Raw genomic sequence first — 71,677 nt, 5'->3', positions numbered from 1 at the left:
ATTTCATAAGTGACTATTGACTCCAGCATAGTCTTTTAATGATATCTCTCACTAGAAAACTTCAATTGAGATGTGCCATATAGTTCTAGAAAGCTAAGAAACAGAACTAAAATGTTGTTTTAGACACCTTCCACAAATTATGAATGTAAGAAGCTTAAATTATAGGTCAAAGCTACTGACCTAATTGAAAATCATGTGAGTATAGGACAATTTGAGTCCAATCCAATAATTTGACTATAAGTAATTCTACAAGACAAGAAAAATTGCAACTAAAATTTCTGATTGACCATAAGACATAGGGTAACAAATCCTATGAAGAATACTAGGCCTAAATCTTACTACAAGCTGTCCAAATAAATTGGTTAAATTCAATACCAAAACTACCTAGTAAGGAAACTAGAAATTCAGAATTGACCTAGTTATAATTATTTGATCATAACTTAAGTTATACAACTCCAAATGGAGTGATTCAAAAAGAGAATTAAAGAAGACACAATAAGGAACAACTTTGATGAGGAGAATTTTGCCAAATTCCCACTATAGCTTGGTCCAATAGAATAGTAAACATTGGCCATGAAATCTAAAAATTTGAAATAACATATAATGAGCCTTGAATTAAGATTGGCAATTGATGCCAATAGGTGTTAAACTCAAAATGTGGGATCTTAGTGCAATTAGAATTAACATATCTATTAAGTATGAAAAAGTCAACATTTATGTTTGACTAGTAAGGTGAATAGTAACTACCAAAACCTAAATTGCTAATGGTACCCCACCTAAATAATTTAATGTATACTTAAATTATGTGCATAGGTAGATGGAATTTGTATTCTTATCACAAATAGAACTCAGGAGACATTAGTTCTCGTTATTGGAGGAAGGAAAAATGCTTTGAGTATAATGGTACTTCAGAACAACTGATGTGAATTGTGATTATTATAATGATATAATGAATGTATAAATTATGAGGAATGCAATAATTATATATAATTGTGATTTAGAAATCTATGTTCCCACTAGGAACATAATCAATTGTTATAAATTGTAATAATCAATTGTTATAAATTGTAATTGAACTTATAATTAAATAATAATATTTTAATACATATTAATGTTTAATGGTACTTATGTGCCCATGTATTGCCTAGACACGTGTGTCAGATTGGATAGATTGGCACGCCAATAGAGTATTGTTTGAGCAGTACTGTGTAAGGCTTTATGCCTATATTTACGACTTTATGCCCACATTTATGGCTTGTATGCCCGATTATCTATTTATCTGTTATCATGGCTTTTTAGCCATACTGATTGCATACGTGGTTGACTTCTGAGCTTACACGTCCCATAGTATGACGGCTCGAGACACTGTGGTGTCCAGCACCTAGGACTCGCTTATCCAGTTTAGTCAGCCTGTCATAGGTTACTTAGGCAGTGAAATTTATTGAAATAAGTTAAGAATATTAGCAATTAAAAATATTAGAAATTAAATAAATGAGTAAGAAGATCCCAAATAAATTAGATTAGCTCTAAGAATTTGATTATTAAAAGGACCTAAAATGAGCTAGATTAGTTTTAAAAATTTTAAGTATTATGAAATGTTCTAAGACAACCTTGAAAGTATTGAGAAAGTGATAAAAAGATTAGCAGAATAATTATAACTTAAATAAACATTTCAAATGTGACTTACATAATAATATAAGCATAGACTTAATATTTAGATTATTTTTGATATTGTATATCATTACTGTAAACTTATGAACTAAGCACCTCCAAGAAGAACATAGCAGGATAAAGGATGGTTAGTATTAGAAATTTCAAACGAAATTAAATTAATTATAAATCTTAATTATCCGAATTATGTTTTATTTCTACCTTTATTTGTATATTACTTCTTTGTTATTTTATTGCACCACTAAGCAGCAATACTTAACGTGATGGATTTGTTTCCTCGCGCAGGTACTGAAGATAAAACCCAGTGAACATTTAACTGGGATTTTTGAAGTCCAGATCTGCAGAAGTGTCAGAAGTATTCAAGGTTGTCACCTCCTCAGCAATGCATGTAGATAGGGCTCACATTAATCATATTATGTATTTTGTGCATTATAATTATTTCTTATGTTGTAATGTAAATTAGGAAATTGAAATTAATTTGTATATCATGTACATGATGAACTTATGTAATTAGTTTGCAAATTATGTAAATTAATGAAATTTAAGAATTCTGATAGATGAGTTGAGCAACATGAAAATGTATGGAATTGAATGTGAGATGATATTTGAAATTATTTGATCATGATGAACATGAATGAAATTGAGCTGAGAATATTATGAATATATGAAATTGAGTTTTGAAACTTTGAGAATTGTGTTGAGACTGTTGAGATTGAGTTGTAAAAATATATGAGAATTGTTCTTTTACAGGTTAGAAAAACTGCATTTTTTCGATTTTTAGCCGACACTCTGCCGGATTTTCGGTAAAATTTTTGAAATTTCAAATTAAATCAGATTTTAATAAATAACAAAAATGGCCTAAACCTTACTTAAAGATTTTTGAATAAATAAATCAAGAACTAAAGTGAAATAGGATAAGATAAGGTGCTCCGGCACACTGTGTGGCATGCCTTGCTCGGCTACACTGTAGACGGGTGAGGGGTGTTACAAGATTGGATAGAAAGTATCATGGTCTGATGATGCACCTTCCCCACTGCACTTCTACTCAACCAATCATTATTGATCATCGATGAGGGTTCAAAACTACTAGCAGAATCATAGGTCCCATTAGGTAAACCAGGACATATATCCAGGTTTTCTCCAAGAGCATTAGAAGTTAAGGGTTATGCGTTGACAGCTGTTCTAACAACCCCTCGCAAATGAACCTTAGCACCATCCCTAACAAAATATTTTCCCTTCTTTTCCTTCTTTATCATTGTGGTTTTTGGCCTGCAGAAGAATTTTGATTTAGTTTTCTCGATCTCCAGACGCTTGGAGTTTCTTTGATACAGTGAAGGAAATGCTCTCAATTTGTAGAGGCCCATCCAATTTGCTGTTGCTCAATCAAATAGAAACAAAATTTCTATTTCTTCAGCTTTCTCGGAATGAATATGTCTTGTATTGGCCAAGAATTTGATAAAAACCTCACAAAATCCTTAATCCCAATGCTGCGGAAAGTTTTCTCTTTTAAATGACTCTCAATAGAAAATGTTTCAATTGATATAAAATTACAAAGTACAAAGACTAATATTGAGCTGGCTAGCAGCAAAAACTAACAAGCAATATGATTGTTATAACAAATTAGTTTTAAAACTCTTTTTCGACGTCTACTTATAAATTTTGAAAACTTTTTATTACCTTTTAGATAATCTGATCTCAATAATTTTATAATATAAAGATTTATAAATTTTAGATATTAATACAAATTTAATATTTAACAGAGTTGAATAAAAACAAATATTTATATAACTAATTCTAATTAATTTAAAATTAAGATTTGATTATTATTTATTTGTATTGATAGTTTTGAGGTTGCTGTTGAATTTGTCACATAGTATTAGACTCCAACTCATTTTCTTTGTCATGTAACTCTTCATCCAATCTCTAAGTCTTGGAGCTTTTTATAGGACTCGCATTTCTAACCCTGATCAAAGTTACTTGAGCTCTTTCAATGGACTGGGTCTAGCCTACCAAAAAACAAAACAAAAAAAAAAGGTTGTCATAAAAAATTCTCTTGAAAATCTGGGAAATGGGGCTGGAGTTATACCCTTACCAAATCCTTGCTGGGCTTTGGCTCATAACAGATGGGCTGGTTAAAAAATATTGGAAAAATTATTGTTTAATTTTTCTATTTTAACAAAACTGTCTTTTTTTTAAAAAGAAAAATATATTAGGAAGTGATTATATTTTCTGTTAGTCAAATTTTTGTCTCATCTACTCTTTAAACACTTTTTTCAGTTTAAATCAAATTTTTTATTAGTCCATATATTTAAAAGAAAGAGAAATTACTATATGAAAACTAAATAGTTTAAAACATTTTGGAGTTAATTGCATCAATCGTCCCATAATTTAAATGATTGTTTCATTTTATTCATTCAATTTCAAAATATTAAAATAAAATTCATCAACTTTAATTTTCTTTCAGAAAAAGTCTCATTATCTTGTAGCAGTAGATATTCAGGTAAAAATAAAATTACTATTTTACCTCTATCTCCTAAAGGATTCTCTCTCATATTTTGGGAGCTAGATAGTTTAAAATATTTTGGGGTTAATTGCATCAATCATCCCATAATTTAAGTGGTTGTTTCATTTTATTCATTTAATTTTAAAATATTAAAATAAAATCTATCAATTTTAATTTTATTTCAAAAAAAGTCTCAATGCATTGTACTAATAGAGTTTCAAGTAAAAATAAAACTACTATTTTACCCCTATTTCCTAAAAAGATTCTCTCTCATATTCTTAATTCCTCCCAGTCAAATTAATTGATACTTATTTATCAATAAAATTATTTTATTTTTCATAAAATTGTTATTTATTAAATTTATTAATAAAATTATCTAATGATTTATATTTCTATTTTTTATTTTTTTACTATTAATTTAAATTTTATTAAACTTTAATTGAGTTCATTAATAAATAAATTTATTTGCCCCTTAAATTTTAAAACACTATTTTTTAAGATTTTATTTCAATTAAATAATTTAATTCAAGCGTAAATTAATTTATTGCCTTTTTAATTTTAAAAATAAAATTTTAAAATATAATTAGAATTAAACAATTAAATTTAAATACCAATATGACTAGGTTTATAATTACAATTTTAATTTGTTTTAAACAAAATAAATTAATTTTTAAAAATTAATGGCATTTATGTAATTAAATCATAACAGAAAATCCATAAATAATGTTTAACTAAATATCTTCCATTAATGTTTAAAACCTAATTTATTTTATTTTTAAAACAAATTAAAATTGCAATTCATAGTCCTAATTAAATTGACACTTGAATTTAATTTTTTAATTAAAATTATCTTTTAAAAAATTATTTTTTAAAATTGAATGGTCTAAGTAAATTAATTGGCACATGAATCAAATTATTTGGTTGGAATAAAATTTTAGAAAATAATGTTTTTAAAATTAAAGGTGCAAATACAATTATTTAAAGTTTAATTTAATAAAATTTAAAGTAATAATAAAATTAATAACAAATAGAAAATATAAATTAATAAAAAATTTATTAATAAATGTTAAAATATTAAAATTATTAAAAATAAAAAATATTAATGAATATGTATCAATTAATTTGACCATAAAAAATAAGAATGTGAGAGAAAGGGAGGGAAAAAAAAGGAATTAAAGGAGTAAAATATTGACTTTTTTTTTTTGAAAAGAAGAGTAAAATATTGCAAGTAAGATGGACTTTATTTTTTAAACAAAATTAAAGTTGAATGATTTTATTTTAATAAATTAAAATTAAATAGCTAAAATGAAATATCCTATTTTTTGACAATCGGTGTAATTATCCCACTTTTTGAGATCTTGTACTGAATTGTATGCTAGCAACCAAAACTCTTCTAAGATTTTTCCATTATTTTTCAAAAACATATTCTTAGATTAATGATTTGCTAAAATTTTAGGATTGTAAGTTCCTATTTGTTTTTGAAAACTAATAAGAGCTATTTGAACCATACCTATCTTCACTATCAACAATTTTTTCTCAATAGTTTAAGAAAAAAATAATAAATTCACCTAAAATGCAAACTCATCTAAGTTTTATATTTTTCAAAAAATTAGTCACTCAAAGTATGATCCTACCAATTAAAATAATTAATATATGTCTATCATATAATAACTTCTATTTGTATCATATAGTATTTTTTTAAAATTAAATATCTTTTGAGAAAAATTTATAAAGAAAAAACCTCTAAAAAGAAAAAAAAATATATGAAGTAACATAAAATTAGATGAAGCACTTGTACTACCAAACTATAAGTATTTTGATAATTTTAAATTATATTGATTACATATATACTAACATATTTTTTGAAATATTAAAATATGGTTTTTAATCAAATTTAAATCTTAAAAATTTATTATTATAATCAATATAATAAAATTTTAATCTTATATTATAATACATTATCAGGTCTTTATTGTGATGTACTATTTATTTGAAATAAAAATTTAAATGAAAATTTGTTAATTAAAAAGTAATTAAAAAATTAAAAAAAAGGTGGAAAGATGTCGTTAAAAGAGTGGAGGGGAGCCCTGTTTTCCTATAAAAGGGTAGCCCTTCCATCGTAAAAAAATGTTAAAAAATGGTAAATTATTATTTAGTCTTATTTTTTAATGAAATTAATTATTTAATCTATGTATTTTAAAAATTATATTATTTAGTTTTTATATTTTACTTTCGTCAAATCTTTTAGTTCCTTCACCAATTTTTCTGTTAATTAATAAAGGCAAACTACTATTTAGTTTCTCTATTTTAGTGAAACTAATTAGTTAGTTTCTATATTTTGAAAAAAAAGTATTAGTTAATCCCTGTAATTTGACTCCGTTAACTATATTTAGTCCTATAATTATTTTTTTATATATAAATTATCGTAATTCTCTCTTCTTGTTTCTCTCTTATCCTTTCTTGTTTCTATTTTTTCATATCTCTTCTCCCCTACACTCATACCATTCTCCCCCTATTCTCTCTTTGCTTTCATCTTTTAATAAAAGTGGTATAAGTTATCAACATCATTTCCCCCTGGGTTCTGTGATCTAGGTCGTGCATACCAAATCGCTTGGGTACACAATTCAGATAGCCAAATCAAGCGAACCAATTTCAATCACTCAGCACAAAATTAATGGGATGAAGAAGAAGAAGAAGAAGAAGAAAGAACAAAAATAAATAAGAAGTAGCAATAAAGCCCAAAGAAGAAGAAGGTTTGAGTCTCAAATCAAGCAAACCCCATTTCATTCACTCATCACAAATCCAAAATCTAAGGGAAGAATAAGAAGAACAAAGAACAGAGAATTATAACAAGTAGCAACAAAGCCCAATAAAGAAAAGAAGAAGAAGAAAGCAATTTTTTCTCTAATCTCTAGGCATCATTTTCTTTAAGATAAAGTTGGACTTTACTTTTTTTGAATTAATATATGTGGGCTTAGTGAGTTTTGGAGAGCAAATAAAAGGCCCATTGTTTTCATAATAAGGAAAAGCCATTGGTTTCATAATAAGGAAACTAAATTATAAGCCCTGCTCTAAAAAAACCTATCATATTTTAATATTATTGTATTTAAATTTAATTGATAAAAAAATTGTATATCAAAGAAAAATAATAAAATTGTAAGACTTTCTTTTTATTAAAAGTAATATTGTAAAATATATAAATTATAAAAATTAAAAAAAATAAAAAATTAAAAGAAAATTATTATGTAATTTAGTGTTTTAAACTTAGGATTATACTAACTAAGTGTAATTCACGTATCGTGAACTGAATTAATAAGATTCACAAAACGCGTTCTAAATTAGCACTCAATCTAAACCTACTTCTCACATATCCTATATTTAGTTAAGTGGCGTATAATAAGATTTACAAAGCACGTTCTGAATTGGTGTCCAATCTAAACCTACTCCTCACATATCCTATATTTAGCTAAGTAGCATATCGCGTACCTATACCTGTACCACAATTTAAGAAGTACCGTGTTTAGATAACTGTAATTTACACACAAAAAATTAATTAATTTTCTTAAATTTTTAAGTAATAAAGAATATTATTTTCCAACATAAAAACATAAAATTGATGTTCAAGAAATTGTAAATTTAAAAAATATATATAAATTTAGATTTAGTATCAACATAGCAAAATTTTTATTTTTATTCAATCATATATTTTTTTAAAATAGGGACCAACTAATTAATTAGTTTCACTAAAATAGATAGATAAAATAGTAGTATTTTTCAAAATATATAGATCAACAAATTAATTTCCTTAAAATAGATAAACTAAATAGCAGGTTGACTATCATAGAATAACAGAAAATTTGACAGAAAAGCTAAATAGTTTAAAGAAAATAAAATACAAAAACTAAATAATGTATATTTTAAAATATATCAAACAAATAATAAAAAAATTAATTCCAATTAATGTTCGATTTGTGTACATAAAGGTTTGATGTTCAATTTAAGAGTTATAAGTTACTTTAGATTAAAATGTTAATTTTCAAAAAATTAATTTTATTTATTTAATTTTAAATTAAAATTTAAATTAATCGAGTCAATTCAAATAAATTATCTTCATATTAAGTCATATAAGTTATTGGATTAACTCTCAGTTTTAATCATCTTCATGTTGAGTCATATGATAAAATTTCAGTTATATATTATTAGGTTTTTATTATGATCTATTGTTTATTTAAAATAAAAATTTAAATTATTATTAACTAAAAAAGTAATTAATAAATTAAAAAAAGGGAAAGAGATGTGGGACCAGAGTTCATTTTTTTTTAGTTTAAAATTGTAATTTTAACTTTTTTTTACCCTTACATTTTTTTTAACTCGTGTATTTTTAACTTTTTTTAATCAAAATTTTAAAAATAGTAAGTTTAATTTTAAATATAATTACTATTAATTTAAATATTTTATGTGTCCTATGCTAAGACAAATGAGTCTATATGGTTTATAAATAAATATACAAATATAGTCATCATTTTGACATTTTGAAAAAAATTCAATTAGTAAAAAATTAGAAGTTTTAGTCATTATAAAAGTGTAATTTTAATTATTGAGGGTACTATAAATATTTTTTTTGAAAATGCTATAAATATTTTATTTTGAATGCTATAACATTTCTTAATAATTGATTATATTATCTTATAAGTAAAATTATAAAATTAAAATTAAAATTTATTTTAATTTATTTTAAAATTTAATTTGTATAATTGGTGAAGTAATTTTCGAAATAGGACCATACAAAAAAAATACAAATATTTTGAGGGTTGGATATTTCACTTTTACCATTAAAAAAATAAATATATACTATTGAAATATAATTTTCTTTTCTAAGCAAAATATCCAAATTTTCTTTTTAATTTTAGTATATTTTTATATTTATCACCTACAATATGCATTTTAAATTTTAAAAGAAAAATTAAAAAATAAAGAAAAAATTTTACTTAATTATAATAAATTTAAATCATGAACAATAAAAATTCATGTAATATGAAACCTATATCTTTATTGATTGCAATAAAATCATTCCCTATTAAAAGAATTCATTCAAATGAATTTATAAGAAAATTCATATATAAGATTTTTTTTTATCACAAGAATTAAATTTTAATAATTTTAAACTTCGTCAAATAGAATTCAATCAATTGAATTCTTTTATTTTTAGACTTTTCAAGCACAAAAAAAAAATTATTTATTAAATTTATAATATCATAAAATTACAATCAGATGAGGGACAACATTATTACAAATTCAACATTTTCTAAGTAATAAATTCATGTCATTTTCACTATTAAAAGAGAGAAATTAAATTTATTAATATAAAAATTTTTAATTTTTTATAATAATAATTATTTTTACTTTTTAAATTGAGTAGGAACAAGGCAAATCTTGATAGAAGGAAGTCAAAGGTGGGAGTCTGCTACAAAAGAAAGAAGCACGAAGGTGGGAACCTTCACTTCTATCGGGAGATAATGGTATATATAACCCTTTTGGATTTTGTGATATATCCACCGCTGCCACTACAACTTAATTTCCTTAGCAATCCAAATTTGTGTAATAATCTGTTTCCTCTTTCTTTTTTTTTTTTAATTTTTCTTTTAATTTCACTTCCTGTTTTAACAAGTTAGGCCCTTCCCAATTTTCCTCCATCTCCCACAACTCCTTTTAATTTTTCTGTTTAATTTTTCTTTCAATTGGATATTCATTTCTCTCTTGTCTTGTAAGCATGTAAGGACAATTATTCTCTGTTTTTCTTTCTTTCTATATATATTTGATGTAATATGTGTTTCAAAAATTAATATATAAAAAAAGAAAAGGATTAATATAGTATTTATTATTTAAAAAATAATATATATTATATAATTTTGTAGTTATAGTAATTAGATTTAATTTAAATAGATTTAGATATCCTATACCGTCTAAATGTAAGAAATGAAAAGGCTTTAATATAGTTCAGTCTCAAATGAGATGACATATTCTTCCCTTTCAAATCTGATGTGAAGCAGAAGTGAAAGCGTAACAATGTTGGTATATATAAGGAGGTAAAGTCCCATTCATGGAATGGACAACTTGTCAATTCAAATGTGATGAGAAACAGACATGAAAAGGGAAAGTCCACTTTTATAATGTTGGTAAAGGAAGTCCAATTTAGGCCTTGGTAAAATCCAATTTATAATGTTGGTAAGGTAAGTCCAATTTAGCCCTCCTTATATATACAAACATTATAAATTGTACCATTACCTTTTCACTTCTGTTTCTCTTTTATATATACCAATACATCTACCCCTACCACAAACATCTTATATAGTTAGTTGAACAGCTTCAGGGTCTCCTTGGCAAGCCAAAATGTGTGTAATAATCTCTCTCCTCTTTCTTTATTTAATTTCTCTTGCAATTTCACTTCCTATTTTAACAAGTTACGCCCTTCTCAATATTTCACTTCCTGTTTAGAGTTGAGAAATTTTGATTTCAAATAACCTCAGTTGACACAGCCACCAGTAATTTTGATTTCAAGTTTAGCCTTTGCTGTAAATACATCAAATTTGTTATTTTTTATGCGTTTGCTGTAAATCTATGCCTTGTAATGCTTGAACTTTGATGTTGAACGTGATAAATATGCCGTGAAACTTGAGTTGCTTGCTTCTGTTTTACTTTGAAAGATGCAGACTTTTTTTCATTGCTTTTTGTTTCATCTCTACATATTTACTCTTTGAACTAACTATTTTTAATAACCTCCTCCTTTCTCTTATTTTCTATATATATAAAACAGGACACGAAATGAAATATTATCTATCCTTCAAATATTGAGTTCCCTCGAAAAACATCTATCTTGGGAAATGAAGACATTGGTGATCACTCTAATCAACTATGCAATAGCAATGGCATTTGAAGATGAACTCCAAGCCCATCCCAATTTAAATTATAAAACATGTGCTAGAAATATTCGTCTCCTATTGGGTTATATGGCAATTGTGCTACTGGCTTTGATTCATGTTCTCATCTATGGTCTGATACTTCTTAGTTTATGGATCTACTTGGTTATACGAGTAGCATGCAACCCATATCAAGACTTATGTCTATTAGTAGACGAAGATTTGCAATATTTAAAGGAGTTAGCTGAAGATGCAATCCAAAGGCTATTTGGCAGGCAGGAGTGAGCCATCAAATCAATTGTTTAGTTAAGTATATCATTCTAGTAAACCTGATTTGCATTTACAATTTTAAATCTCTCTATAAAATGTATGATTTTAGCAATAATTTTAAAGGTTTAAATGTGATAGTTTAGACCATATTAATGTATTTGAGTTGTAGAAATAATACTTAGTTGTAGAATTTTTAAATGGTGTTCATTGAAATTTTGAAATTTATTTATGTATTTCATGATTCAACATGTTAGAATTTTTGTTTATTGCATTGTTAACTCTCCCTCTCTCATTTGTAATGTTTGATGCAAAGAGATTTTGATTTATGTCATGTGTTGTTTGTAGAGGAAGAGATAGGGAAGGGGAGAGAATTTTTTATTAATTTTTTTGTAACAGCATTAAGTCCAATTTTGAAATATTTTAGTACAGTATCTGAATTGTAGAAATAACACAAATGCTCATCTCCCTCATCACAGCAAAATACACATCTCATTCCCAGGATGTGTTTGAGAATAGCATTGGCTATTGAATCCATACTCAAAGCTTGTAAATCAAATTGTGTTGACCTTAGTCCCAAGCTTCAGATGGTTTCTTCTAGGACCTGCATGTTTAAATGTGTAGCTTGGAACTCATATCAAGATCTTTACTATTCGCTACTCCAAGCATTTGATGAGTTGAAGAGGGCCTTCAAGAAGTGCATTTCAAGCACTAAGGAGCATGCTGACTGGAAGTGGGGAAAACTGCATAATGCAGGAACAAAATCATCAATCTTCTTCGTCTGTTAAATATTGCTTTGTCTTAATTATTGCTTATTCATTAATATTAAGTAAATGACCTTGTTCATATTGCTTACTGCAACTCTGACCAAATTGGTGATTAATTTCTTTGTATCTTTTCTTGCCTTGCTCTGTCCATGGATTCAACAAAGTTGAGCTTCTTCTTGTAACTTAGAAGCTCTCTTGCCATCAGTTAAGATATCTTGGGTGCAGCACGGTAATTAGCAAAGCTGCTTGTAAAGAGTTTATTTGCCCTTGAATCTTAGCTTTGGATCTTTGGTTCTGCAGCTTTAGTGGGAGCTTCTGTTGTTCATTTTTGGGTTTACTTGGTTATTCTTTTCCTTTTCTTTTTAATTCAATGGAGACACAATTGGTATATAACATATACAACTCTCTCTTTTAATAACTCTCAAATAGAGATAAGGTCAGAGACCCAAAGAGAAACCCTTTCTCTGCAACCCATTTGGGAAACCGTTGAAAAAGAGAGATCCAAAGCAGAGGGCCATTGCCGCCCAACCATTCACAAGCAGATCCAACCAAGGAGGTTTCCAGCCAAATGGAGCGCAAGGGAACAGAATTTGGCCAATGCCTACAGAGGAGAATTCCCCACACAAATATACTCCTCAATTGCTGAGCAAACCGTTAGGATCCAAGAACAAAGAAGAAGCATAAGGCCATGGAAAGTACCAAACCTTGCCGAAAAATACCAGAAATTGGGGGTGAGAGGTGACTAACTCTTTGACATCTCTCTTGTGCCTTCTAGGTTGAGCTAAGATCCTCAAACCCCATGAGTAGCCACCCCACATCTCCCCTACTATCCCAAAAGTTGTAGTGACCCAAGCAGAAAACAATCCAGACCAAAAAAATGGCCATGCAGATTGAAAAGTCCTTTAACCATTTCTCCAGATCTGCAGGGAAAACAATACATTATTTATGCATACTACAACCCCCTCGGAGGTGGGGAGGGAGAACCCACTTCCGGGACAGGGAACGGAGACTCCCTTTACCCCGATGGGGCAGAAGGAGTCAATGAAACGGCAGAAGGTAAGGCCTTGGTGTCTCATAAAAAAAAAAAAGAATATTGAGAGCAAAGTTTTTAAATAGAACAAAAATATAGGACTAACCCTAAAGACTATTGTATAAAATCTTTTTGGTAGAAATGAGCTCATTGAAAATTCTATTATCTATGTCCAATGTGCTTCTTATGCTAATCCTTAAGACTTGGGTTAATTGCACCGATCATTCATTAACTTAAATATCTATTTTATTTCAGTCATTTAATTTTAATTTATTAAAATAAAATTTATCAACTTTAATTTTGTTTATAAGAAAAAACACCTCTAACATGTAATAATAAGTTTTTAAATTAAAAAAAATTATTATTTTACTCCTATTTTCTAAAAGAAAAAAATCACCATTTTATCTTATTTCCTTTGTCTTTCTCTCTCTCACATTCTTAATGTCTTACAGTCAAATTAATTGATACTTATTTATTAATAAAATTATTTTATTTTTAATAAAATTATTATTTATTAATAACATTATTTTATAATTTATATTTTCTAATTGTTATTTTTTTACTATTAATTTAAATCTTATTGAATTTTAATTGGGTTCATTAATAAATAATTCTATTTTCCCTTTTAACTTTAGAACACTATTTTTGAATATTTTACTTCAATTAAATAATTTAATTCAAGCATAAATTAATTTACTTGCCCTCTTTAATTTTAAAAATAAAATTTTAAAATATAATTTAAATTAAACAATTAAATTCAAACCTCAATATAACTAAGATTAGAATTACAGTTTTAGTTTGTTTTAAATAAAATATACTAATTTTCAAATATTAATAACAATTATGTAATTAAATCATAATAGAAAATCCGAAAATAAGCTAAATTAGGGTTTATGGTTTGTCATTATGGTTCAACTAAAATATATGCCATTAATGTTTAAAATTAATTTATTTTATTTTAAAATAAATTAAGATTGCAATTATAGTCTTTATTAAAATAGGCTGGAATTTAATTATTTAATTAAAATTTTATTTTAAAAAATTATTTTTTAAAATTAAATAGTGCAAGTAAATTAATCGATATTTAAATTAAATTATTGATTGGAATAAAATTTTAGAAAATAGAGTTTTAAAACTAAAGGTTCCATATAATATTTACTGATGAACTCAACTAAAATTTAATAAGATTTAAATTAATAACAAATAGAAAAATATAGATTAATAAATAATGTTTTTAATAATTACTAAAATTATTAAAAACGAAATAGTTTTATTGATAAATGTGCAAAACTTAATTTGACCATTACAAATAAGAATGTGAGAGAAAGAGAGAAAGAAGCTTATAGGGAGTAAATGGTGATTTAAAAAAAAAGTAATAATTTTTTATTTGAAAATTTGTTATTGCTGGTTAGAGGACTTTTCTAAAATAAAATTAAAGTTAAAGGCTTTTATTTTAATAAGTTAAAATCAAGCGACTGAAATGAAACAATCATCTAAATTAATGAACATTATAACTAAATAATGAAAAATATTTTCATAAAAAATATTTCATATGAAAAACAATTTTTATATAAAATATTTTTTATATATAAAATATTTTCTGCAAGACAAATATAGTTTTAATATAAATAATAAATCTTAAAACTGGGAAAAAGACTCTTTGAGTGTTATCTTCCTTGTGATTAAAAAGAAAGAGGTGCTATTTTCTTTATATATTTGTAATTTATTTTTAAAGTGTTAACAGTGTAAAAAGTATATATCTTTATTTACAATAAAATAAAATAAAATACAGGTCTTAAAAGCTAAACATATTATAATACAAAGTACTAAAATATACTTTTTCCTAAAAATTAAATTGAAATAAGTTTTAATTTTGTGTTCGTGAGACAAATAACCAAAGTATTAAGGGTGAAAATTCAATTTTCAAAAATGTATAACGATGCATTGTTGATATATGTATAAGTGTGTGGTACATAAAAATAATAATAATAAAACATTATCTTCAAGTATTATACTATCAAAAGTCATAAAAGCAACCTTCCATAGTAGACATTCTTGATATTCTTTTGTAGATTGGTTATAAAAGCATAGGATTTCGTCAAGCACCAAATGATGACAAAAAGTGTGAGGAAAGAGAGAGAGAGAGAGAGAGAGAGAGAGAGCAATTGGTGGGCAGCTCAGCTCAGCCATGGCCATAGGAGAAGGAAACTGGTAATTGACTTTATCAATAGTTTCATACTTAGCCATGCAAACCCTAAGTATACGCTCTGCTCTGCTACTTTCAACCAATGTCATGCCCTTGTATTCTTTTCTCCTTCATCCTCGTACTTACATCCTCTAAACCATAGCTATGAAAAAAAAAAAGAAAGGAAAAAAGGTCTTAAATATGCTCATAAACACCTTCTCTTTCAATAATCTTGCAGCTTAGTGATTAATTAAGCACTATTAGTATTGGATTGGCTAAACCTCTTTGTTATTGTGTTGTTGGCTTCTAGTTTTGGTGAAGATGTTGTATGAACAGCAACAGCTTCAAAATCATATGATGATGTTGGACTTGAGGAATAAGAAGGCTGATGGGAGTGACTCCATTGAAGAAGAAAAGCATGAAAATGTTGATTTGAGTAGCATGTCTTTGGATTCTCTCCCTAATCCTTCCCTCAACTTAGCCACTATTTGCAAACTTGACCTCTCCAATAATAATCTTCAGGTGAATCTTTATTTCAGTATTCATAATTCGTTCAGTAATATTGGAGTTGTGTCTCTACGATCAGAGCGGATTAAAAACTGATTATTTTATTATGATTTGACAGAGCATACCAGAATCTTTAACAGCTAGATTGCTGAATGTGGTGGTGTTGGATGTGCATTCAAATCAGTTAAAATCTCTCCCTAATTCAATTGGGTGTTTGACAAAGCTCAAGGTTTTGAATGCTGCTGGAAACCTTCTTGCTTCTCTTCCAAAAACTATTGAAAATTGCAGGTCTGTTCTTCTCTTCTGCTAATAGATTCATCTAAATTGTTCATATATAGAATCAACTGCTTATCTTCCAGTTGATGAATTCAAGCTGTTTATTCAATTAAAAAAGAAAAAAAAAACTACCAATGATGACTCTTCTTTTCCTTTTTTAATCTGTTTTCTCCTTTTTTTTTTCCTCTTAATTGTTAGAGAAATGACCAAGTTTTAGAATTTTCTACATAGCATTATTATTGAAAATTAGTTTACCGTGAGTGTAAATGGTAGATAATTTTAAATTCTAAGTTTATTTGCCTAATAACTGCTTAGAAATTGAATTTTTCTAATAGTCAATCTATTTGTTACATGACACTCAAATCCCTTCAAGAATTTCTAATGTATCAAAAATAATTTTCAAATGATAAATACTAAATTAAAGAAAAATTCTAATGGCTATATATTCCTCGAAACCAATATGTTCAGTATAAATTTATAAAGAAATTTTATAAAATTGACAAAAAATTCTGAAAATTATTTTTTTGCGATGAAAATGAACAGATGTCTAGAAGAATTGAATGCAAACTTCAACAAGCTAAGCATGATTCCAGACACCATTGGACATGAGCTAGTGAACCTGAAGAAGCTCACAGTGAATTCAAACAAGCTAATGTTCCTTCCTCACTCCATCTCCCAGCTCACCTCTTTGACATCTTTAGATGCACGTCTTAACAACCTAAGATCTCTCCCTGAAGATCTTGAAAACCTTATAAACCTACAAGTTCTTAATGTTAGCCAAAATTTCCAATACCTTGAAACCCTACCATACTCTATTGGCCTCCTTATTTCTCTTGTAGAATTGGACCTCAGTTACAATAGAATCACCTCTCTTCCTGACTCTATGGGATGCCTTCGCAAGCTTCAGAAGCTTAGCGTTGATGGTAACCCACTTGTTTCGCCCCCGATGGAGGTGGTTGAGCAAGGTTTGCACGCGGTTAAGGAGTACCTGAGTGAGAAGATGAATGCCAGTCACCAGACCTCAAAGAAGAAGTCCTGGGTAGGTAAGTTGGTCAAGTATGGAACCTTCAATGGTAGTGCGAGGAATCATCATAACACTGAGGAAAGGGAAGGGATCATCATGTCTGAATATCGCTCCATTGATGGCCTTGCTTCTCCTAGGTACTCAGGGATGTTCTCACCTCGTCGCCTCTTCTCGCCTAAAAATATCTTCACTAGATAATTTTTCTAGGTATTTCTAAATTTTTTTAAAGGGACAGTCGACCACCAAGGAGTGGTTTGAACTCTTATACTCCTCAGACATGCACTCAACCCCCTCTAACTCTCACTATTAGCATGCATTAGCAATTTATTGTTGTGTATTTGTATTGCCCCACTAGATATCTGTGCAGTTCTAATGCACTTTGATATCAGCATTTTCTCTCTTGTAAATAAATAGCATGCAATATAATGTTGTTAAAAAGTTTATATTCTCGACTGTTTGAAGCAATTGATTTTTCCTTAATCATAAAAAAATTTTAAAATGAGTGAGATTATGCAGCCAATGGTTAAAACAGGCTTAAAGACACCCTTGTAAATAATCAAGGCAAAGGCATAAACAAACATAGAAGTAAGACCCACTTAAGGCAACCTTCAACAACCATAAAGCACCCTCAAATAAGCAGCAGCAGACCCACAAATGCCACACATACAACATAGAGCCTCAGCATTTTAGAATGCTGGAGAAATAAACTAGCCACACCCACATCTTCCATCACAAGATGAGAAGCTAAGAATAATACCACAAAAGCACAACAAACCATATTGAAAGGAAGAAGTTAGTAAAAACCATAACAGCAACAATGAACGAATCAAAATATTATTATCCAAAACACCCACATGGTGCAATAGCATTATAGAAACTACTCAACCTTAGGAGTTATTTCAAATCATTACTAATTTTCATTGTTTAGGATCTTTTTATAGTAGTTCTTTGTTTTGGACTTATATGTAATTTTCAAAAGAAGTATTTTATTATCACCTAATTAGGGGCTTAGTATTAAGACTTAGTATTAATAATCTTCTCATATAGAAAGTCCATGTCCCTTAAAGATTGTGTCTACAAGTGCTTACACATTTTGGATTACTTTTGTTTTGAGTGTATTATATGCTTGTAATGCTTTATTTTCCAACAGAATAGAATCAACAATTGAGAAGTAGAGTTTTTACTAAAAAACTTTTAATTGAGCTTTCTCCAATAGAGGGAAAAAGAGGCAGGAAAGGAAAATAAAATTTGGAAATTACTTATATATATTGCCAATAGGCTAGTAGCCCAATTGCAATTGTTTAGTATTTGTTTCGTAGTGTAAGAAGCCAAGGATTCAAAACCTAGCAGCCCCATCACCTTCAAGATTTTCCGATTTAAAAAAAAAAAGGTTGAAAGGGAAAGCTGGGGGGCATCATTTAAAAATTATACATTATTTTCTACGTATATATGAGTAGAGTTTTATTTTCTTACTCTTATCTAGACAGGAATACATAATATTGTCCTACTCTTATCAAGAATAACTTACTATTTTCTGACTTCTGCAGCAATATAACTGACTTCCAGATTTGTAGGTCACATCATGAACCCCCCACAAGCATACAGAGCTAAACTCATTATGCAATAATGCTTCTTCTATCAGATCACATCCTCCTAACTCTGGCTCTATTTATTAAAACAGTAAACTACATATTCATTAATAAATGCACAAACAAGCATTGCCCATAGTTATCAAAAACATACAGTTCTGTTCAAATCTTAATCTTCTTTTTCTTCTTACATTCTATCAAATCCTCTCAACTCTGGCTTTTTTTTTCAAACAAGTCAAATATATTCATTAACAAAGGCACAAAGTGAAGTGTAAATAGGATGAAGGTTATATATAAGAGACAATCTATAGCATGTGAATTATTCAAGGAATTTAAAAACTTTCTATTGCAGTTTGCTTACACTAGAAAGTAGCCTTAAGCTCTTACCTTTTTTATTTTGTTCATGGATAAACCACAATATATATGAGAAGATATTTCCTGGTGTTAGTTTTTTTTGCTAAAAACATAGTTCTAAGAGATGAAACCTAGTAAGGAGCAAATAGAAGTAAAAAAGGAGCATGCCCTCTGAGGTTTCAGGTTAACAACTCAAGTAGATTGTGCTAAGGGAGCTGACCTAAAAGTCCCCTTTAAGATGGACAAAAATCCAAAATTTAATTACATATGGATTATGAAGGAATGGCAAACAGTTCAATCTAAAGCTTCATTCCTTGTTTCATGCTTTTAATTTGACAATGCCAAGTGCTCAAGTTTCTTCTAAGTACAAAAAGATGAAGAGTATCTCAACATCAAAGGCATTTAAAAGACACATCCATAACATAATTTGGATTCCAAGCCATGATCTAGTGCCCAAAACTTAATTTGGCACACGTCCAATGATGAGAACCTAAGTTGGGAGCTTAAATAGAGTTTGGCAATTTAAGATTATTTTTCGTACATGAATTTAAGCTTCAAAGTAAAATTTCCATAAAAAAGTTATCTTTGATATTAGGAATTAGAGAAAACAGTAAATTTAGCTTTGTGGGAAGCTAATTGTTCCATTGCATCAAGCCTTTTACTATCATTCATAGTACCAACTTTTAACTAACATGCTTTTCTAGCTTTATTTCTATCAATAATGCATACCCATAAAATCCTAGAAGGGCACAAAATATGTTGCCTGTGAAGTTCTGAAATTGTATGTATAAAGATTTGTTTGTGAAGAATTCCTACATGTGTAATTATACTAAAAAAAAAAAAGTTATAATTTAATCACAAGCAGTGCACACACGTGTAAGCTTCAAACGAGTAATTGAAGTTATTGAATTTATCACAAACTCCAATTATAATAAAATTTCACCAAGAAATATCAGAGTGACCTGGGCAATGATAAGATTTATAACTTTGCCAACCTTGCAAATAGCTATTCAGTGAAAACACTACTGAATCATTCAGATGAATGATAAAATCCATAGTCCGACTGACATAAATAAAAGGCAAACAAAAAAACTCATACAAAACCCAGTCACATTAACTCAATTCACCTAAGATAAGCAGGGATCTTAATGCGAATAAAGAGCATACTCATTACATAGGCGATGATCAGCGATGAAATCCCAGCAGAGGCATACGAAACTTTTACACTCTTAGCTCGATTCTTGTCCAGCGCAAGATCCATAAGCACAATTCCAATTCCACCAAGCACAAACATAAACCCAGAGGACAAACCCTCAATGATATACTGGCCGTTGACGCGACCAGGTAGGAAAACAACGGGGCGAATAGAGCCGGTAGCCGGATCCTGAGTAGAGCCTATGCCTGGCGGCTCCACAATTACGTCGTAGACAATGCCGGAAACCACCATGAAGTAGGTCAAGACGACTAGCGCAAATACGGTCATCGGCGAGGGGAGAGTAAAGCTGGGGAGCTTCAGGCGGAGGCGGGGAGGGCGGAGGACGGAGAAAGGTACGATTTTGAGGATGTGGAAAATTGGATCCATAGAGATCAGAGTTGGGTCCGTTAGGGTTTGGGAAGCCATTTTGGTTCTGAATCCCTGAACTGTGATTCTGTAAGGTTTTCCTTGAGGGGAGGAGGCACTAACATGTAACCTTGTTTATTGTCGTTCCTGGCAAAAATATTTTTTATTATTATTTAAAATTCATAAATAATATAAAATTTTAATTATTAAAAAATTAAAAAGAATTATATAATTTTTCAATTAAGTTATTTTGTTTAACATAATTTTAAAATTTTGAGATATAATTTAAATAATCTAATTTTTTTTATTTCATTTTGATTGAAATTCAAACTTAACTCCAATAATTTAAAAAACGTCCACTTTATACTTAGTTTATTTTTAACTTTTTATCAAATTTAGTTGGAAAATTTTAATTTAAATTTAATTTAACTTAAAAATAAAAAATTAAGAAATTAAATTTAACTTAAATTAATAAATTAAGAAATTTAATCTCAAAATTAAAAATTTAAATTTTTTAATTTTTGATTTAAATCAAAAAAATTTAATTTATAAATTTTAATGATAAAACCTACGGACTAAACACTAAATTTCCCTAAATTATATTCTATAATGTTGATTGGACTAAGAATTTACATATACTCTTTTGAATTAGCTTTTAGAATATGATAATGCAGACTTAACTCCAAACAAACCATCCTTTGACAGATGCCAAATTAATTTGTCTAGAACATCTCCTAGCTCCACTGTGATTCTTTTAACAACACTAGCCTCCTATTGGGTGAACATATGCCACCATCTAACTTCCCAAATACAATCCCATCCTTTTTTCTCATTGTTAAGAAGCTTTACAACTCAGTATGGGACCCTAGGGAATGGTTAAGGTGCTTGAACCCTAAAATTTCTAAGTTGGAACCCAGGCATTTTTTAATAGTTTCCCTATTCCCCATGTTCCACCTCACTTCTGAACTGAGAATCTCTCTTCCTTTAAGGAAGCTATTCCAGCAAGTTTCCAAGCTTGTTTTTGCTAGTAATGCTCTATTAAAGACCATGTGTGACCATGATAATAAAAAGGCCCAAGTCCAAAATGAAGAAGAGGTGAAAGAATCTGTTGAAGAGGATGCATTTGAAGAGTAATGATATAGTATTGTTGTAGGTAGACGACACAGAAGGGAGGTAAGACCACTTTAAAGATGCAGGTATGCAGATCTCGTAGATTATTGACATAACTCCCCAAGTTAAAGAGTCAACACTCGGTTAAAAAATCAACATGGTAGTCAAAGAGTCAAATATTCAGTCAGAAGGTCAACACAATTAAGAAGTCATGAAAGCAAAGGTCTGACCAGTTCGAGCATCAAATGGCAAGGCCAAGTCTGAACTGAGCATACACGTAGGTGAAGCAATCTGAGTAATGGTGGTGTCGAATGCTCGCACTACAGGCTTAAGGAATAACCAACCGAGCATTGATAGAACGAATCAACAATGGAGACAGATTTGTAGGCGAGAATTTCAGGAAAACAACCGAGCATGCCGAGATTCTCAGAACTCACTTCAACGTCTCTCTAGCTTTCAATCTATAATACCAGAATAAGGCATAAATCAGGTATACTTACTCTACTGAAATTATTACTGAATTCTCTCATTCTCAAATAATTTTTCAATCAAACTCTAACTTGAACATTAGAGTAGTTCACCAATAAGTCACTAAACTCACTTATTTTCATTGTGTTACAGACTGACAAGGCTTTAAGACTGGTCAAAAGAGACTCACAGCAACATTAATTATTCCTTATCTATAACATTTGCAAAGTCTATCCCTATAGTCAAGTTTAAGCATTACTTAAACTTAATTGGTGTTCACAAGAGCCAAGACTTGATGGGGTAGGATGGAAATAATCAAGTTCTCTAATTTGTGATGGGTAAGGTGAAGGCAATTAAAGAATTTTCTAATTTGTAATTGAGAAATTCAAGTTGAAGTGGAGTTTTGTTAAAATATATCTTGAATTACCCACACATTCCACTTAATGAATAATCACAATTTAATGGCAACCCTGGCTTCAAGATTGCTATGGCCCAAGAATATAAACATTGGGTAAAATCCATCATATGCAGCTTTCACATTAATTGAATACAATCATTTGCTTGGCAATTTTCTCACATGGTCAAGATTTTGGAATTGATGAATATTTAAAAATCTTGATCAATATATGATATGAATTCCTCATTTAAGATTTGGGGCATAATGTGCTTTAATTCAAGGCACAATCCATTCTATAAAGCCATATATTCTCAACGTGGGAAAAAAAGTGTGGCGTGTGAAGAAGCATGTGAGAGCAAGCTGTGAGTGATGAGGAATTTCACAATTGAATGGTTCAAATACTTGAGCTTATGAGAGTTGGGTGAGTGAGATTCGAATATAATAGTAGTCAACTAAGTTTACGAGGGTTAGTGTGATTCCCACACTTGACCTACTTCGTTATCATTCCTATTTAGCAAGAACTTGTTAGAGATAGTGGTTTTGGCTTCAAGAAAGGTATAAATCAATTATTTCTCAAAATTCTCAACTAATTTCTAACGCAAAAACAAATAATCTCTCAATTTATAAATAATAGTTATATTTGATATTTTATTTTATCTAAAATTATCTGTCATGTTTAGAAGATCAAAGAAAATTAATTATTTTTTTTCAATTTTACCTTTTATCTTTGTAAAATATAATAAATATTTGTATAATTTTCTAGACTAATATTATCACCTCATTCTAAAACAAATAGAAATAGTATAAAAGTAATTACTCAATTTGGATAAAAGGTAATTGAGTAAATTATTAATATTTTTTTTATAAAAATGAGGCTATCCAATTATTTTCTTAATAACTATGAAAACTTTAAATGTGACTGTTATTTGTGGATGCAGGGAATATATATTTTTATTTTTAACTTGAAATATTTGTCTTTTGGGTTTCTAAAAAGCTTTACGGTTAAAAAAAAGTGTTAAAATTTTTCAAATTTTCATAATTATTTTTATTTTTTTTATTTTAAGAATTTTTCTCAATTTTAAAATTGTATAGTTTTGTTCAATGATTCAAATTAAAATTGTATAATTTTATCCTAATTCGTTACTATAATTTTCATAAATTTTATTTTAATCAATCAATAAATTTATAATTAATTTTTTTAATTAAGATATAATTGTTAAAATTAAAAAAAAAATAGATGTAATTATGAAAATTTAAAAAGGTTTAATTTTTCCTTTTTAAAAGTAGGCGTTTTGGAAAAATTTCAAGTAATGCTCATGCGGTCTCTTATTGAATCATTTAGGACCTGTTTGGTAATGCTATTGAAACTGTTGTTGAGAAAATCATTTTTTTAAATATACTAGTTAGGGAGTGTTAAAAAATAATTAAAAATTAAATTTGATCAGTTTTAGTCATAAGAATACTAAAATAACAAAACAGTTTTTTCTAAACTGCTTTTCTTAACAGCATCTAAAATGATACTTTTATTCAAAAAAACAATTTCAGATTCTAAAACTCAATGCCAAATAGGGCTTTAGTCGCCTTAATTCAATTTGCAGACTTATGCTTTGACTGTGAAGGTGGATGTGGCAAATTAATCAACAATTAATAGCTTTAGGGAGAGTAGAGTTCGATTTAAATTGAAAATCGATCCAATTGATTTAATGTAAAAATTTGGTTAATTTTTTTTAATTTGATTTTATTTAATTTTTAATTTTAAACATTGATTTATTTAATTCAGATAGATTTTTGAGAAAAAAAAATAGTTACATCAATCTGAATTAAATATTATTTAATTAATTATTATTAAATCTCATAATATAGTTAAAAATAGAAAATTAATATAACTAAAATTTATTTTAAAATGAGTTCAAAATAAGATTAAAAAAAAAAAGAAGCTCTATATGAAGCTCAAATCAACTGAATCAAATCAAACTAAATTAGTTTAGTTTGATTCACTAAAAATTTTGGTTTATTTAGTTTGATTTATTCAATTTTCTCTCTAATTCGATTTGATTTGATTTGACATATTAAAATTTTCATTTATTCAGTTCTTTGATTTTTCAAATCAAACTGAACCAAATTGATGGATGCTCACCCATATATATAGGTTCTGTGCTGATTCTGATCATGCACATTTGTGTTATAATATAGTTTTGTATTTGACATATGATTTTTATTTTGTGTTAAATTATGATACAATATAAATTGAATATTTGATGAGGTTTATGGCAATAAGCTCAAGTATTGTGATAGTTCTTGCTGATATTCATTCAATATGCACAGTAATTTGAGTGCCAAAATGAAGATATTCAATCAAATACGAGAGTAACTATGACTCTCTAAAGCAGTGAAATGCCTCGTCTTCTAATTAATTATATATATGAATGAATTTTCGAGATTCCCACATTGTTCTTATGATATGAATTCGTATAAATATTATAATTTTTACTTATTATAGAAAAGAGTGAATTTTAGAATAATCCTATTGAAATTAAGAAAATATTATTTTATACTTTTCATCATAGTGAAATTTTTCGCTCATATTTTAGCTGTGAATATATATCTTATAACCAAATCATATAAATCTTATATTTTATTTTTTTTTCTATATTATAATTGAATGTGCTTGAATTTGTACATTTATCTTAATAATTTGAATATTTTTAACGACTCATTTATTTATTTATTTATTATAATTATTACATCACTGTTTATGCAGTAACTGGCTACATCATCAAAGATTTTTGATAAAGCAAAATATAAATTTATTTTATTGAAAGAATTTAGTCCAATGGATTGGATATTTTTCAAAGATTTTCAACTCATAAGTAATTCATTCATCAAATTGGAAGAAGATAGAAAAAGTAGGCATTTGATATTCTCAACTCCTTTTTGTCATATGTCGACATAATTAAGACAGTATATTATTTGGCAGAAGGATAGATTATGCTTTAGTGTGCACCTAAATTAAGCTGATTTATACTTCACCTGATCATAAGAAAAAAATAAAAAAGCTAGTAATTTATATAAAAAAATATTATTTCTTCAATCCATTTTAATGAAATTAATTAAAAATATATTACTTAATTTTTATATTTTTTTTTACTCTTTAATTCCTTTGATCATTTTATGTATTAATTTAAATTTCATTCGGTTACTGTAATTTGAAAATTACAATTATAATTTTTTTATTTTCTAAATTTTAAACTATTTAATCCTTGTAATGATCAATTTTCTCTTCTTTAAATATACTGATAATATAAATTTTGATTTAAATTAGACGGATAGATTAAAGAGTATAAGAAACAAAATTTATAAAGACTAACTAATGTATTTTTAAAATAAAATGACCAAATAGTTAGAGGGTGTTTAACTTAACTTATAAAAATTAATTTATAAACACATAGTGCTTATAAGTTAATTTAAACTTATAAATATTTAAAATTTTAAGTAATTATGTGTTTGATTAAAATATTTATAAGTGACTAATAAACAGTTGATGTATTTAGTAAAAAATAGCTTATAAGCTCATTTATTATTAAAATGACTAAAAAGATATTAAATGAGATTTATGGTGAAATTTTAAAAATTAAACAATGATAACATGCTAAAATATTTAGTCAAAAAACTCGGTGCTTACAAGTACCAAAATGAAAAGAATGTCTCTCTCAACTTTTTTTTTTTTTTTTTCAGATTATAAGCTTAACTTATAAGTCTAAACAATATTATAAATAAACAAGTAAATTTATTTTTAAAGCTTATAAACAGGTAGAAAACACCATCTTAGTTTCATTGCATATTTTCTTTATTTTAATAATAAATATTTATTTATAAAAAATTAATTAATTTTATTTAAAATACAGAAATTAAATAGACATAACCATGTGCCATTCATGCCAGATGGTTGCAACCACAAAGAAAAAGGAATGGAAAGTTTTATAATTTTTAATAAGGAAGAACCTGTGAAAATGGAAAAGAAGGAACTATCCAAAGTCAACAATGCTAATTTAATTATCTAGTTAGATGCTTGGGAAGAGGAAGAAAGCAGCATGCAGAGAGCATCCAATTCCTAATGAATAAGGTTCTTCTCCACTCCACCACTACACAAACCCCCTTTTGCCTCGTTGACTCTCTCATAGGATTAGGTTTATTCATTCATATCCAAACCCAAAAATTAAAATAAAAAAAAAAAAAGAGAATTCATTTGTGTTGAATTTCAAATTCACAACAGTCAATTCATCTCCATTAAAAAGATGAAGATTGTTTTAGTAATAAAATGTCAACTCCATAGCACTGTGGCTAGTGATACTTAGCATTTTCACTATTCTATTCAATTGCTTTCCCTTTATTTATGGACTAATTCATTGTATGGTATTATAAATTAATTAATTATTTATATATCATGCCACTTACAGGATTTTTCTAAAATAATCAATTAATTATGAATTTAATGTCAAGTGGCAGGAAATTTGGGTAGTAAAATATAATTTTCAAAGATTAAAGAGCATGATACACTTTTATTTTATATTTATTTCTATTGATATAATTATAAGGGTGTGATAGCTCAAGTATAGTTATGTTTCATTCCGCCACGTCTTATTGTATTTTTAATGCTCTTTAGAGGAGAGTGACTAACTATTGAGCAACATGTGTGATTAGCTGCTAACGCGATAAGTCTTTATATAGTAAAACTCACCTATTAAATACATATATATATCTCACATATTTGTATCTTAAATTTTGAGTGAATTGAGTCTAGACAAAATTTTCTCACATATATACAAATAATTGCTTTTGAAAACTCAAATAGCATACATTTTTATCATATTAAATGTTAATTTAAAACATATATTCTCAACAACTGTATGAAACTAATATTTATTTCAAATGCTATATTGTACTTGTATGTTCCTTGTGTGTGCAGCACAGATGATGCACTTGTTTTGTCCATCAAACTCATTGTTCAACCAATAAATTGGATACCCTTTTTGATATTTCCCAATTATATAGAAGATGATGATTCAATTTGCTTGCATTTGATGGCATATGTGATCAATCTAATCACTTGATTTGCAAGCTACTTTATTTTTTTTTTCTTTAATTTTTAATTACTTATCATATTATATAATTTGATGAATTTAAGTTTTAAAAATACATTGATCAATTCTTAATCCTAGTCTTGCTTTTTTTTTTTTAATATTTATTGTTAAATGTATATCTTGACTAATACTTTTGATTATTAACTTGTAATCAATGGTAAATTTAAATGGAGGATATTTTATTGAGAGAATTAAATATTAAAAATTCATAAATCGTTGCTCATTAAAAATAAAGAGATTAATTTGTAATTTTTATTTATTTCAAATATTAATTATATTTTTTTAGTAACGAAATTAGGAGTGGGGGACTTGATCTAACATGACTATGCCAAGTGAATAATTTGATTTTTTTTTTCTAAATTCATATGGTCTCATTAGTTCCGAAGAGACTTTTCAGGGGCTACTTGGCATGTTTTTATAATGGAGATTTGATTCTCCATTACCTCTCTCTCTCTCTCTCTCTCTCTCTCTCTCTCTCTGTACTTCCTTTTATATATGCCTACTTGTAGTCAAGCATATTTACCACACATTACACCTCACAGTCCAACAACAGAGAAAACAGAAGAAGAAGAAGAAGGAGAAGCTAAAATGAGGGTGGACATACAAGGCAAGTTGAAGCTAGCTATTGGCACAGTGAAAGATCATGCAGCTATTGGCAAAGCCATGATCTACAATCATGAAGGCAAATGCTTTTCCGATATAGAGATCGCAGTTGTGCGTGCAACTGCTCATGATAATGTCCCTATTGACGATAAACACATGCATCAAATCCTTTTCTTGGTCTCAAATGCTCCAGGATCCGTCCCTTTTCTTGCTGAGAGGATCTCTCGCCGTCTTTCCAAGACAAAAGATCCTCTCGTAGCCCTTAAGTCTCTCTTGCTTATTCATCGAATCCTCCGCGGAGGCAATCGTTACTTTGAGCAACAGCTTCGTTGCTCACATATTTCTGGTCATCTTCAAATCAGCACCTGCTGGTTCTTCAGAACGTCCAATTTCTCTTCTGATCCTTGTGTTTCTTTCCTTCATAAGTATGCTGCTTATCTTGAAGAAAGAATAGGTTGGGTCATTAACCAGGCAGGAAAGCTTGAACCTGTTAATGTTTTGTCTCAAGGGCTGCAATTTAAGTCTTATGATGAGAAGTGGATTGATATGATATTTCGTGAACTTCCAAAGTGTCAAGTCTTTATAGATAAGGTCTTGGATTGTTCTCCAATTCATATTCTACCTTCAGATAATCTTGCTCAGGCAGCCATGAGTAACACCTTGAAAGAGAGCTTCCAAGTTTACATGACATATTGTGAAGGAATAGCAGCACTTGTTAATATGTTCTTTGATTTCACTATGCCTGCCAGAGCCTTGGCCTGCCAGATACTCCAGAGAGCGTCTCAGCAAAGCCAAAAGCTTCATAATCTGTATGAGAATTGCAAAAGAATTATTGATAATAAGAACTTGGAGTACCCAATAGTGCAAATCATCTCCATGGATCATGTGAAGACATTGGAGCAGTGTTCAAAGTATCATTCTCCTATACTGGAATGCCTTGCAAATAAGCCAACCAAGTTGAAAGCAAAAGGAGATCAAAAGGATCATGCAACTAATAATTTTAGCTTGTCTTCTGCTCTTTTCTCATGTACCCTGGAGACCAAAATAAGCAAGGTGTGGGTGGTGTTTGAAGATGAAGATCATCATGAAAATTTCCCATGTCAACAGGCCAAGTAGTAGAAGAAAGGAGAAATTGCCAATAAGCTTTCCTTTATTTTATTGTTTGGAATTGGAGTTCTTGCTCAAATGTAATATTGACGTGTTTGTCGAGTGAAATGAAAATTTTATTGTCAAAAAAGAAAATCGAAGAGCAAATAGATTACAAGATTATCATTGTTCCTCTCCTCTTTTTCTCTACTCCTGTAGATCTCTTCCTTGGCTACTATTGAATTTCACAAAATGATTTTTTTTTATTTGAAATAAATATATATTTATCTTTTCAGATTTTGTATCATTTAAGAACAGATTTAATATACATATATATATATATACATAGCCGAATACCAGGCCAGCCAGTCGTTAAAGAAGCTGTTAGTGATCTTCTGGAAATGTTCTTAGTTTAGTTGGCTATAACGAGGGGCAATTGATTTGGAGTTTGTTGTTATGTTATGAGCTAGTTTAGCTATAAGACAAGATAACCGCTATACGATATTCATTTTGAGTTTTCCAGTTAAATGAGACAGTTTCTGTGACTTTCTTCATTTAATCACAATATCTACTCTTCCTATTACTACTGGGTCCAGTTTTCTTCCATTTAGCAAAGTTTTTGGCCCAATTTTCCCCCCTTCGGCTGAATTTTATATGTTTCAATTGGTATGCATAATAATTTCCCATTAATAGTCTAATAGCTCTTCTAATAACCTGTAGTGGCTTAAACTCTTCACATCACAGATTACACAAGGTTTCTTTGATCGTCTAAAATAAAAAGTATGAAAAATTATTCTACTTTGCTAAGATTATATCTGAACCTGCTGTATCAGATAAGAACTTTAAAAACTATATTTATGAGTATCTTTCTGATCACAACCAGAAAGGATTAATACAGTATGCTGCCTACTAAAACTTCATGCATCCTAGGTGAGGACAAGAATCAAAAAAATGTGCCCATTTGTGAAAGTTGTCTTGAACCAGCATCTTTAATAGCCAAGTTTCTTACCCAATATCCTCGATACCCAAGTTGCTGACAGATAAACTTATAAATAATAGACCTAATAGTCTTCCTACATATACTAAAACTTGCAAGTTATTCAACCATAACAACAAACTCGGAAGCCTCAAAGACAGAAAACATAACAGTTAAAATTCTAAATGAAAAAAAGATAACAAAAACATGATAAAGACATATACACTCTTAACAATAGATTGTTAACAGAAATATTTGAAAGCACCCACATTATCTCAAGTAAACAATTCGGCAGCATAAATCCAAAACAGAATAAATGATTGCAAATATGACCACAACAAGGTGTTCGGATCTAAGTATGGATGCAAAACAAATTATGACACTGGTAAAGAAATTAGTAGTTCCAAATGTTATATAATTCAATATAATAAGAGGTTGAATCAATGTAGTCAAAAGAGCAAAAAGACGCTCGCTAAAGTGCCAAAGCACAGCGACAAATAGGAAAGTGCTTTTACATATGCAAAGCATAGTACTTTTAGTGCAGAAAAGTCCCAGCTCAAGATTCCAATTGGAAAAAAGAGAACAAACCTATGCATCTGATTCACAATGAATGTGCACAGTGCATTCCACACTTTTTTCTAACTTTAAAATCCTGGATAATTAATTTCAATTTCCAGTCCCGCTACACCTCAACTAAATTCCAAACACTGAATGGGGCATACAAAGCCATAAAGCTTAAGTTAGAGTGGAGACAACAGAACAGAAAAAATGATAATCAGATAAAATTAGCCAAAGATAATAACATTTTGACAGATATAATATAATCTGAGATTTTCACACAACACCAGATTTTGAGTGCAGCAATGCAACACAAAATCAGATAGCAACAATAAAGTAGAGATATTTGCTAACAAAATAGCACCAAAAAAAACAATTGAAGGCCAAAAGTGCTCCCATTCCTTTGTCGAAACCATCATCCTTTAAAAAGAATTCTACTTGCATTTACCAAGAAAAAGCAACATATCATCTTTCATCTTCAATCACCCTTCCTCCTGAAAGAGCAACCCTCTGTAAGCCTTGCACGCCCACCGGTTGGTTGGCACAATACTGTCTGGCAATTCCCACACACCACCACTGTTTGCGAGTGACTAAACACAGTAGTTCTGCCACATATATAAAATTTTAACACAAGGATGGTGGTGATAACAATAATAATAGTAGTAGTAATTATAGATGCACTACTTTGTTTCAAATTGAGATTGAAATCAGTCTTTTTTAGAGTTGACTAAGATGTTATCGTTTTGAATTCATTAGAATAGTTGTATTTCTGTAGTTCTTCTCTACAAGAATAATTACTATAAATAGCCAGTAATGAATTACTCCCCAAACTCCTTACTCTGTTCTCTCCCTCTTGCTCTTTCTCTCTATTCTTCCCAATTCCTAAACTTTTATCACCATTTTCACATCTGCTAATTGATCTCAGCTCCTAAATACTTCTAAGCTACAATAAAAATAACATATTGCTAAACATCAAGAACAGAACTGTTACAAGCTCAAAAGACAGTTTTAGCTCCCTGGGAACTATACTCTTGAACTATGCACAAAAGGGTAGGTTTCAAAACGTTCTTTCTTATACATAATGATAAGATTATAGCATGCATGTACAGAAGAATCTAAAAGAGCTTACATGTTGAAGCAGCCCTGGCATTTCACATCCTGCAAATCCAAAGATACTTACATCAATCAGATCGTAAAATTCAAAAGACGAAGACGACGACGACAACAACAAAGAAAGAGAAGGAGAAAAATTTTTACCATAAAAAATGAGTTAGGAGACTGCACGAGGCGCTTGAGCTTGTGCTTCCTCTTCTCGAGCTCGGCCGGAGGATTGAGCAAATCAATATCGTTTTGAAGAACCTTCGCAGAGGCAATTACAAGATTTTAGAAAACCATCCAAAATCAATTCAAAAAATAAACAAAACCCTAGAAATCGTAATTGGTACTCACCATCTTGAACTGTGAATCAGAACTACGTAAACCCTAGAAAAGCTTCTGTGACTGCCACAAAGCGCGAGAGAAATAAACTGGTTGAATAAGATGAATATAAAGGGCTGGTTGAGATCTGCTGGCCGTTGGATTTTAAGCCTCTCATATCTCAGCCATTCATCTTACTGATTCACCTTCACTACTATGGGCCAACAAATATTAGGGGTATAATCGTCTATTCATCGCTGTTTTTGGGAATGCATCAACAGGATATGAAATTCATTAAAAAAAAAAAAGTAAATTAAAAAAAATTTTCCATTCCAATTAGAATTCTACTCACTATATTATATTCACTTGTGAAAAACGATTTTTTATTTTTATTTTTTAAGAAAATTTTAGTCTTTTTTATGAAAAGTAAAAAAAATTATATTATATATAAATGAATAAAGGGAGAAGATTAGCTTTTTCCCAAATTGCTTTTTATGCTTAAAATTAATTATAATTATATTTTATTATTTAAATTAATTTTAAAAATTTATATAAATTTAAAATTTTTAATTTTAGAATTTATATAAATTTAAAATTCTTGATCTTATTTATATTTAACTTCTATTAAATATAAAATTTTATAAAATATAATTATTTAAAATAAAAAATTAAAAAATAAAAATTATTATTAATCTACCTATAATTATATATTATAATCTATATAATATATAAATATAGGAGGGAAACATTGACATTATCAAAAATACCCTTTATGATTTATGTTATTTACAAGTATTTTTAATTATTTAAATTAATAAAAAACTAAATTTAATTATCTATTAAAAATCAATATATTTAAAAAAGTTAAAATCTCAATTCTAGTTTAATAATAACTCAAAATTAATATTAAAATTTTAAATATCAAAATCAATATTTTATAAAAAAAATAATGTAAAAGAGAAAAAATTAATTTTTAATAATTTTATTATTATAAATAAATATCAAAAGCAATATTTTATAAAAAAAATAACGTAAAAAGAAAAAAAAAATCTTTAATTTTCAATAACTTTATTATTACAAATAAGACTCTAATACAAGTAAAACTCTTGTAATTAATCCTAAGTTAAACAAAAAAAAAAAAACAATAACTCCATCATCATGGTTTTATATATTAAATTTATAACACATATTTTCATGTTAAATATATAATTAATTAATAATTTAATATTAAAAATCTTATTTACATATAAAAAATTAAATAAAATTTATTAAATAACAAAAATCACATTAACAAATTAAGATATGAATATAATTATTAAATTAAAGTTATCATAGACTGATATTTTTTTTACAGCTCATTATTATCGACATTGGTTAGAAACTTAACAAACTATAATCCTTTTTATATCTTAATTCATAAAAAAATTCTATTTAATATAAGCCATAAAATCAATAGAAAAAAAGACAATTATTATGTATTATATTATAAAAAATAATTTCAATCAATATAACCCACATAATCAATAAAAAAATATTTTTAATATATTGGACAAAAAAGTTTTAAATTTATTAATATATTGTGTCAAACTAATAAGTAGATAAAATAAAAAAGTTTTGCCAAATTCAATGTGAATTTGTATTAGTCATATTTAGCTAATTTAAAGTTGATTTATTAGATTGATTTAATATCTAAATCCAAATTCTATAATATAATTCTATTAAGAATTTTTTAATTTAATTGGAAACTATATTAATTAAAATGAAATATATTAATTATTTTCTTTATTAATATATTGAGCTTTCTTGAATTAATTATTAGATATAGGAAGAATTAATTATTTTAATATATTAAAAATCTTAAATAAATTATGTAATTGCACGAGGATAATACTCTTCTTCGAAAAGAATTCCTATTCACATAGCTATACTTTAGTGTAATATTTATCTATCTCTATGTCCATAAATCTATAAATATAAATAATATAAATAAAAGTGAGAAAGGAGAAATAATGGCATAACCAAAAATACCTATGAAAAATTAAAAAAAAAAAAGAACTAATTTTATTTTATTTAATTAGCCAATAAAAATTAAATTAGTCAATATATTTAGTGTTATTCTATAATTATAATCCTAATACAATTATAGTTTTAAATTTTTAAAAGTTCATAATTTAATATCACATATTGATGATTGTAGATTCAGGGTTCGTGAATTATCTTCCTTCTAGATTAACTACTATAGCATGATTCATGTTATTAAGGAGGTTGAGCCATGTAACTAAGTGGAATACCAGCATCACCTTATATTTGTGATCAAAATAAGTGATGTTTCTATCTTATTAACTTACTTCCTTTATTTCAATTCAATCTTAGATCTCCTTTATATAAATTTATAGCCCATATGTTAAATTTCGTTTTGAGATATTTTAACAGAAAGAAGTAAATGAGTGTTACAAGCTCATTTTGGAGCTATCATTAATGAATGTTGAAATTGTGGTGATTACTTTTTGGTTTTCTTCTATGCATAAACAAAATCAATGGTGGAAGGAATGTTTAAGTGGTTTGGCCATGGGTTATTAAGGAAGAAGAAGATAAGTCTTTTAATTATTTAAGTAAATTTTGTTTCCATTTTATGTATGTTTGTCTAATATCCATTGGTTATAATTTTTAATGATATCATTATGACATCATGCTTATGTAATAATTTATTTATGTTTTGATTTTTTTTTCTTTTCTTTTCTTTTCTCTTTTCCCATTCCATAATTCATAATTTTAATTTATTTTTAATATTTTATTCTCTCTTATTTTGACTGACATTTAGGTCAAAATTTATCATTAATAGTGAAATAACTAAAATGCCTTTCATTAAACTTATCGGGTTATAATTTCTTTTACCAATTGACTTAAATTTCTTAAATTTTTTTGGTATTTTTATTGCCTTTTAGACTTCATAATTCCTTCAATTAAGTTACAATATTTATTTTACAAGAGTTTCCCCACAGGTCTGGGATTGACAATTGTATTCACAATCACTTCCCATTAAGATCACTCATTGCCGTGATCTCCGGCTCGTTTAACTCACTTGAAATTCATTTCTTTTATTTTTTCTAAATTTTTCTTGATATTTATTCAATCAATTTATATCTCCTCACCCTAGTTTAAATGTAATTTCAGACATCCTAGCTGTCCGAACAGACGTTAATAATCGGAACAGTAGAATGTATGAGCTGCCTAAAGTGAGGGCGTTACAGAGAAGCTACTGTTGTCATATCTCATTTCCTTTTGTCTTTTAAATAGTAGGAGAAAATAATGCCAAGTGTCAATAGTGCTGTTGAGAGAGAGAAGGGGAGGGAGTCGAAGGAAATTGGGGGAGGGAATTTCAATTTTTTAGTTATAAATAATATAGGTTTATTTAATTAATAATTAAAATACAAATTTTCTTTTATAGGATGGAATTTGAATTTTCTAGTTACAAATAATATGAATTTTATTTAATTAATAACTAAAATAAAAATTTTCTTTTGTCTTAATTAATTTTATTTAGTTAAATATATAGTCATTTTTATAATATTAATTAATTTATACAATTAATATATTAATTAATTAATTTTATTTAAATTATAACAAAGGGACATCATAGGCCCACTATGATGCTAGAATTTTATTTTATTATTTTTCTTTTTAAACTTTCTAAAATTTTATTTTATTATTTTCTTTTGAAAATTATCAACTAAATTTAGTATTGTTGGTAATTATCGATCGTATTTAAAATTTTATTTTTTATTTTCTTTTGGATAGTACCGACTAAATATAAATTCATCTGTAATTACCAATAAAATATTTCATCGATATATTTTATTTTTTTATCACTAAAATTGCAGCCAATATTTGGCATCATTCTTACCTACGAAAGTATGACGTCGGTAAAAGTATCGTCGGTAATCGGTACGTAATGTAGTTTGTAAAAATTGGTTAAAATTTTTATTTTCTTGCCTTCCCTCTTTCATTGGTAAATCGTCGATAAAGTGATCGTTAATTACAAATGAAATTTTGGCTATTTTTTACTTTCTTGTAGTGAATTTTGGCTATAGATAAATAATTGTTTTTCATTTGAAAAATTGTTTAAAAGTACAACTTTTGTTATAAAGAAAAACAATAAAAACAACTTGAAGCTATTTCCCAAATCTTAATTAAATTTAGAAAAATTAAAAAATTAATTTTTTAATTTTTTTATTAGGAAAACTGGCATATGTAAATAAGAAATTATATTTTCTAATTTTCTTGAAAGACTTTTCTTAAAAATTGCTTCAATTTCATGAGAGGTTCATGCATAAAAAACGTTTAATGACTTATTTCTCTCTTGAGGGTCAAATGACGAAAAAAAAAAAAGACAAAATTATGTATTGATTATTTTGTAAATGATAAATAAATTTTCAATCTTTGTAAAAAGATTTTTGAAGAAAATATATACACATGGATCCCAATCCATGTTAATCTGTATGCCTTAAGATATTTTTTATATTTGAAATACAAATATAACCTTTTTATTATATGGGTTATACGGTACAATATAATTAATATTAAATTGTATTAGATTAATTCAACATGATACAACTCATTTAACACGATACAATTGCATAGCTACTTTGGTCACACTTCCCTCAAGTTATTTTCCATGAGGATCCATTGGAGGACCCACATGGAAGATTTTTAAAATTATTTCCTTTTTCATTATTGTTTTTCTTTTTTTTTTTTTCTCAGTAACCAAACAACAAATTACCCTTAAACAACCAATTAGTTCCCATAAAAAGAGAAAAGAGAAAGATTATTTTCCGTTATTTTTTCAGCAACCAAACAACAAATTATCCTTAACAACCAATTAGTTCCAACAAAAAAGGAAAAGAGAAAGAGAAGAAGATGATGATAAGGGAGAAGAAAGGAATCCAAATTTAAAGAAATGGGACTAATTTTAGTTCTAAAATTATTGTTATTATTTTAATTTTATAGATAAACACGTAACGAAAATAATAGTCACGTGACATATTTGATATTTTACTACAAATTCCTTTCAATGGTTGATATGACTATTTGGCACAAATTAAAGGGCTAACAATATAATTTTTATTTATATAGCTATTAAAATAGAAGTGTTCAGAAAAAATAACAGTTCAATTAGTTATTAAATGTAAAAATGATGATAAAATTTTGTTTACTCTAATCAAAACACTTCCTTAACCTCTATAACGGATGCTGCCGGTAGTTCACAGATCCTAGTCCTGATGTCACGTAGGCTTAAAATAAGAAAAAAGTGAGGTGGATGGACTTCTGACAGGCCATTTTGATGCTCCAGTCAGAGATCTTGTTCAAGAGAGTATTAGAGAATATTTGGTTAATGAGAATTGTGGAAAGAGTTTGCTTACCTGACTCTGGTATCTTGTTTAGTATTTATAGGCTTTTTAAAAAAATAATCATTGCTTCATCTATGGAGGTAATTTTGGCTAATTTTTCAGGATTGTTAGCATGAGATCTGCTTTGCTTGATTCCTGGTGTATTTATTGCTCGGTCCATGAAATTTGGCCTTCTGTTTGATTCTTGGTACGGTTATTGTTGGTATACGTTCCTTTGTTAAGAAGGGCAAACGAAGGTTTCACTCGATCTACCTTTTGTTCGGCTTTTTTGACTTCAAAACATTATTCGATTTTAAATGTGGACAAAATTTGGCTATTTAACTGCCATGTTGGATAAGTTTAACTATTTGATTGGACAAATCTGGCTATTTGAGTTAGATTTTTGAGTGGATAGTATCAATAACTTAGAATGTGTAACTTTTTATGAATCACTCTCTTAATCTCTAAATATTACTATAAATATTATGTCATAAAATAATATAAAAAATATTAAATACTATTTTAAAAATTACTATCGAATTAAGCCTAAATACATTTGGAGTAGTGATTACAGATGAAATTTCTATGAGATAACTTAAACCTCTTATCCAAATACCACCTAAAAAAAAAATCAAAGCATAAGAAATTATAAAAAAAAACGTCTTACTTCTAGAATCCAGGAAGAAATTAAGAAAATAATAATAAAATAAAAAATGATAGTTTGACTAACGACTTAATAACTAAATAACTAAAAAACACGTAAAGGAAAAGTCAGTAATCAGTTGGTGGCGGAAACTTCATTTACTCGCATATATTATCCAGACAAGACAACCTTTTTTCCTTCAAGTTCAATCTTTTTCAGACGTCAGCAATTTGGATCGGCTGCCCACTGTTCTACGTTTTTGAATTTGAATTTGGAATTGGATTTGCTTTTTCTTTTTTTAATTTGCATTTCCTTTCTTTTCATTTCCCGGTTCTGGTGGTTTTTGTTGTTGTTTAATTAACAAGTGTGAAGATCAAGCCACCTACGATCGTCGGCGACTTCTTCTCTGACGGCCTGTACGATTTGCATTTCCTCCTCTCAATTTCCATTACAGATAGATTGATTTTTATATATAGAGAGAGAGAGGTAAAGTAGCACTTCAAATTTGGATTTTTATCTATTGCAATCTAAAACCCTAACTTTCTAATGAATTTTCTTTTTTCTTTATTCAACTCAGTGTCTTCTTCATCTCTTAGTAGTAATCATCGATTCGCATATTCTTTTTAACCATCTCGGAGACTTATGGGTATTTGGGTTACTTTTGATTCTGGGTTTTTCGGCTGCTTAATGAACGAAAATTTGAAATTTTTTTACTTTCAGGTGTTTTTATTTTATTTATTTATTTAAAAAAAAAATCGTTTGGCAGCTGATCTTATGTGTTTTGGTTTTTGAATGAATAATGGATCCATGGTTTTTTTAGGCTTTTTGTGTTTGTGTTTGTGTTTGTGTGTGTACATATTCTAAACCTTGGTTTTTTGATTGGTTTTATATTTAATTGCTAAATACAGCCTCAGGGGTTCCTAGTAAAAATGCCAGAGACCTCTGAGGAGTCTGGCAAAGAAGCTGCAAACTCTGAGCATCACCGTGTGAATTTAAGGGACAGTGAATATGTTAGGCTTGTTATTTCCAATGAGCCAGGAGTAGCTGAACCTGAAGACACCCACATATTGCAAACTGAAGCAAATGCAAGGATTAAATCTTTAATTTGGTGGATCAAAGCTTTGGCACTATGCATTCTCCTGATTATACTTCTTCTTATTTTATTGAAATGGGGAGTGCCATTTCTTTTTGAGAAGGTACTTAATTTCTCTCCCTTATAATTTATTTTATTTTATTTCCATCTCTAGCCATCATTTAATTTATGCTTTCTGAATATCAATCTATGTATTCTTTGGTTAGTAGTTGACAAGCTTTTAGTTATTCTTTTACCCCTTGCATTTATTTGTATGATTAAAGACACAGTTAGACGTCCCATGCTTAAATTTATGGCATTGTAAGGATGACACAGATCTTTACAGTTACCAAACTTAATTTGTCAGGAACTAACGGGTGTCTTTAAATCTGAATCATTTATTAATAACTATAAATTTGCTGGCTTTCCTGGGAATGTTAGAATGCTGTTAGTTCTTAGGCTGCTACATGCAAGCATGCAGTGTCTGGAATTTTTAATCTTAAGTTTCTTAAGCTCACACATACAAACACAAAAGCACATGCATGCATCCAGATTTTGCAGATGAGACTTCACTAGATCTTATCTCAGTTTATTCATGCCAAAGTTTGCTTAATCTCATTGTAGGTTCTCTTGCCTATCATGCAATGGGAAGCAACTGCCTTTGGCCGTCCAGTCCTTGCACTTGTGCTAGTTGCTTCTCTGGCCTTGTTCCCTGTGTTTTTAATTCCTTCAGGACCTTCCATGTGGTTGGCTGGGATGATTTTTGGATATGGTATCGGGTTTGTCATAATTATGGTTGGAACTACTATTGGAATGATCTTACCCTATTTGATAGGGCTACTGTTTCGTGACCGCATCCATGTAAGATCAGTGATTTTTATTTGATGATCCTCTTTTTCTTTTAAGATTTCTATGATGAAATAGACTACTTGCTATTTATGTTCAGCAATGGCTAAAAAGATGGCCCCAGAAAGCTGCTATGATCAGGCTTGCTGGGGAAGGGAGTTGGTTCCATCAATTTCAAGTAGTTGCACTCTTTAGAGTTTCACCATTTCCATACACAATTTTCAACTATGCGATTGTGATAACAAGTATGAAATTTTGGCCATATTTATGTGGTTCAGTTGCTGGAATGGTGCCAGAAGCTTTTATCTATATCTATAGGTCCGTCCTTCTTTCTTTTTTTTCTTAAATTTTTTTATTCTTATAAGTGTTTGATCAGCATATTAGTTTTCATTTAACAAAAATATGCAGTGAATTTGTTGTAATGTTAGCTGCAGGAGAAATCTCTATATAATATTTGGAAACCACCTAAATATATGGAAAAAATCTAGAGTTCTGAAATGTTTTTTCATATATTTTTTAGCCAAAAGAAAGATCTTTTCAGCTGATGTTGTTTCACTGTCTTACCTAGGAAATTACAATTGTGCTTTTCTTTCCCTCCCTCCGTCGCCGTTCTCTAATTGCTGCTATAATTTTGTGCAGTGGTAGGTTAATAAGGACATTTGCTGATGTGCAATATGGGAACTATCACTTGACTACTTTGGAAATCATATATAATGTCATCTCCGGCATTATCGCTATCATTACCACAGTCGCTTTCACTGTTTACGCAAAAAGAGCTTTGCAAGAGCTTGAAAGGGCAGAGACTACTGAAGAAGTTCCTGCCTACAATCCAGGCAGTTACGAGATGGGAAAGCTCCCACTTGAAAGGAGTAATCATGTAGGTTTGTCATCTTTCCCATCATAGTCTAGACACTTGGAGGGAGTTGTTAGTACCTGTAAAAATATTTGTCATATTAGAGGGGTTTTACTGTCCTTGATTGTTTGTAGCATACTTTTGTTTTCACCTTTTCAATTTTACTTTAAACCCTTGATCTTTGTAATTACAAAAATAGAATACGTAAAAGAAAATGATTGATTATCTTATATAAATTGTGAGCCTTTTGCTTCTAATCTGCACTACTTGACACACCACTTCAGCAAACCACTTGGTTGTATAGTTAATTTTTAATGAGATTTAAGGAGTTAGCTTTGGCTATCTGGAAATTTGGTCTTTTGTGCTTTCTTCTTCCTTTTTTCTCCAGCTCAAGAACATTACTGGTAACTTTGAAAGTGAAAATAATGATCGTTATGTAAAGTCAATATGGATTTTATATATTCCTAATTAGTAGGTTTTACATTCCTATTTAGTGTAGGATTTATATTCCTAATTAAGCAGAGTAATTATAGTAGAATATATTTCTAATTTAGTAGAGTAGTTATAGAATATTTGTATGTAAATATGTAATCTTTTATTTTATAGAATTAATGAGAATAAGATTTAGTCTTTTGTGTTCTTTCCTTTCTTGTCCTTTCTTATTCTTAAATTTTAACATAGTATTGGAGCCTTCAATTCATTAGGGCTTGGTACTGTTCACGACACCGTTCACGGATACTGTTCATGACATTGTTCGTGGATACTGTTTACAAGAACAGTTTTGAGGAGATTTTGGTTAGTGCTCCGTAAGAGATGTTCTTGGTCTTGCTTGTGGTTGCCCATACTCACGCTAGGGCTGCTTTGATTTGTTCAGTTTCTTCAATGTGGTTTGATAAACTTCTGAGGTTTTGTTTCTAGTTCTTCAATGGTGTTTGGTCTCTTTTGCTTGGTTCTTCACTTGGGGACTTGTGACCCTGTTTGTTTTTTATTTTGTTGTTGTTTTGCCGTTGATTTGATGACTATAAAGTCTATTATTGTGCGATTTGCATTATGTTTGGTTTATTTTTGCTCCTGGGTTGACTTGAAGAGGACACTCAAGCCCTTTGAGCTGCTGTCCCATTTGATTCTCCCTTAAAAGGTGTTCTTGAAGTTTGGACAACCACCATATCACAACCTTGTAAGCTGTTGGATAATGATTTATCTTCTGGTGTTTTTTTTTCCTCGTCGGCATTGCCTTTGGAGAGGAAAGTGCCACCTTGTGAGTTGCTGAATTTTGTTGTTTTAGTGTTTCCTCATCGGCATCGCCTTCGGAGAGTAAGTACAACTCTGTGAGTTGCTTTGTATTTTGGTGCCTTGTGTTGGTGCCTTTGTACTGGTGTTTCTGAATATTTGTTAGGGAGTTATCAGCTTCAATGAGAATCTTATCAAGGAGAGTGTTGGAATTGATGAGATTCCATTTTAAGGGGAGTGTTGAAATTAATGAGATTCCAATTTGAGAGGGTGTATTATGAAAAGTCAATATGGATTTTATATATTCTTATTTAGTAGGTTTTATATTCTATATAGATAGAATTTATATTCCTAATTAAGTACAGTAATTATAAGATATTTGTAGATAAATCTTAACGGTTGAAATGTACGGTTAGTTGATGGGATTTTGTTAAACATTTTATTTTTCTCGCAATTTTTTTACTACGCATATTCTTCAATTTACAAAAGAAAATGCTTAATGTTTATGAAAGTAATATAATAAAAAATAAAAAATTCCAATCCCACAAACAATAATTAAAAGTTTGACATAAAAATTTCTCTTTTCACAAAACCTTCAATTTTATCAATTTCATAATGAACAAAATAATAATTTATTAATTTTTATTCAAAATAAAAATAATTATATATAAAAGGAGACATAAAAAATAGAATAAATTATTCTTTAATCTCTTGATTATATCAAAATTAATGATGTGGTTCTCTTGTTTTCAAAATAAATAATTCAGTTCATCACATTTGATGATTCTGTTAATTGTTTGGTCATTCTATCTATTTTTGTCAATTTAACCGCTTAGTTAAATGATTAAAAGGTGGTCAATAAGTAACTAAAGTGTTAATAATGATAAAAACTTAAGAAAGAAAATGTTTATAATGGTAAAAACTCAAGTACGAAAATGTTTATAATGGTAAAAACTCAAGTACGAAATTGTGTATGATTAATAGTAAAAGTTCGGGAAAAACAGACGGAGGGATGAAAGTGTATAACAGAATTAAAATTAAGAGACTAACTAATATATTTTTCAAAATATGATGATCAAGTCATTAGTTTCACTATAATACAGAGACTAAATATTAATTTTCTCTAAAAAATATTTGGAAACCCAGAAAATCCCATTCGATTCTTGTTGCCAACTTTTTAATAGTCAAACTAGGAATTTTTTTTTTTATTTGTTAATTTGATTAAGGTTAATTTTAGATATATATTGTTAGTTGAATCAAATGAACCTATACGAAAATGCGATAAATTAATAGGAGGGAATAGGAAAAGGTGGAGATTCAAAATGATGAGCTTGCTAAAATCAAAATATTTACAAATTTTTGAATATTGATGCTGAACTAATCTCAAACAGAGTTGAATAGCCAAAAAATATATATATATATATTCATATAGTTGATTCTAACCCATTTGAAATTAAGATTTAGTTGTTATTGTATTATTAGTTGAATTATCATCCTCACTTAGAAATTTTACTCATATATATTAAGATTTTGAGAACCAAAACTACAAATTTAACATAAACAAAGTTGACAAAACTTAATTACCTCAAGTAAAATCTAATATAAACTATTAGCATTTAATACACAGGCAAATTGAAGGAATTTGAGTGAGGAATTTCCATCATTAACAACAATATCACTTGGGAGAAGAATGATTCAACAACAGAAGAGGGTATATATTAAAAAAGGTTGGCATCATTTCTTGAATGCTCAGTTACTGATGCTGAAGTTGCTTCTATAACAATCATTTCTTGTGCAGCACTCTGAGATGTTTCTGCTATCAACTGATCGGTATGAGCCGGAGTCTCATGTATTCCAGAAGGCATATTTGCCCAGCGAGTTATCAATGATTGTGTAGGACCACGAAAAACTCTTACTGTGTACTTGCTACCCATCTTCACTCACCAAAGAAAAACTAAAGTCAGCACAATGAAACTCATGATTTTTCTGTATGTAATGCAAGCAGAATAAAAGAAAACTTGGTGTATAGGTAGTGGTTTTTTACCCACCTGGGAGACTAGAGCATACAAAGGCAAGGTGCTGTAACTGCAGAGCACTTGGACAATCAAACTGGACTCACCCACAAGCCAAAGTAATTATGTTATTATGTATGCAATTGCAAGCAAGATCATATTTACGTATATGGATTATTGATTACCCCATAATAAGTCTCGGCACGATGTAGCCCAGTTTTTCCATGATGCATGATTCAAATCCATAAGTGCACTGCATATGCAGATTGCAGATTGAATTTTATGATGGAAAAACAAAAGGAATATAATGCAAGTATAAAGAAAATTCAACATACCCATATCCAGAAGAAGAAAGCAATCTCAAATGAATTTTGAAACAGGATGAAGTGAATCAAGTGAAGAATAATGACAGGCTTCCCAAACCAAAAGTGATCATCAGAAGGCTTCACTTCCTTGTTGTCTGTCTGCTCATTGGCCTCATGAGCCATACGGGCGATTATGTGTTCTAGCTTAGCACCTACTAGCAGCAGAAGCTGCAATTCCACCAATCTCAGATCAATGTTATTGTGCTTGTATTATAATTACTTTCAATACTGATGTATTCATTGAAGATATTGAGTGTTTTCATGCAAAGCACTTACAATTAAAGGCAAAAAAGCTAACCAAAAGTATGTGTGCCACCCTGCATACAATATTTTCATGTCATGTTATTAAACCAGCAGGGTATTTTCAGTCCCTTAGAGGCAAAAAATGAAAGGTAAGAAGAGTTACCTTCTACATTTAGCAGCAGAAAGATCACCACAAAGAGCCACAGGTACCAGCTATTGGGGAATGTTAATTATTAGCTGGCATTCAAGTGCAATTTGGCAGTTGATAGGAATCATGCTTATTAAGAAGACTTACCTTATGCCAACAATTTGCTTGAAATCCATTTGAAGATTCCGCAAAATGTATTCATGAAAATTAAACTGAGACATATGAGGAAAATGTGCCTGGAAATCAAGGAAATGTAAGTGTCACATACCTTGCAACTTGCTGCAAAAGCATGTAAAAAGAAGAAGCTAATATACTAATTCATTGTGTAATTGAAACTTGACCTTGATAAATCCTTGTCGAAGGGCAATGTAATCTGACTTGGTAATAGAGCCAGTAAAATGTTTGAAGAATGATATCTGAAAACAAGCACACAGACAAAACACTGATTTATCATAGCCCTTCTATGCTTTCATCAAAGACGAAGAACAAGATAAGAAATAGGATGACTCGAGACTTACCAACCAGCTTATAACTGCTGCCTTTCTCCAAAATCCTTTTGTGTGTTTATGAAGGAACTTGGTCAAGTGATGGTGGTGTTCTTCTGCAATCTTAGTTTGACCTACAAAGTAAATTGATTAGTTTCACACAAGCAAAGCTGAATAATATAAACTAAGCACTTAAGACAGAAAGTTGTCTCCATTCATGCAACCTTCTGGTTCTGGTTTAGGCTTTATTGAATCTTCCCAAGCCTTCCATTGCCTTATCTACATTTAGGTAATTGAGCATTGTTATATGAAATTTAAAGAAAATGTTCAACAACAAAAAGATGTGGCATCTGGGAAACACATTAAAGTTGAGAGAGATGAAACAGTATGATCAAATTACTTATACATTTATTCAATTAGAACAAACAGAAGAAATTAGTGAATTAGTATAAAAAATGATGATTACAAGCCTAAAACAAATAAGACATATCAGTTACTAAAGTTTGTGCTTTATTTGTTCTTTGAGAAGGGGGAAAAAAAGATGAACAACAAATTCAATTATTGTGCAGCAGAGTCTAAACTTGGGAAGCATTGATACATTACCCTTGCTCCACCCAGAACCATTGTAGAGGCACAGAATATCACTTGCACAACTGCCAAAACAAAGATGAAAATATGAAGCTGGTGCAATGCTTCCAATGAAAACAGTTGAACCTTCCCCTGTGTAAGAAAAAGAGAACAGCACAAATAAGTTTGACACATAAGATCTAATACAAGCACAAGCTAGATAAATGATTTTCCTGAAATCCATTTCACTTGCATCTATAATGAATAACCATCATTTTGGTGGTATGACACCTTCAGGAGAGAGTAAGACCATTCCTAGAGTTGGAGAAGAGATGTTGAGGAAAATTAATGGTGAAATTAATAGCTAGTAAAGGCAAAACATGTCAATATAATCAGGTCTATTTATAGCTCCTTTTTTCTCCTATTGATGTAATAACAAGGTAATTTTTAATTGCATAATCATCAACCTGTTGATAGGAAGTTACTGACAAATTTTCTCAGAATTAAAGCATAAGTCAGATACCTTATGAACACAGTGAGCTGCATTACTACTTGCAGACAACAACCGTCGTCGATTGTTTATGACATGAAAATATTTTTCATGACTGCTGCTCTCAGTTTTTCTCTTACATGGGAGCATGATAGCTGCAAGATGAGGTGGAATGCAAAAGCGGCTTATTGCACCTTGAGTGACAGTTAGCAGAAGGGAAATGAACCCTAAAAGCATCAATTCTGTTGACAAGCATCAGAAAAAGTTTTGTTAGGCAAGACAAATGAATCTAGAAACCTGTAATCAGATCAACTATATCTTAGGATGCATTGTGACTTCTTAGTCTTGACCAGAATAATTATTTCAGGGAAATAATAAGCAAAACCAGCAATCTGTCAAAAAGACTTCAGGGACATATTCAGCATTGAATTATGGCTCATATATTTTATTAGAAGGAAATTTACAGTTCACTAAGGTCCCCAGCAGAGAAGGAGCACCAAAACGGGGGCATTTTTTTTATTATGGAAGGCGATTATATAAATCCTATTTTTATTAGCAATTCTGATATGAGAATTAGGTCAATATAAATAGAGCTGTAAGATTCTCATTCTCATATAGTGAAAAAAGCAGGCAATTGACCGTGGATGTAGGCACACTTGCCAAACCATGTAAAGTTATTGTGTTCATTCTCTATCTCTATTTTCTAATCTGCGTGTGTGTTCAATGGTGTTTTCCGCTAACAATTCAGCAGACAATCTAAATCCAACACATAATAACTCTTAAATTGCAGATAATAACTTGGATTTGCAAGTGAAGTTATTGTATGAATAATTTTCTATTATACAGCAGACATAATTTTCTGATCAACCTTACATAATAAATAATGTATGCATTTCCTTTTCCAGCTAAGTTGAACTGAATAAAGAGGCTTGAAAGTGCAAGAGTGCAACTATTATTAAGCAAAGAATGTTATCATCAAACATCAGATGCATGTTGTGCAGAAAGGCACTGGAGGAAAGGATAGTGACAGAAGAATCAAACCTTCTTCTAATTTTTGTAGGGCTTCAAATAATGCGTCTTGTTTCTTTTTCTTCAACCACTGAATTGCCAAACCAAACACAAGAATCAATCTTTCATATTTAAGTTCCAACTTATGCACTGAAAAAACTCCATAACTCAAAAAGGCAGAGGAAAGGCTACAATGTGAATTGCACAAACATGTCATGCCAGGTGACTAAAACTGTTGCTTCATGAGCACATTGCTAAACATTAATGCATGCTCAACCCTTGATTGCTTGACAGTTCAGGATCCAGTCAGCTGATACAGTATTTGAACAGGATATGGATATGAAAAGCTAATGCATTTAAATTAAAGAACTTGATCATTTGATCAATGTATGATCAAAGTAACACTTGCAGTTCACTCTGCATAAATTCCCACATTCATTTCCAAAACTAATAGCAATCACCAGAATTGCATCAATTGGAAAAAGTTTCCTTCCAGTAAAGTATTCATTTTGGCTGAAATATGCAATCATACAATAAAAAGCCTTAATGCCAAACTAGTTGATATCGGCTATATGTATTCCCTATTAGACACTAGGTCCGCATCAATATCTAATACTTAACAAATATGCTACCATAAACAAATAACAAAGGGCAGGGGAAAGAAATGTTTCCTAGCTCAAGATTGTAAAGAGACTATATGAAAAAGATAGATTATGTACCTTCCCAAGATTATGAAGACCACGTTCTGCAAAAAAAGAGATTAGAACGATGACGAAACAGACAACAGCAACTACCCATGTTGGTGTATACTCCAAAGAATTAGACTCTTCTGCCATCTGGTAATGCACAGCAAAATCAATTCAAAGTTGGCTTCCAAATTGAAGAAATATATGGATCAGAAAGCTACGAAGATGGCAAAGAATAAACAAAAATAAAAGCTCAAGGAAAAGAATAAAATCAACAGTACCTAAAAGCGAAAATCAAAGGTGTCCATTTTAAGGAACGCACAGAATTTGCCAAGTTTGACAGGAAAGTAACCTTTGAACAGAGGCGGCGGAGTACTGAAAAGAATCGCTTGAACCTGACATCTAATGAGTCTTCACTTCAATCAACAAGCAGTTACAAGTTCTACCACTTTCATCTCTTCATTTATTATTGCTTCAAAAACAGTAGTGAAATTTTTTTTGCTGCAATTAACATTGCAGAAACATACCTTTTAAAAAATTCATGATATCACTGGCTCAATGGATCCTGAGAATTATGACAGCAGGTAGCCTTTTACACCAAGCAAACCTAAAGATGCTTGTCATTGTTCAATTTTCCTCTGACGGTGGGTAAAACTATATTCAGAGCATACACTTTTGCTAACAGAGTGATGACTCGGCATCTCTTTAGGACGGAAAGAGAGAGCTCACAACTTGTTTCCCTAAATATGCACATGCAGCTCACAACAACCATGGCCACGTTCTGGGTTGGGCCCAAAACTGACCTGATTAAACCTAAGACAGAACTCTTGAACCTTAATCAAGAACTTAAATGGACTCCACCCAGATTGAACCAAAACTGTCTTAAAACTAGAATCAAATTGGCCCGTGGTCCAATTCAAGATCCTCCCCCATTAAACAGGAATTGCCGGTTCCGGGGACCGTATCCAGCCTCTGGTTCTCTCTGCCTCACAATAAACATACAAATGGAAAAAATAAATAAAGATATAAATGAGAAGAAACATATTCAGCGAGCACTAATGTCAGACATTAAATGGCAGTTTATTGTTAATAAATTTTGTACTGTTCAGATTCAAATGTTTCAAAGAATACAAGATTTGATATCTTACACATTATACTATGTATATATCACAAAAATTCAAACAAGAGAAATTCCGAGATGCAGAATATCAATTTCTTAATGCTTGTCTGAATCCATCAGGCCTCGCACAACTGTCTTCACAAACATTGTCCAATGCATTGTTTCCTATGCCTCATCTTCTTCCTCAATTTTGCATTACCATTACTTCCAAATCTAAGTTCAAAGATCTGCTGCAGCTAATTCCTCTAACCATAAGTCACATAAGACGCACTTTAACTAAAAAATACAGGCAGCTTAGGGTTTCCAGGGTGCTGGAGGCGGTGGTGGAGTGGGGAACATTGGAGGAACAGCTGAGAAAATGGTGTTCTTGTCAATCCCGGTAGTCCTGTCACCTGACAAAGCAACAAGTGCTGCAACTAGACCTGCATTGCCAGCAAGAGTTGGTTCTGTGTAATTGTAGTTGGTACGAACATCGTGGAAACCATCGTGCTTGTCAGGGCCAGCAACCATGGCTCCAACCAGTGTATTTGGGTTAGGCTTGGAGGAGTCCCTCCACTTCCACCCTCCCTTGCAGTTGTACTTGATCTTGTCCTTACGGATGGATGCACCTCTGTGGTGGACATGCCTTGGGTAATGATTACCAAAACCCACAACATAGCTCATTTTCCGAGGATTTTTGCCCAATATATAATCAACCTGCCAAAACAACAGAGCAAACAATGAAGTTATCGACCATCATCTCTTGACAAGTTCATTATACACCACCTTATTAATCAGAACAAATACAACATACCTGGGTCTTGGCAAATTCACGCAATACATCAGTTGAGTAGAAATTTGGTCCACAGTACCATCCAGGCGTATCTGCAGCTTCGAGATAATCACTAAATAGGGTGGCAAGGAAGGCTGCATTGACAACATACTGAAGTGGCTGAGGTGCCCCGTGGTTTAACTGGATCAATCCTCCTGTAGAACATAATCAAAGAGCAACAATGAGATCCCACAAGTAGACTTATAAAACAAATGATGGGAGGCCAAAAAAATAAGTGATGATTTACCTTTGGTTCTGTTAAAGCTTGTAAAAATTGGCAGGTAAGAACACATGATTATACTGGTCTGGTTGTGAAATGTCCTTAATATTTCTTCATATGGATATCCAGGGCTCAAGAACAGCCTCAAACGACTCAGAAGCACCTAGTTACACAATGACAGATATCGCATCAACAAAACAGACATGACATCTCCAGAAAATATGGAAGTTCATAAAAAAAGAACTAAGTAAATTTGAAATGAATTAAACATAATCCGAGACCACGCATCATAGTTAATTTACTGATGTGTAATGCATCTAATTAGAAAAACATCATTGCCATTACTGCAAATGTGACAGTATTTTCATGTCGTATGGCAGTTGATTCACTTCAAAAATATACAAGCCGCAGCATCATAACAAGAGAGAGAGAGTTAATAATTGATTTAAAGGAAACCTGAAATACTTAATAATTTTTCCAGAAAGAGGCACATAAATGCCCAGGTGAAATGTTGTTAAAAATAAAAAAAATCAATTCACTTAGAGCAATAGGTGCAATTAAACAAAAACCAACAGTTTCATCAAGCAGTAAATGTAGCTGTCCTTTTAAGATCAAAATCCTAAAGATGCTTGTTAAGCATATGCATTGAACTATGATGACAAAACTCATGAAAATACAAAGATAGGACATGAACATGGAAAGAACTAACTGCTGTAATATATCAATTGCAAAGTTAGATGATAAAGAACAAACAGGGTAATCAGAAACTTCAATAACAGACCTGAGCACCAGTGAGCTTATTATCCCAGCTAAGCACACCGTAGTATGGCCCTCCCGAGAAAGCACCAGCATGCTTGGCCAAACCACGGGTGGTAGCAAGCTGAAGATAAGTATTATTGCCAGTAGCATAGTAGAGCCAAGCTCCACCCCAAATAAACTCATCCCAGTAGCTAGTTGAATTATAGAAAAGGGCAGCCTCTGTACTCGAACTATATCTACCTCGTTGGCCCCTTGCGAATTTAAATAGAGTTTTAGCACCATGAACGAGTTTTTGTGAGTAGGCCTTGTTATCTTTGAAAACAATGGATGCAGATGCTAAGGCAGCAGCCATTTCAGCAGCAAGATCCGAACAACTACTGCATTGAGTAACACTTCGTGGGTAATCAATGTCCTCAGGGCGCATCCAGCAATAATGATCATTAGGAGACGTATTTCCTCCAGAAGTATCTCCTGAACCAACCTGTCGAAAAGGGTTGAATATGTGCACATCAGACCCAAAATCCAATCAAAGATCCACAAACCAATAACAAAAACAATAATACCAAGCAAGATTAAACTGATACACTATTTCCATTGCAAAATCAAGTATCAAGAGTAATCAAGAAGTCATCCAAATTGTTCAATTACAAGTTTTTCAGAAATAACAAGAATGGGTAAATCATGGATGATACTGTCAGCAGCTTAAACGCAGAAGATGAGATATGTACAGTTTGTAAGTGCAAGCATAGAATCACCTGTGCAGCAATGGTGTTGATAGTATCTGCAGTATGATTGAAGCATTTGAGAAAGTAATCAGTTCCCCACTTAATAATATCTTTGACATGATTGAGCTCCCCAGCTGCTTCATACTTAGCACTGTACTCTATAACGCTCCAGCTCAGCATGGTCATAGCAAAAGAAGCAGGGAAGTTGAACTTAATAGCATCTCCGGCGTCGTAATACCCACCAGCCAGATCTTTGAAAATCGTACCCGTCGCCGATTTCCCATCATTTACACAAGAATTACCTCTCCACGACACGTTATTGTGCTTTGGAAGTTTCCCAGCTGAATAAATTGCATCAAAAAGAGAGGAGATCAGATCTGATGAGATTCTGAGCTTATACAAAGAGATCAAATTAAGCAAAAGAGAAAAGAACATTACATCGTTGGGCATTGAAGAACATGAGTGCCTTGTGGAGAGCAAGAGTGTAATTATCCGGAGGGGATTTAGAGTGGTGGTGGCGAGGCACAGTCTTGACGATGAGAGTAATGAAACCAGCCAAGAAGCCGGAAACGAGAAGAGTACCGACAGTCCAGACGAAGATCTTGCGACTAACGATGATACAACCGAGATCGACGTATTTCTTCTTCTTCTTCTGCTCAGTTGGTCCAAGAAGCCAGCTCTGTTGAGTCTCGTCCAAAGGCCTAGACAGAGCAGCCCTGTCAAGGTCCTGAAGATTTCTACTCCGGTCATCGTCAGTGGCGGAATCCGCCGCGTTTATCTCCAGCGGACCGCCCCAGGGATCCCTTCCGTACATACTCATTTTCTATTTTCTCTTTTTTAAGTTGAATCAGCCGTAAATAAAATCAATTAGGAACCACTAGACACGGCAGATCTGAAAGGAGGAGGAGAAGAAGGCCAGAGGAGGAGACGGTGGCGTGGGAGTAAGGCTAGCCAGTGAAGAAATGTTAAAAAGGTGAACGATGAGTGGAGGTGCTTGACAGTGGGAACTGATGACGCTGGAAGTCAATAACAATAATATTAATAATAATCATTATTATTATACTAAAAAATAATATTCATATTTTTTAATTATTTTTTAAAATAAATTTAATTTATTATGTTAATTTTTTTTTTAAATTCAATCGAAGGCAATGAATATCAATCGATAAGCTATACAATGTCATCAAAATCTCCCCACTTTCTATGTTTTAAATAGGATTGGGTATTTAATTAAAATTAAATTAAATTAAATTAAATTATTAAAATTAAATTAATTAAATTATTATATTTTAAAAATTAAATTAAATTAAAATAAATAAAAAATAAATTAAAACGAATCAAAATAAATAAAAAATAAATTAAATTATTTTATTTTAATTTGATTCGATTTGAATTGATTATTTTTGAATTTTAATTAATTTTTTAATTTAAATTTATTTTTATAATATGTAATCTAATTTTAATTTTAGTTTGAATCTAATAATTATTAATTAATAAAATTAAATAATTTATATATATATAACTCTATATAATTCATAAATTTTTTATAAAAATAAATTAATTTAAAAATTCATAAAATAATTTAATTTGATTCGAATTAAAATAATCAAAATCTTATAATGTAAGATTAAATCGAATTTAATTATTTTAAAAATTAAATTAAATTATTAATTAATTAATAATTTAATTTAATCAATTTAAATAGAATAATATTTATTTTTAATTCAAAAAAAATCAATTAAATTATTCTAATTGATATTTATTATATTATTAATAGAATAGCGGACCAACGGATTTAATGATTTTGATTTAAAGTTTATAAAATTATTATATTATAATAAATAAATAAATTATTTATAATTACCTTTTTAAAAAATATTATTTAATTATTTCATTATCATTTGATAGATTAAATATTTCCCATAAAATTACTCAAGATAATGTGTGGCTTGTGACATTGACTAGGCCAGTAATGGACAAGGACATTCTGTCTAACTACAGCACATTTTAATTAGAACCTTCTCATTACCAGCTAAAGCCATCCCATCACCGCCAATCAATTAATATTTTGTTGGGCCCCACTTCAAAAAATAAAAATAAAAAATTTGTTTGGCAAATAAAATTTTTCAAGTAAAATTAAATATTTAATTTGTAATTATATTATTATAAAATAATAATTCTAATAGATTAAATGTATTTAAAAATTTCTCTTAATATTTATATTTTATTTAATTACAAAATAAAATTAAAAAGTGACTATATTAAAATCACTGATTTAAATTATAAAATCGTCATTATTAAAAAGTAATTATTTAAATATCACTTTTAATTTAAGTATAAAAAATTATGTATTTAAAATAAGAAAGAGAATTTTAAATAATTTAATTAAAATATATAATAAACTATTTAAAATTACATTGGCTATGCTTTAGCTTCACTTTTTCTTATAAGTTGTTGATCGTTGAAGTTGAAAGATGTCGTCCAACTAATGGCAGGTAGGCAATTCTGCCGTATTTACCTTTTCGCCCATTCACAACGTCACCGTTTTGCCACATATTTATATATATCTTTGTCTTTTCTCATTACATGTCATGGTGAAGATTAGCTGTTCAGATAGGGAGAAAGAAAGTTGCCACACGTTTACCCTTTGCCGACACTCCGAGATATTCCACCTGTTTTTTTTAAAAAAGAAAAGCAAATCACTGTCTATTTTTAATATTAGTATTTAAAAAATAAAAAAAGAGATAGTATTTCAAAATATTAGAGAAATATACTTTATTTATATAATTTTATTTTATAAATATTTTATTATTTTAAGTGGAAGTTTTTATATATTTTTAGAAATTTGTTATTTTAAATTTCAATTTAAATAATTTATGCGAATTTTTATATTATTAAAAATATTATGTTTATGTGAAAAAGAAAATATAATATAAAAGTTATTAAAAAAATATTATGTCCGCAAAAAGATATTACAAGAAATAAACTTATTTATGTACATTTTAAAATAAAGGGTAAATTGAAAAAAAAAAAACCTTGAATTTTCTTGTGTTTTTTAAATAAGATTTAATGTTAATTTCTTGATAAATATGTATTTAAAACTTCTATAGTGTTTAAAATGGAAAAACTGCTTAGGATCTTTGGTTTAACTATTAAATACTACTAATAATTGTTAGTTGATAACTGTTACTATTAGCTGATAGTTGATAGTTGATAGTTGATGATAGCTGATCTATATTAAGTATTTGGTAAAATTATATTTAGGTGTTATTGTTATATGTGAAATGACTAATAAGGGTATATATTATATAATTTATTTTATTATTTAAATAAATATAAAATTATAAATTTATTATATTATATTATTTATTATATTATTAAAATAAATATATAATTATTAATCTATTATATTATATCATTTATTTTATTATTGAATTAAGAAAATAATTAAATTTTTTTAAAAAATAATTAAATAACTTTAAAAATATAGATAAAAAATAAAGTAATTATTATTGTTAATAAAAAAACTTATAATTTATTTTAAGTTTTTAAGTATAAATAAATATTTTATATTTTATGTTATTAATAAAAAAATATTTTAACAAAGTTGAAGTATGTTAATTAAAATGTTAAAATTATAAATAAAAAAAGATAAAAGTATTAATAATATTAATTTTTAAGTTAAATAAAAAAAGATAATATGGTCAAAATAAAAAATAAAATTAAATCAGCTATCAACTGATAAGAAACAGCTCTAAAAATAGAGTTGATACAAACTGCAGCTGATGAGTATCATATTAATTACCCATCAGCTATCAACTTTATTTTTTTAAACTTGTCAAACACTCTGGTTCACCTGTTTTGGTGTCTATCAGCTATCAACTGAACGCAACAGGTAAACCAAATACCCTCTTAAACACAATAAAAAAAATGGAGTAAATTATAATTAATTTTTAAGATTTAGTAAAATTTATATATTAATTTTTATATTTTAATTAGTCTATTCATTCAATTTACTATTAATTATATAAAAAATATGAAAATGTCCTTAAATTTATTTTTAATATGAAATAATTTAGTATCTAAGATTTTATTTTATCAACAAAATAATCTTTTGGATTTAATTTATTATTTTTATTTGTAATTAAATAATATTATAAATTTATAATATAAATTTTATTATAAAATAGTCTTTTATTTATAATATTTATCATTTTAATTATAATATTATTTTATTTTATCAAAAAATTATTGGTGTATTATATATTTCAATTAAAAAATTTAATTAAAAAAATAATTTACACATTTCTGCATCCATATAAGTTCAAGCATGAACTAATATGTGAGCTTATGAAAATGTCAATAATTAAATAAATATATTTTAAAAATATAAAACTAATCTATATGTTTCATTAAATCTTAATAATTAAATTATAATTTATTCTAACCATAGTTTCCCTATTTGCTAATGCAGCATAAGTACAACGCATTTTTTTGTCAAAAAGTTAATAAAAAATCAAATAAACTCATTTATTTTCAATCAGATCATATAGGTTCAAAATTAAACTTTGGATCAAATAAGCTCATATACTTTTAATTAAGGCCGAATAAGTTCTTATCTAAATATTAATTTTATAATAATAAAATATTATTTTTTTAATTTTTTAAATGATAAAATATTAAAATAATAAATTTAATATTAACAATTTTTGTTCATCATGCTTTTCAATTTTTTAATTTAATTTTAATTAAAATTAATAAATAATTTTTAACATGCAAAATTAAGAAAAATAATATTTATTATTAAAAAATAATATTTTATTAGTAGTAAACTTATTTAACTTTATTAGAAAGTATAATGATTTATTTAGCCTACAACTTAATTTTAGATTAATTTAACCTTTTACTAAAAGTTCAAGATTTATTTTTTTTTTCCAAAAGTTAATTTCAATAACTTATCTAAAAATGCATTCGATAAATGCAAGAAATTACATATATTATTTTTTTAATAATAATAATAATAATAATAATAATAATAATAATAAGATTATTAATGATGGTGCTTAAACTAAAATTATAAAACATAAATAAAAATATATTTTAGAATTAGTATTATTTATAGTTAGGATAGAATATTTATTTCAATGATAATTAAATATCTTGTTTACATTTTCTGATTTTTATTGGTTCGTAAGATTTACTCTTCATGACCCTACTGACTTATAAGAGCAACCACACTATAAAAAGAAAAGATCAACTCAACTCAACTAAAACTTTATCCCAAAAATTTGGAGTCGGCTATATGGATTTGCTTTCTCTACGCTAAACGATTTTGGGTTAAATCCTCAGAAATGTGTAATGTTTCTAGGTCATGTTGTACTACTCTCCTCCAAGTCAATTTAGGTCTACCCATTTTTTTCTTTCTATCCTCTAAGCTAATGTGCTCTACTTGTCTAACTAGAGCCTCCATATGTTTACGCTTCACATGATCAAACCACCTCAATCTCTCTTCTCTCAACTTATCCTCAATTGGCACCACTCCTACCTTTTCTCTAATACTCTCATTATGGACTTTATCTAGTCTAATATGGTCACTCATCCACCTTAACATTATCATCTCTGCAACTCTTATCTTATACGCATATGACTCGTTCAGTGCCATACTCATTAACATTTTCATCTCTGCAATTCTTATCTTAGACGCATATATAAAAAGAAAAGATCATGAGAAATAAATCTAAGACACTCAAATAAAGTAATAAACACACGAATTAAAAGTTTACAATTAAAAATAAAAACACTATTTGGTTGTTAGAAAACTAAACTTTTAAGTGATTAATTAAGCCACTTATGAAAATGTAAATTAGAAGAAAGCAAATCTAAACCTCAAAGTCTTCTAAACTTTTGTTGCCCAAAAGCATCATAAAATGGATATATATACGTGCTTACATTTTAACATAAAAAATTAGGTCGAATACATCTTTTCACTCCTAAATTTTACAAAAAAAATCCCTTCAACATCCTAAATTTTTAAAAGTGAAATTAAGTTATCCTTGTGATCCTAAGACAAGAAAGCTTGAATAGTATATACGTTGACATGGACTAATTTAGATGGCATGGATAAGTGATAGAGAAAATTTTGAATAATTTAAATTATGGGCAAACAAATTTAATGGCAAAATTATAATTTTCCACAAAATTAAGGATGACTTCTTCTTTTTCTTTCCCTTTTGCAATCCCTTTTACTTTTATTGTTCTGTCTCCTCCAAGAAATTCCTCCACTTGTGTGCCTACATAATATCCCTATAAATTTCCTATCATTTTCCCCTAATTTCTACATAGAGGGCTAATTTAGAGACCCTAACTTTTGAATTTTATATTTTGTCTTGCGCAAGTTTGGTTTTTCGACGACCAAACTTGCCTAGACAGGCTTATTATAGTTTAGTCCCTTTCTTCTTGTTCTCTCTCTCCAAACACCCCACTTCCCTTGAATCTTCTTTCCTTCAAGACTTCATAAGACATTCTCTCTCTAACTATGGATTCTGATTACCCTAGGTGAGGGATATTACAAAGGTGCTCTATCATGGAATGCCCTGAATCCCTAATTTAATTACTTAATTACTGTTTTAGTTAGCATTTTTGTTAGTCTTTCATCTTGTTATCAGCCATATTGGAGTTCCTTGTAACGGTCAATAAATGTAACACCCCTTACCCGTCTACAGCGTAGCCGAGCAAGGCGTGCCACATTCGGTGCTGGAGTACCTTAACTTTTCTTACTTTATTCTTTTAATAATTTTAATCTCGTTATATTTTAAAATAAATTATATGCAAAGGAGAAACTAATGGAGTTTCTCCTATTCTATTACTATTTGGCGTGTTTCACTATTTACCTGTTAAAAATTTTAACAACATTTTCCAATGATAATCTCATTCATATCCATCATAACCATCTCATCATTTCAAATATCATTTATGTATTTCAATTTCACATTTATTTCCATTCATGCTCAATTCATAAAAAAAAAATCTCAAATTTCATTAATTTACATGATTTACAACCTAATTATCTAAATTCATAATTTACATGATATACAAATTAATTACATATAAAATAGCCAATTTATTAATTTACATCATATACATATTAAATACAATTTCATGATCTATATTACAACATAATAAATATTTATAATGTACAAAATACATTAATATGACCTATATGGACCCTATCTACATGCATTGCTGAGGAGGTGACACCTTGGACACTTCTGCAAACCCGAACTCCAAAACCCCAAGTCAAGGATCAGGCTCCAACCACTAGAGGAATTGTCCGCTTTGGCCGTAAACCTCACGATTTTGTCCCATAAGTGGAATGGAGAACTTCCCAAGAGGTCACCCATCCTAGGATTTCTCTTAAGCGAGCACACTTAACCCTGGAGTTCTTCCAACTCTCCAGGCCATTCCACCAAAAGGGACAAAACCATGAGGCTTACGGCCAAAGCAGACAATTCCTCTAGTGGTCGGAGCCTGACCATTACAATTGGTATCAGATCCGAAAGCTCCCTCGGTACGGTACTACAAGTGAAGACACTTGTGGCGGAAGCTGGTGGGCCACAAGGCCTTAAGGCAGTGCCCCAGTGATTCTGTTGAACATGGCAAAAAGCTCCCTGAAAGATGGGAAACACATCCCGCATCGGAATGAGAGCAAAAAGTAATGATATATAAAATGGGAGAACTAATTACTAGAGGCGCCTTTTAGTGGAATAGCCTGAAGAGGCGCCTTTTAGTGGAATAGCCTAGAAAGTTGAAAGAACTATAGGGTTAAGCGTGCTGGCTTGAGAGAAATCCTAGGATGGGTGACCTCCTGGGACGTTTTCCATTCCACCTATTGGACAAAACCGAGAGGCTTATGGCCAAAGCGGATAATTCCTCTCGTGGTTGGAGCTTGACCGTTACATTCCTAGTCAGTCATTCCTAGAAGAACATTCTATCCCTTTAAAGGCATATTTTGACCTAAACTAGGGAGGAATATTACAATAAGAATCTTACTCAAACAGGAATAATACTAAAATATGAGTGCTAAATAACATAGGAAATGATTCTCGATCCAATTAAGAAGTGTTTCACTGACTACAAAAAAAATACAAATTACACTAAAATTTTGAGTCATGCCCTAACAATTAGAATATCCAAACACACATTTATTTGTAATTCTTAAACATCATATATTTTAATTCAAAGGTTTTTATTCTAAATGATAATTTGGCTTTTCAAATTTTTAAATAAAAGTACTTTTGCATTGTAAATCAAATACTAAAAATTTGAAATATTATTTTACCTAAAAAATGAAAAGATAAAAAGTTATTTCACATAAGGTTATTTGACCCTTTTTTTTAAAAAAAAGAACTTAAATATAAATTTTAAGAGAGTTTGCAGTAACTTATTGGCATAATGCTTATTTTGGCCTTTAAAGTTATATCAAATAGTTATATATACTCTTAAAGTATTTTGGGGTTTAATTAAGCCTCTGAATTATTTAAAATAACATATTGAAGTCTAAAATTAACAAATATAGATGGCGTTTACTAATTAAAAGATTTAGGGATTTCTGATAAATTATTGGCATTAATTAATAAGACTAATTAACCAAGGATGCCTAACAACTGGTGAACAATTATTAAAAATAAAAAGAGAAGAACACGATCTCCCAAGCATGAAAATTTAATGGTAGATTCCAAGAGTTAGCGACAAAGAAATAAATTAACTAGAAAATCCACAATACATGCAATAAATCCAAGTAGGAAGCAATATATCAAACTCTTGCAATGATTATCAATAATGATTTTGGTAGTTTAGGGTTGCTTTGAACAACGGCCTCGATTTTTTCCATTACAGGAGGAGTGAGTAAGGGAATGAGTTCAATGGCCTTCATGTTCTTTAGAACTCGAGACTCTTTTATAGCACCAGTAATAACTTTGGAGACATTTGGATTAACAGCACACCAAGCAATTGCAAGTTGAGCTAAAGGAACACCAAGTTTATCAGTTATTAGCTTTAGTCCATCCACCTTTTTCAGCACATCATCAGCTAGTGACCTATTCGGTTTATATTTGATATTATCCAAAGAAAATCGAGTACTAGGAGGAATGGTTTTGGTGTTATACTTCCTAGTGAAGACTCCAAAAGTAAATGGACTCCACGTGGTGAGACCAAGGCCAAAGTTGGTGTATAGAGGAAGGAACTCCAATTCCACCTTATGCCTAGAGAGCAAATTATACTCAGGTTGCTCTATAATGGTTCCCACCAAGCCCAGCATCTCAACGATGCCCCATGCCTGCTATGTTGACCACTCACTAAACCCTATGCCCTCCCCTTATCTATCATATAATTCAATGCCCTCATCGTCCCTTCTATCATATAATTCATCGCCTCCTACCCTTTTCACTAGCATAACCCTAAGAATTGTCAAAGAAGTTTATACCATGGTCCTTGCATCATTGCAAGAGTGATTGACACTTTTTCACATCTAGTTGATTATTGAAGCTTACCCAGGCTCCCTATGGTAGTTGGCTCTGTTAAAATTTTGGAAGTGAAAATAGAGCAGAGTAAGTAGTTAAAAAACTGCAAAGAACCAGTTTTTTTTAAGATAATACTTCTCTCATATGGAGAGTTCATCAGGTTTTATATATGCAAAAAGAGAGTTACATCAGTCAATACACACCACCTACTGCTCTAACAACTACAACAGTAATTAAATAACAACTCTCAGCAAATTAGGCAGCAACTTAAGCCCAATCATACATGACCAAAAGAATGTTACATCAGTACAAAACACACAGCTGTGAAGACATAAACATAAACCAAAATAACTTCTAAGTATCTAGGAAAAATCTCATTACATCAACACTCCTCCTTGAGAGTTTTCCTGGATACTCCAAGCTTCTTTCTTATCTCTTCAAATCTGCTTTTAGGAAGAGCTTTGGTCAGAATATTAGCAAGTTGCATTTCAGACTTGCAATGAAGCAACTTAATCTCAGCATTTTTCTCAGCTTTCCTCAGAAAGTGATACTTCACTTTAATATGTTTAGTCCTCGCTGAATAGGATTATTAGCTATAGCAATTGCAGATTTGCTATCACACCAAATGACAGTAGGATCAACTTGTTCAACTCCCAAATCAACCATCAATTTTCTAAACCAAATGGATTGATTTGCAGCAGCAGCAGCTGATATATATTCAGCTTCAGCAGTAGATTGTACCACCACATCTTGCTTCTTTGAATTCCATGATATAGGACCTGATCCCACATAAAATACAAAACCAGATGTACTTTTTAAATCATCCAAACTGCCTGCCCAGTCACTGTCCACAAAACCTTCAAGCTTAACTTCCTTTCCCTTTAAATACCAAACACCATAGTCTGCAAAACCTCTAAGGTATCTCAATATTCTTTCAGCAGCAGCTAAGTGAATTTGACTCGGTGGATGCATATACCTAGATAGTAGACTAGCAGGGTACATTAAATCTGGTCTAGAAGCTGTCAAATATAGCAAACTTCTAATAAGACTTCTATACACTGAAGAATCTGCCTTTTCTACCCCATCATCCTTACTTAACTTCTCATTTTGATTGAGAGGAGTTGGCACAGACATGCAATTCTCCATGTTGAATTTTTTTAGCACATCAAGAGCATATTTCTTTTTAGTAATGAAAATTCCCGCATCCTCTTGATAGATTTCTAGACCCAAGAAATACTTCATGATTCCCAAATCTGACATCTCAATCTCCAGCTGCATATCCCTCTTGAATTTAGTTACAAACTTGTGTTCACTTCCAATCACAAGCATATCATCTACATACAGTGAGACCACCAGCTGAACTCCATTCTTGTCAGATTTTATATACAAAGTTGGCTCATTGTCACTCCTCCTGAATCCATGATGAGTCAAGTGTGAGTCAATTCTAGCATACCAGGTTCTTGGAGCTTGCTTGAGTCCATAAAGTGCTTTCTTGAGCCTATAAACCATGTCTTCTTTCCCAACAACTTCAAATCCCTCTGGTTGCTGAACATAAATTTCCTCAGTAAGAACTCCATTCAAAAATGCAGATTTGACATCTAGATGATAAACTGACCACCCATTTTGAGCTGCAAGGGATAGCAGCAATTTGATTGTGTCATGCCTAGCCACAGGTGCAAAAGTGTCTCCATAATCTACACTAGGTAACTGAGCATATCCCTTTACCACAAGCCTTGCTTTGTGTTTATATACCGAGCCATCTGGATTTATTTTAGTTCTATAAATCCATTTAACTCCAATAGCATTTCTCCCTTTTGGCTTAGTGGTGAGTTCCCAAGAATTACACATTTATTTGTAATTCTTAAACATCATATATTTTAATTCAAAGGGTTTTATTCTAAATGATAATTTAGCTTTTCAAATTTTTAAATAAAAGTACTTTTGCATTGTAAATCAAAAACTAATAATTTGAAATATTATTTTACCTAAAAAATGAAAGGATAAAAAGTTATTTCACATAAGGTTCCATTATACATTGACATGGACTAATTTAGCAACTTTTGTTATATTATTATTTTTCATCAAATATTTTTATTATTTATATTTACATATTTTTAAAGTTGGAAACTTGAAATTGTGCTTTCAAATATGAAGTGTATGGGCGCGTAAGTGTGCATATATATATACTCAACTCAATTTAACTCAACTAAGTTTTTATTTCAAAATTTTATTGGGGTCGGCTATATGAATTCTCTTTCTCCACTCTAAATGATTTTGGGTTAAATGTATATTAAAAAGTATTTTTATATAGCTTTTTCTGCTTAAATGTGTATGAAAATTTATATATTTTTTAAATGTATTTTAAGTTGTAAAATCGTGAGATTTTACGAAATGATTTTACAATCTTTTACCGATTCTAAGGTAAAAAACTAGCTTGGCAATTTTATCACCTCAACATCTTAGGATTATCTATTTATTATTATCATTATCTTAATGGTAATTATATTTATTAACATCCACTTGATAATTAAGGATACAATAACGTGAATTTCAAAATTTATTTCTTGTCTTGTTTTATATGTGAGTTATAAAATGAAATAAAAAAAACAAATGTGGGGTGAAAAGTTCAAATAGAGGGAAGAAGGTTACGGAGATGATACTGGAAAAAAAAATGGCGATGATAGAACTATCTAGAAACAAATGAAAAGAAAAGAGAAAGAGGGCTGAATTTAGAAAAAAAAAAAAGGAAATGAGGAAGCTACAATAATTTTTTTATTATATATATTATGCATATTATATTTAATATAGAAAATAGAATAGATAATGGTATGTTTATGGATTTATTAGTTGAAATTAAATTTGAGTTAGCAGAGTTGAATATATGGCTTGATTACGCTCTTGTATGTGCTTGTTAAATCAATGCCTAAATGACTGGTTTTGTCATAAAATTATTTACACTATCTTTGAGAAAATGCTATTTAAGCATTTGGGCACATATAAGATAATTTGTCTTCTACGGGTAGCCCTCTACATGTGTATGATATAAATTATTTATTCCCACAAAATGGCATGTGTGAGGATATTTGCTTTTAAGATGCGAAATGTTATCAGTGCCTAAGACATGAAGTCAATAGGATATATGTAACCAATGATTCATTAGCCTAGTAATTAGTGATGAAGTGTGCTTGGAAGAGATCGTAAGTTCGAACTCAAAGGCTATAAGTGTACCATTTGACCTGGAATCTTACAATTTGTTATCTGACTCTCGTAGTTTTTATTTTATTACTGAAGACTAGAAAGTGATTTGTCTAATTGGCTAATTACTGGAATACACCTCTTGAAGACAGAATGAATACACATATATATATGAGCATACTTTTAATAGATCTCACATTTGGGAGAAATTTTTCAAATCAGGGGATGATGAAAAATTTTTATTTGCAAATTATGGTTTTCAACCCAATGTTCGCAAGTCATAGCGGTGAACATTGAGGCAGACATTGTTTGCCAATATGACTAGCGAATAACATGTGTTATTATTTTTTGCACTATAAGAAATTAAAAAAAAAAAAGTTAAAAAAATTACCCATTACATATGTCTCTATGTTTCGTTGGTATTTGGATTATCAACGAAATCTTTTTCGTCCACAATTTCTAGTATAAGTAATTTTTATCGAAAAAAAAAACTTTGTAGCTATATTTACCGATGAACTATTTCGTAGGTAAATTAGTTTTTCTTTTTTAAGTAATTTTGTGCAGGATTATACGCTTATAAATTATCGACAATACTTTTTATTGATAAATACTGATGATAACAAATAATCGTAAGTAATAACTGATGACAATAAATTATCATAGGTAATTATTAATAGCAACTTTTCACAGATAATTTTTATTTTATATTTTTAATTTTTAATTTAATTTAATTTAATCTTTTAATTTAAATTTTAAATTTAATTTAAAATTCTAATTTAATTTAATTTTTATTTTTTAAAATTTTATATTATTTTTTAAATTAAATATTAATTATTTTATTTTAAATGTAATTTTTTTTAATTTTTAAGGTTTAAATTAATTTAAAAAAATAGCTAGTAGAACTCAAAGTAGACTTTACATAGTGGCTATGTCACAATTGCTATATATTGAGAGTGACTTTTCTTTTATAGATAAACTAACTCTTTTTTAATATATTAAAACGATATGAAAATTTCACATTTTTTGTAATTTATTGATGAATTACTGACGAAATCAATATTTATTAATAATTACCGATGAAAAATTTTTGTAGCTAAAATTTTTTAAACTTTTTAATTTTTTTATTTCCTTTTTAATATTATAGATCAAATAAGATTGGATGGTAATTACTTATGATAAATTTTCGTAGATAAACTTTTTTTTTCCTATTTTCTTCTTAATATTATAAATCAAATAAAGTTTTTAGGTAATTATCGACGATAAATTTTAGTACGTAAAATTTTTTAAGCTTTTTTTTTCTTCTTAGTATTATCGACTAAATACAGTTTATTGATAATTATCAATAAAAAATTTTTGTAGGTAAGTTTTTTAATTTTTAATTTTTTTCTTATTATTATTGATCAAATAAGTTCGTTGATAATTACCGACAAAAAATTTTTTATGGATAATTTATCTTTAAAAATTATTTTTTATTTTTTTCTCAATATTACAAACAAAAATAATTTTTTTAGTAATTACTGATAATAAATTTTTGTAGATAATTTATTGTTTTATTTTCTTTTTAATATTATTGACCAAATACGAGTTTATTGGTAATTACTAACGATAAATTTTCATAGGTAAAAGTTTTTAAGTTTTTTGAATTTTTCTTTTTTCTTCTTAATATTACCGACCAAAAATGAGTTTGTTGGTAATTACTTATATAAATTTTTATAGATAATTTATTTTAAAATTTTATTTTTTATTTTCTTCTTAATATTACCTATAAAAAATGAGTTCATTGATAATTATCTATGAAAAATTTTGATTGGTAAAATTTTTTAAGTTTTTGATTTTTTTTAATTTTTTTAATATTACCGACCAAATACGATTTTGTTGGTAATTATCAATAAATCTTTTTATCAATATCTTTTTAATTTTGGTGCTAATTTTGTCACCAATATTAAGTATTGGTAAAGAGCCTGTCAGTAATCGATCGATAATTTAAATTCTAGTGTAGGTAATTTTTACTGATAAAAAAATGATGTCGCTATATTTGCTGACAAACTATTTTATAGGTAAATTAAATTTTTTTATAGGTAATTTTCAAGGGAATCATACACTTATAAATTACTGACTATTTATTGACAATATTTTTTTATTGATAATTATCAATGACAACAAATTATTGTAAGTAATTACCGACAATAATAAGTTATCGTAGGTAATTACCTACAACAACTTTTCATAGCTAATTATTATTTTATATTTTAATTTTATTTTGTATTTTTTTAATTTAATTTAATTTAATTTAACTTTTAAATTTAATTTAATTTAAAATTCTAATTTAATTTAATTTTATTTTTATTTTTAAAATTTTTTATTATTTTTTAAATTAAATATTAAATAAAATTATTTTAATTTAAATGTAAAATTATTTTTTAATTTTTTAAGATTTAAATGAATTTAAAAAATAACTAGTGGCTCAAAGTAGGCTCATATAGTGGCTATTCACAATTGTCATAGGTTGGGAGTGGTTTTCATTTTATAAAGAAACTAACTCATCTCTAATTTATTTATAAATGATGTAAAAATTTCACATTTTTTGTAATTTATCAGCGAATTATGAAGGAAGTCGATATTTATTAGTAATTATTAATGAAAAATTTTTGCAGCTGAAATTTTTTAAACTTTTTAATTTTTTTTATTTTGTTTTTAATATTATTGATCAAATAAGATTGGTTGGTAATTATGATGATAAATTTTCATAGGTAAGATTTTTAATTTTTTTTTTCAATTTTTTTCTTAGTATTACAACTAAATACAGTTCGTTGGTAATTATCGATGTTTCGTAGGTAAGTTTTTAAATTATTTTTATTTTTTTCTTAATATTATTGATCAAATATGATTTGTTAGTTATTATCGGCTGTAAATTTTGTAGGTAATTTATTTTAAAAATTTTATTTTCTATTTTCTTCTTAATATTCTAACAAAAAAAAGTTTGTTAGTAATTATCAAAGAAAAATTTTTGTAAATAATTTATTTTAATTTTTTAATTTTTTTTAATATTATTGACTAAATACAAGTTTATTGGATAATTACCGATAATAAATTTTTATAGGTAAAATTTTTTTAGTTTTTAAATTTTTTTTTCTTTTTAATATTACTGACAAAAAATGAGTTTGTTAGTTATTACCGACGTAAAATTTTTGTAGGTAATTTATTTTCTAATTTTATTTTTTTATTTTTTTATTAATATTATTTATAAAAAATGAGTTCATTGATAACTATAGATAAAAATTTTTCGTAAATAAATTTTTTTAAGTTTTTATATTTTTACTTTTTTTTAATATTACCGACAAAATATGAGTTTGTCAGTAATTACGAATGAATCTTTTTGTCGATATCTTTTTTATTTGATCGCTAATTTTGCCGTTAATATTGGGCACTACTTTAACCTACGAAATTACATCATGGATAAAGAATCCATCAATAATTGGCCATTAATTTCATCAGTATAAATTTATTTAAATTTTGTTTCCCTTTATTTTTTTTATAAATAAAACATGATAAATTATCAATAAAATTCTATAATAGATAATTTATTATAAAAAAAAAATATTTTTGGAATCCTTCAATATTCTCAATTTTTCTAATGTGAAAGTTTATACTGTTAATGCAGAATCATAAATTGGGCATTAAAAATATTAATTTATTGTGTTTTATTTCTAAAGTCAAGAAAATATTTTTACACTGGAAAATTATGAAAAAAATTATTTTTGAGTTTTTTTTATAATATTCTTGATTTTACTTGCGTAAAGTTTTTTATTTTTGATATAGAAACAATTTGAGCATAAAAAATATTATTATTTTTACATGCAAAAAATTTTACGTAAAAAAATTAAGAATATTATAAGAATTTCAAAAATAATTTTACATCAATAATATTTTTCCATGTCTAAAAAAGATATACTAATTTTTTTAATGCTCCGTTTATTTCTATATTATAAATCAAAATTTTCACATTAGAAAAATTAAAAGTATTTAGTGCGTCCAATAATAATGTCTTTCATAATTTTCTGATGTTTGTTGAACCGAAAAGGATATCCTATCCAGTCAAGGCACCGAAATCCTCTTAAGTCCCGTTCATGGGCCCAAACCCACCACGACTCCACTCATGCACTGCGTTCTCCGCGCCCACTCTTAAAGCAGGCTTTGCTTTACGCAGTAGACTCAACCCGGACCGCATGCACTGCTACGAGGCTCTGATACCGGTTGAACCAAAAAAGATATCCTATCCAGTCAAGGCACCGAAATCCTCTTAAGTCCCGTCCATGGGCCCAAACCAAATAAATTTTACATATAAAAGACAATAAATTAAAAGTGTAAAAAAAAAAAAAAATGTTTGTTTGCCAGTTACAGTAGTGAACCATGTCTCACCGATGGTTCGCCACTATGAACAGCGAAGATTAGTTTGAAAATCATAATTTGCAAATTAATTTTTTCTTCACTTTTCTTTTCAAAAGTTTTCATTCAAATTCCCTGATTTTATTTTAGTTTATTAATTTAACTAAAATAAAAAATTAATGACTTATATTTTTTAAAATTTTTTTAGAAATAAAAATATAAATTTTTAAGAAATTTAAATTACGAATGAAGTAAATTAAAAGACAAACAAATTTAATTGTAATGTCTGTCACTCACATGTAAGTTTAAATACAAAACACCTTGCATTTATTGGTTCTGTCATTATCTATCGTCATATTCATATTCAATATAGAAACAAACGCATAACTTTCCATTTAAAAGTATCATACTATAGGTTAAAATGTTTATAATTTTATACAATTTTTATGAAATTCTGGTTGGAATCTATATATTTAAATTCATGTGTTGGGTATTTAAGTTTTCTTCATATATCTAATGAATATAAAAGTTTAGCTATTTATAAAGCTATAGTGCCTTTTAGCCAATAGGTGGGTCACTTTTTATATATATAATTATTAAGAAGAGTTGTATCTCTTTATTTTATTATATTTTTTGATAAATGTACATAATTTTTAAATTTTTGTCATTTTTTAGTGATGTACATGATTTTGAATTTTAAATATAATGAATTTGGGTTGACCCACATGGGTGACCTAATCCATATTTTCAACACATTATTTAACGGCTAATTATTAGATGCACCGGGAGTACTAAAAATAGTGCTCCGTCTCTCACAAAAAAGTGAATCATTCCTACTATATAAAGAGTGGGTCCCACATGATTATAAGAGATAGTAAATGTACAACAGGTGCACCTGATAATTTCTCTTATTTAACAAGGATAATGACCATTAACAAGAAATTTCTTGTTATTTATAGTCTATGCCTGTATTTAAGAAAGCATGCATGCGTAAGATGGAATGAGCAAATGAAAGCATAAGGACTCACTTGGCAACTGAGAATGCCCTCCAATGCCCATGCAGTTATATAAAATAGTCCATGGAGGGTTAAGATCAGCATTGTGAAGTTTCCCAACCACGTACACATGGTATTTTGTAGCATCCACAAAAGGGATATCAATAAGGCGTAGAAGAACTGATCCCCTTGCAATCGGAAGAAATAAAAATGCCAAGCAAAATAATGCAGTGATACTAAGTTGAAGTCCTGCTAATTGTGGTATCGAGATGCTGGAATGTTTGATGAGTTAGAAGTCTTCATTAATACAAAAATAATTTGCTTAACAGCTTCTTTTTAAGAGTCATTAAATGCGAACTATATATATAGCTGATATTCTGCATTGTATAAGCATAGATAGCCCAGATGACGTAAACAACAAAGAGAAGAATCCCAATGAATTCAGCAGCAGAAACAACCCCAAATGGGTCATCCACAAGAATAGGATATGTCCACTGATGCTCGGATGCTTTGAACTCTTGTTCCTATAACCAAGAGAAAAAATCTTCTGGATTAAGAGGTCTGGTATAAAGAAGATACGAACATGTTGAATTCTGAGTAAAGACTGAAAAAAGACAATACAAGAACTTTCAAATAATCTAGAGATGACACACTCCTGGAACTCCTCTTCCCCACAGATGATAAGATGTGCAATAGAAAGAATTGCAATAAGAAGAATCGGTCCACTGAATAATAGGAACATGCTTCCTGGAATTGGCAATTTGCAATATCAAGCTAAAGTGCAACAAGCAGGAAATAATAATCAGAGAAAAGGGTGTGTGTGTGTGTCTCTGAGAGAGAGAGAGAGAGAGATAGAGAGAGAGTATTTAATTTTTTAGAGAAAGGAGGAACCTGGAAGGCCAAAAAGAGTTCTCCTGGTGGCTTCAACATATTTGTCAAATAAATCATGGCCAAATTCTGCTGGGTATGGATAGATAAAAACAATCCATGCAATAAAAATGGCCCAATTTACACTCTTGAGAATCCATTGCACTGACGATACAATGAGAGGCTTCTTCTTCACACCCTGATTTGAAAGAAGAGTTTCTTGAGCTAGGTATTGATCCATAGGAAAAGAAACCAATTTGTTGTTAATCCTTTCCAAAGTAGCTCAATTTGTTTAACTGAGTATGATTTCAGCTAAATGTTGAATCTTTATCCAATTAGTTGAAACATTACGTATTTGAGAAACTATTTCTCAAATGAAAAGCTTGCATAAGTTATATAAACAAATTGAGCTCTGTAATTCTGAAGAATGTAAATTGGATTTTCTCTTCTTCACCAGTGATTCATGGTCCTCAACTAATTTCTATCCGCTGGAAATTTTGTTGTGGAATGGCTTGTTAGGTAGTAGCATATCAAACCTATGGGAGTGCAGCCGTGTACTCAGATTAGACTGAAATTTAAAGGAAAATGCCAGCCATGTATTCTCTATTTCGGCAATCATTTTTCTCCACTTCACGTGCTT

General features: G+C 29.1%; 8 protein-coding genes across 12 annotated transcripts; 3 read left to right on the top strand and 5 right to left on the bottom strand.

The window, feature by feature from the left end:
• The first annotated feature begins 15,287 nt into the window (after positions 1 to 15,287).
• Positions 15,288 to 17,597, top strand: LOC110649641 (plant intracellular Ras-group-related LRR protein 6). 3 transcript variants are annotated; one of them, XM_021804307.2, is made up of 4 exons: positions 15,288 to 15,366; positions 15,651 to 15,862; positions 15,966 to 16,135; positions 16,667 to 17,597. In XM_021804307.2, the coding sequence occupies exons 2-4, from the start codon at positions 15,662 to 15,664 to the stop codon at positions 17,343 to 17,345; spliced, it is 1,050 nt and encodes a 349-aa protein (XP_021659999.1). In that variant the 5' UTR covers positions 15,288 to 15,366; positions 15,651 to 15,661; the 3' UTR covers positions 17,346 to 17,597. The 3 variants fall into 3 exon arrangements, with proteins under 3 accessions (XP_021659999.1, XP_057987925.1, XP_057987924.1); XM_058131942.1 differs by having other exon boundaries at positions 15,291 to 15,366; positions 15,677 to 15,862; XM_058131941.1 differs by having other exon boundaries at positions 15,291 to 15,479.
• A 2,502-nt stretch (positions 17,598 to 20,099) lies between these two features.
• Positions 20,100 to 20,792, bottom strand: LOC110649642 (uncharacterized). The gene has a single exon (XM_021804308.2). It carries the CDS (start codon positions 20,709 to 20,711, stop codon positions 20,214 to 20,216), a length of 498 nt encoding a protein of 165 aa, XP_021660000.1. The 5' UTR covers positions 20,712 to 20,792; the 3' UTR covers positions 20,100 to 20,213.
• Positions 20,793 to 28,279: 7,487 nt separating this feature from the next.
• Positions 28,280 to 29,763, top strand: LOC110649637 (putative clathrin assembly protein At1g33340). The gene has a single exon (XM_021804302.2). It carries the CDS (start codon positions 28,356 to 28,358, stop codon positions 29,484 to 29,486), a length of 1,131 nt encoding a protein of 376 aa, XP_021659994.2. The 5' UTR covers positions 28,280 to 28,355; the 3' UTR covers positions 29,487 to 29,763.
• Positions 29,764 to 31,194: 1,431 nt separating this feature from the next.
• LOC110649643 (40S ribosomal protein S27-2) lies at positions 31,195 to 32,594 on the bottom strand. Its single transcript, XM_021804310.2, has 4 exons — positions 32,440 to 32,594; positions 32,248 to 32,349; positions 32,120 to 32,148; positions 31,195 to 31,595 (listed from the first exon to the last, which is right to left on the bottom strand). The coding sequence occupies exons 1-4, from the start codon at positions 32,440 to 32,442 to the stop codon at positions 31,469 to 31,471; spliced, it is 261 nt and encodes an 86-aa protein (XP_021660002.1). The 5' UTR covers positions 32,443 to 32,594; the 3' UTR covers positions 31,195 to 31,468.
• A 5,974-nt stretch (positions 32,595 to 38,568) lies between these two features.
• LOC110649640 (uncharacterized) lies at positions 38,569 to 41,464 on the top strand. Of its 2 annotated transcripts, none has more exons than XM_021804306.2 (5): positions 38,569 to 38,852; positions 39,345 to 39,632; positions 40,133 to 40,369; positions 40,455 to 40,672; positions 40,994 to 41,464. In XM_021804306.2, the coding sequence occupies exons 2-5, from the start codon at positions 39,366 to 39,368 to the stop codon at positions 41,256 to 41,258; spliced, it is 987 nt and encodes a 328-aa protein (XP_021659998.2). In that variant the 5' UTR covers positions 38,569 to 38,852; positions 39,345 to 39,365; the 3' UTR covers positions 41,259 to 41,464. The 2 variants fall into 2 exon arrangements, with proteins under 2 accessions (XP_021659998.2, XP_057987922.1); XM_058131939.1 differs by having other exon boundaries at positions 38,569 to 38,922.
• A 2,691-nt stretch (positions 41,465 to 44,155) lies between these two features.
• LOC110649639 (MLO-like protein 13) lies at positions 44,156 to 49,266 on the bottom strand. Of its 2 annotated transcripts, XM_021804304.2 has the most exons (15): positions 48,723 to 49,266; positions 48,475 to 48,591; positions 47,789 to 47,846; positions 46,781 to 46,989; positions 46,294 to 46,410; positions 45,915 to 45,969; positions 45,724 to 45,824; positions 45,547 to 45,621; positions 45,353 to 45,441; positions 45,221 to 45,270; positions 45,091 to 45,131; positions 44,785 to 44,982; positions 44,635 to 44,702; positions 44,486 to 44,546; positions 44,156 to 44,371 (listed from the first exon to the last, which is right to left on the bottom strand). In XM_021804304.2, exons 2-15 carry the CDS (start codon positions 48,589 to 48,591, stop codon positions 44,156 to 44,158), a joined length of 1,455 nt encoding a protein of 484 aa, XP_021659996.2. In that variant the 5' UTR covers positions 48,723 to 49,266. The 2 variants fall into 2 exon arrangements, with proteins under 2 accessions (XP_021659996.2, XP_057987921.1); XM_058131938.1 differs by lacking the exon at positions 48,723 to 49,266 and having other exon boundaries at positions 48,475 to 48,665.
• Positions 49,267 to 49,502: 236 nt separating this feature from the next.
• LOC110649638 (endoglucanase 25) lies at positions 49,503 to 53,102 on the bottom strand. Its single transcript, XM_058131937.1, has 6 exons — positions 52,515 to 53,102; positions 52,107 to 52,417; positions 51,374 to 51,832; positions 50,620 to 50,755; positions 50,355 to 50,527; positions 49,503 to 50,257 (listed from the first exon to the last, which is right to left on the bottom strand). The coding sequence occupies exons 1-6, from the start codon at positions 52,894 to 52,896 to the stop codon at positions 49,856 to 49,858; spliced, it is 1,863 nt and encodes a 620-aa protein (XP_057987920.1). The 5' UTR covers positions 52,897 to 53,102; the 3' UTR covers positions 49,503 to 49,855.
• A 7,786-nt stretch (positions 53,103 to 60,888) lies between these two features.
• On the bottom strand, positions 60,889 to 61,502 carry LOC131172112 (probable voltage-gated potassium channel subunit beta). The gene is given in 2 exon segments (XM_058133063.1): positions 60,889 to 61,439; positions 61,442 to 61,502. Coding segments are annotated over 2 exon segments (612 nt in total).
• Between the last annotated feature and the right edge of the window lie 10,175 nt (positions 61,503 to 71,677).

This window comes from Hevea brasiliensis, chromosome 13 (genome assembly GCF_030052815.1).
Source record: "Hevea brasiliensis isolate MT/VB/25A 57/8 chromosome 13, ASM3005281v1, whole genome shotgun sequence".
Taxonomy (NCBI): Eukaryota; Viridiplantae; Streptophyta; class Magnoliopsida; order Malpighiales; family Euphorbiaceae; genus Hevea; species Hevea brasiliensis.
The sequence above is the reverse complement of the archived record's forward strand: the minus strand, read 5'-3'. Positions and strand labels throughout refer to the sequence as shown.

Excerpts from the sequence above, each read along its gene's own strand:
- LOC110649637 (XM_021804302.2), top strand. The coding sequence starts at position 28,356 with ATGAGGGTGGACATACAAGGCAAGTTGAAGCTAGCTATTGGCACAGTG.
- LOC110649639 (XM_021804304.2), bottom strand. The coding sequence starts at position 48,591 with ATGGCAGAAGAGTCTAATTCTTTGGAGTATACACCAACATGGGTAGTT. Across the intron at positions 44,983-45,090 it reads TAGCTTTTTTGCCTTTAATT|CTTCTGCTGCTAGTAGGTGC; the intron begins GTAAGTGCTTTG and ends GTGGAATTGCAG. Across the intron at positions 44,547-44,634 it reads GTGCCGAGACTTATTATGGG|TTTGATTGTCCAAGTGCTCT; the intron begins GTAATCAATAAT and ends GGGTGAGTCCAG.
- LOC110649640 (XM_021804306.2), top strand. The coding sequence starts at position 39,366 with ATGCCAGAGACCTCTGAGGAGTCTGGCAAAGAAGCTGCAAACTCTGAG. Across the intron at positions 39,633-40,132 it reads TGCCATTTCTTTTTGAGAAG|GTTCTCTTGCCTATCATGCA; the intron begins GTACTTAATTTC and ends ATCTCATTGTAG. Across the intron at positions 40,673-40,993 it reads GCTTTTATCTATATCTATAG|TGGTAGGTTAATAAGGACAT; the intron begins GTCCGTCCTTCT and ends AATTTTGTGCAG.
- LOC110649643 (XM_021804310.2), bottom strand. Across the intron at positions 32,149-32,247 it reads CTCCTAACTCATTTTTTATG|GATGTGAAATGCCAGGGCTG; the intron begins GTAAAAATTTTT and ends TTGGATTTGCAG. Across the intron at positions 31,596-32,119 it reads TGCCAGGGCTGCTTCAACAT|AACTACTGTGTTTAGTCACT; the intron begins GTAAGCTCTTTT and ends TATATGTGGCAG.
- LOC110649641 (XM_058131941.1), top strand. The coding sequence starts at position 15,401 with ATGCAAACCCTAAGTATACGCTCTGCTCTGCTACTTTCAACCAATGTC. Across the intron at positions 15,480-15,650 it reads TTCTTTTCTCCTTCATCCTC|TTTTGGTGAAGATGTTGTAT; the intron begins GTACTTACATCC and ends GTTGGCTTCTAG. Across the intron at positions 15,863-15,965 it reads TCTCCAATAATAATCTTCAG|AGCATACCAGAATCTTTAAC; the intron begins GTGAATCTTTAT and ends ATGATTTGACAG.
- LOC110649642 (XM_021804308.2), bottom strand. The coding sequence starts at position 20,711 with ATGGCTTCCCAAACCCTAACGGACCCAACTCTGATCTCTATGGATCCA.
- LOC110649638 (XM_058131937.1), bottom strand. The coding sequence starts at position 52,896 with ATGAGTATGTACGGAAGGGATCCCTGGGGCGGTCCGCTGGAGATAAAC. Across the intron at positions 52,418-52,514 it reads GTTCTTCAATGCCCAACGAT|CTGGGAAACTTCCAAAGCAC; the intron begins GTAATGTTCTTT and ends CAATTTATTCAG. Across the intron at positions 50,528-50,619 it reads AAGCTTTAACAGAACCAAAG|GAGGATTGATCCAGTTAAAC; the intron begins GTAAATCATCAC and ends TATGTTCTACAG.